General features: G+C 46.5%; 2 protein-coding genes across 5 annotated transcripts; both read left to right on the plus strand.

The window, feature by feature from the left end:
- The first annotated feature begins 9,357 nt into the window (after positions 1–9,357).
- LOC135911306 (uncharacterized) lies at positions 9,358–41,847 on the plus strand. Of its 4 annotated transcripts, none has more exons than XM_065443515.1 (4): positions 9,358–9,826; positions 35,612–35,747; positions 36,739–36,794; positions 40,683–41,847. In XM_065443515.1, exons 1-4 carry the CDS (start codon positions 9,799–9,801, stop codon positions 41,564–41,566), a joined length of 1,104 nt encoding a protein of 367 aa, XP_065299587.1. In that variant the 5' UTR covers positions 9,358–9,798; the 3' UTR covers positions 41,567–41,847. The 4 variants fall into 4 exon arrangements, with proteins under 4 accessions (XP_065299587.1, XP_065299589.1, XP_065299590.1 ...); XM_065443517.1 differs by having other exon boundaries at positions 9,359–9,817; XM_065443518.1 differs by lacking the exon at positions 9,358–9,826 and adding an exon at positions 18,566–18,931.
- A 24,560-nt stretch (positions 41,848–66,407) lies between these two features.
- On the plus strand, positions 66,408–68,107 carry LOC135911284 (uncharacterized). The gene is made up of 2 exons (XM_065443482.1): positions 66,408–67,022; positions 67,862–68,107. The coding sequence occupies exons 1-2, from the start codon at positions 66,408–66,410 to the stop codon at positions 68,057–68,059; spliced, it is 813 nt and encodes a 270-aa protein (XP_065299554.1). The 3' UTR covers positions 68,060–68,107.
- The last annotated feature ends 3,982 nt before the right edge of the window (positions 68,108–72,089 follow it).

Raw genomic sequence — 72,089 nt, forward strand, 5'->3', positions numbered from 1 at the left:
GACTGACCAGATACAATGACATCACAAAAATGCACCAACAAGCCAGAAGAGCATTCCCACCATCCATCACACAGACACCTAAACAGGGCACAAGCAGTGGCTCTACGCCAACTACAAACAAATACCTTCCCGAACCCGTTTTACCTCAAACGGATATTCCCTCAAGTACACAAAGAAGACACATGTAAGATATGCAAGCGGGGCACAGCTACGCTCAAACACATGCTATGGGAATGTAACACCCAACGCAGAAACGAGTTAAACTGCGAGACCCTATCACTGAGGCGGGCCGCCGATCTGTGCAGCTCCGACCTCGGCGACCAACATTGGGCCGTCCAGCAGGCCAGCGAAAAAAAAAACGTCCATGCTTTTCTCGTAGCGCGCGAAATATGAAAAGTTCCACGTGATTACGCGCTCTTAAGGGGCCGACGACCGTCCAGAATAAGATTCGGTGTAAATGAAAAGCCCATGTGAAACACTCTGTTCGGGCATTAAGTAGGAATCATAATTTTAAACTGGCACCAAAAGTCGCGGTATACTGTATGTAATAGTAACGACTTTACGTCGAAACCGCGGTGCTAAAGCTGGATGTTCACCCCTTGACTGCAGGTTACTGTGCGTCAGCTGCAACTTATTAAGAGCACCAAACGTATTGTTTAATAGTAATGTCTTTATATCATATAGGTCTTTGCGCTTTATTCCATGTGCATTAGGATCTAATAAGAGTGCAAGCTTACAAACGCCACTGTCTTTGTAGCAGTGAGTGAAATGCATTGCATGGCGGCACACATGCATGTTTCTGTACGCGTGCAAGCTTGCGGTTGAGTATGCTGAGTTATGTGGTCTTCCCGTGAGACACAAAACTCAATCGACTAATTGGGCCGTTAATGGGTTCCAGCCTTACACGAAGAGCACAACTGGCATAGCATACACGATTTGCTACCCCTCAATGCCAACCGGAAAAGGCAATATCAAAGAGGCCGTCTATCGCACAGTGCCGTCTTATCATCTCGTCTGCTCTGCGCACTTTGGCGCCTTCAACTACCTGCCCTCGTTGAATCGCCATAAAGAAAAAAAAATATCAATGACAGATGTAATGACGCTGTGGACTACATTTATGGGAGAATAAGTAACCAAATGAACAAATAGACTGCTACTGGATTCTCGCACGTATTGCTTCCTTGCGTCAAGTGACGATGCTCAATGGCCGTCCCTTTTCATTGTAAGCTCACAGCCCGTTAGTTAGCCTCCCACGTTTTGTTGAGCATAAATGTTGATTGACCCAACTCTGGGCAGTTTTGAAAGAATTCCCAGCGCAACAGAAGCCGTTTGAAAGCCAAACACACAGTAGCTCAAAATTGAAAGAAATGTATCGAAATCGAAGTTTGTGAATGGTCAGCACGAATTAAGTTCATCAAACGAAACAACAAAAGCACTATCCACAGGAAGTTAGCTTGCAAACCTGCCCTATAGTACTCAGAGGCAGCTGGCAGTCTGACGCGCTGACCACTGAGTTGTCACCTAATCGCACGATATTCGATCTTAATCATTTTAGTTTGTTCATGCTTAATCGGAAGACGCAGGAACGTTTTAAAATTGCTTGACGAAATTCCAAGTATTCCAATAATGAGAGCGGAGCGAAGAATGGAACATGGTCGTATAATACGCTCTTGAGCTCCTCGTGTGGCGTCATGAGATTTGGACGTCTACATGGGAATAGTTCATAGCTTATCAGTAAACAATAATTACATCGCATTCAAAACGAATCACAGTCGACCTGATGAGTCTTCAGCCCCGCCGGATCGAGAGAAGGGCCTATATTCTAAAATATGTCTTTCGAAGCTGTGTCATTCATTCATCCCACCAGTGAGTAACTGTCATCACAATGTTGAAATATACGGTGACGAAACATAAACGATCAGCACAACTTTTACCGTCGTTGTTTGCTTTCTTTATCTCCAAGCTGAACGTCACGTGAGACGCAAGGCTATGAAGAGTTCTCAGGCAGCAAAAGGACATTGCGTGAGGCCCCCGTGTACACTGACTCCAGAGAGCGAGCGTGCAAAGGCAAGGCGCGATATTTCATGCTTGCCTAAGTGAGCCAAGGCCGATGTTTCGGCTTCGAGACCTCGACAAAGTGCAGTGTTCGTACTTATTTTTATTTTTCTCGTACACGCGCGTTCACGCTTGTGCCGTTTATAGTGAGAGTTATTTGTCTGCCGTTCTTGCATGACTTCTGTTTTTGTGTCGCATTGCATCGTGACCAGTCGGAGACGCTGGAGTGCTCGAGTAAGTCACGACTAAAGTAAGTTCAGACTGACTAGGACATCTAGAGGGACCATTTGGTTCATGGTAAGCTTTGGGTACTGGCTATGACGTCGTGCTGCTGAGCAGGAAGTCAGACGTTCGATTCCCAGCCGCGGTTAAGTACAAAACGCCCAGGCGACCATTTTTATACCAGGCGACCATTACCAGACGACCATTCTTAAACTGCATAGGATGTTTAAAAATCGCCTGTGGCAAGCAGCATAAACCTTCTCGTTGAGCTGGATTATTAGAAGAAGCGGACATTATTAGAACCCCAAATCGAAATATATATATTGATGTAATTAACCGAAGACAAGTAATTAACTCCTCAATTATTTACTTTACGGCACACATTGCAATTGACGAATTGTAGCCGGTGAGTTTGCAAGACGCATGTCCACTTGAAATGAATTTCCAGGGTGACATCAGCTTCAAGATATTTCCCAAAATGTGGCGCGAAATACGTGGGCGCTCCAGTTATTTATGTGCTTCAATGCCGGAAAGAGCACTTGCTTAAAAAAAAGCATAAGTGGGACAGCTGCGCATTTTCGCGGCGAGTTTAATGGCGCGTACGTCAAAGTAAGCGTTATTCTGAAAATTCATTCCAAGTGGAAACGCGTCGCAATATCACCTGCTACAATGCGTAAATTGCAATATGTGTGCCGTAATGTAAACAATTAAGAAGTTAACTAGTAATATTTTCGGTAATTAGATGAGCATGCGTTTCGATTTATCGGGCACGTAATGTCCGCAGCTGATAATAATCTAATTCAAGGACTAGCATTGTGTTTTCTGCAACAGGCGGTGTATAAAAATTCTATAAAGGTTAAAAATGATCACCCCGCAGATTTATGTTGATGTCAAGGAAACACAGGAGGTCTAAATTATTCCGGAGCACTCCACTATTCGGGGACCATAATAAATCACTGTGCACTACTTCTGGGACACTAAACACAATTCGTTTTTTATTTATTTACTTTTCTTGGGGGGGGGGGGGGGGGGCACTAACTACGTGAAATCGGGAAAGACAAAAAGACAATACACTAGGACACACATGACATAAATAAGAGAGCACTGGGCTCCAACCCGTAAGCTTGGGAAGTACCAAAAGGTCAAGGTAAGAATGAAGGAAAACAACCAACAAACTTTTATTTTTAATTTTGTGAAATAATATATTCGTCTTCCCGTGACCCGTATATAAGAATCAACTATCATTTCCGTAGCCTCACCTACGAGCAAAAGCTGATGAGGCTGAAGCTATCTTATAACATTGGAGAAACATATGGGTGTCACATCACGTGAGTTTCGTATCTGCCTTTAATAAGATTTACGATTGCTTTTCTGACTTTAACACTGTAAAAATGTTTACACCCTTACGGGTATTTTCTTGTCGCACTGGTAACACCTTTAGGGTTAGGGCTTTACAAAAATTTATAGAGACCGACAACAGAGCTCTAACTAGACGTGCGATGGTAAAAGACGTAGTTAAAAACTGTGTAATTATTCTGACAGCTTCGGGCGCACAGAAATTTCCGACAGGAGAGTTTCATATCTCTCCCTGGAAAATTCTCTTGTCGGATATTTCTGTGCGCCCAGGGCGGTCAGAATGATAACGTAGTCATCGCACGTCTAGTAATAGCTCCGTTGTCGGCCTCTATAAATTTTTGTAAGGCCCTAACGGTAAGGGCGTTACCAGTGCGACAAGACCCTTAATGGTTCAAACGTTTCTACAATGCTAATGTACAATACGATACAATCTTTATTGTGCATAAAGAAAAAGAAAATACAGATAGCAGGCCTGCCAAATCCAGCAATATACATTCAGATAAATCACAGCTGGGCATACCTGCCTTTTAATTTGCGATTTAGCTTAATCAAAAATCTTAATAGCTCTGGCCTACAAATTAGCAGTTTCAAGCAGTGGAGTCTCATATTGATGGATAGTAAGAAGTGCGCATGATGTGCCTCGATGCTACTGCACTGCATATATTAGGATCCGAAGTACTAGCGCGAATTCTCTTCACTGTTCTCTCTCTCTCATGCTCTCTATCTCTCTATCTCTCTCAATAAGAGGTGTAGATCCATCTATGTCTATCAATCTCGTTGGTTTTCACGCAGCAAGTCGCTCGGTCGTACACCACCGAACAAACCCTGACGCAACGTCCGCGCCGACACATGCGGCAGACCAGCTAAATCAGATTTCCTCTTCTTGGGTGACGTGCCCGCATCCCGTTCTGTCTCGCCGAGAAGGGGCACACGTCGGCGACGCCGCGACGAGAGAGCGCGCGTTCACCAACCTGCGAACTGCCGCACCTCCTTGATTCACGAGCCGCGAGGCGCGTCCGCTTCACCAGAGCCCGACGACGCGGCCACTCCCGCTCGAGATCTGTCATCCTGAGCCCGCAGGGAGCACACGTTGCAGAGCTTTGCGCGAGCATCATGAGATCCGGTGAGTAACCCGGGAAGCGTACTGCACAACATCGAGACGTTCCGCGTTCTGCACGGCGAGGAGTCGCTGCAGAGAGTTGCAAGGACACTAACGCAAAACACTTCATCAGTTTTGACAGATATAGTATTAGTACTATATCCTCCAGAGAGCCAAATACAGATGGGGAATATAGATTTTCAAGCGGTTCTTATTACTGGTTGGTGCGTTATGAAGGGAGAAAATTTTTTTTCAGATACTACGGACATAGAGGCCGGAAGCATCATCTCAATGTGCATTGACAATTAGTGACCGGTTGCTCGTGTTAGTTACAACAGAAAATGTTTCTGTTTGCCGAAACAGAGAGATGAACTTGCAGCGACTGTGCAGGGCGGCATGTTGATGTTACATTGCAGATTTTCGTGTGATCGCTTGGTATTCCAAGCGCACCTCACGGATGCTTTCCGTGGTCTGTAGCGAAACAATGGTTTAAATAAATTCAGGGCCAATTTTGTCGACAACTAGCAATAAGAATATGATTAAACCACTTCCAGACAGTTGCTCAGGCGTCTGATTTCATGTCCTGGATACATGTTTTGCGTTATCGCTTCCGTGTTAATCTTGAATAGAAGTGAAGGCAATGCGAAAAATAATGTACTAGAGGTCTCAGGAAAACATCTGTTAGTATTTGTACAGTACTAAAATATAGTACAAATATAGTACAGCAAGTGGCAACTCTATTTTCATTACCTTCGAACTAAATGTTTAATTAGCAAAAAAAAATTCGAGGTCCAACTTCCATTTATTTTTACTGTAATTCAGTGATTTGGGCTTGTTGGTAAGACATCGTGAGGCTCATAGCGCGTGAAAAGACAAGGACGAAAGGAAGACGTGACACACGCAGGCGCTGTGTGTGTCACGTCTTCCTTTCGTCCTTGTCTTTTCATGCGCTATAAGCCTCACGATTTATTTTTACTTCTTAACTTCGGTTTGATACCCCAGCTCTGGTGGGTCTATGTGACGTCATATGTTTCAAATCACGTCTCGTATTTCTGCTATTATGTTGCAGTATACGTTCTTGAAACTCACTAAATTTAGTCTTTGGCTGTTTTACAATTAAATGTAGTTCATCTTTACTGATCAACATGTGTGCGTCTTCTCTGGCTTATCAAATCTCCTGTCGCTAGAAGGGGCTTCTTGTGGTATTGTAGAAGCCCGATTTGCTAGTACAGCTAAATTTATTCCTTTATTTACAACCCATTTAGGTCATCGGGTGTTCTAGGTTATCTCGTTCGGCGAGCAGCTCAGCATACAAATTCTCTGGCATAGAACTAGCATTGCTAGTAATGACCATCATTGACAACTCGAGGTGGTAATCCTAAATATGAACAGCAAAGGGAAACACTATATTTACTTAGACTAACACAGTATTTTGCAGAGCTATTTGTTCGTTAGTTTAATTCACGGTAATGACTTGCTTATAGAGGAGGAAATGGAATTCAATGTTGCGTTTTTCCAATTTCGCATCGAAACGTGAGCGCCGTGGTTACCTTAGTCTGATGTCACCGATTTCTAAACTTTTTTTTATTAGGTTTGTTGTGGTTCAGTAAACGTTCTCGAAATTTGGTGAGTTCAGTCTTCAGCTACCTTAGAGTACTATGTCGTCCATCTTTACCGATAAAAAATTAACTAGGTCTGATTAGGCGCCGTCGAAATCGGTGACGTGACGGCGAGCGGCTGCGGCAGCATCGATGGCGGCCTCGCCACCCGTCTTTCGTTCAAGCGACTTTTCTGGCTTACCAAGCGGCTATTCACGGTGAAAGTGGCATTATCTTTTCTGTTTCTTTTTTTTCTATAAGGGTATTCTACTAATACAGCTCAAAGTGTTTTTAAATGCGCAACCATTTCTATGCCTACCCAACGAGGAAACCCGTTCATCTGTCCGTCTGTCCGTCACGTAAGAGGTACCGCAGCACCAAGTGTCCTTGATACTCGATTGATTGATTGACTGATTGATTGATTGATTGATTGATTGATTGATTGATTGATTGATTGATTGATTGATTGATTGATTGATTGATTGATTGATTTCACCTTCGTGCTGCCTCTCGCTACAACGCAAACTAGGCGGCGAGAACATAGCGCACACGAAACTATCGGCACTCGGCACACTCTGCCCCCATCGCAGATCGCTTTCAAGATAGGGCCCGCGCCGCGCGGCCGCGCCATACGATGCCACCGCCGGAGTACGGTTGACCACGGTTTATAATAGTTCGACGCCCACGGATAAGGTGCTAAAGAGCAATAACGGCTCATATTGATAGGAACGTCATCAGCGCACCTGGCGCGGCCACTTGCAGTAGTTGGCTTGCATCATCAATTCTCCTCGCGCCGCCGTCCGCAGCAGTTTGTGTCGCCGCAGCGCTGTCGTTTATATTGGTGCGATCAAGTTTCGTAACAATGATAACGACACCGAGCTGCGGTGAGATGAGCAAGTGGTACAGTGCTTACGCACAGTTAGACAACTCCCAGAGGAGTCTCTCCGGGAAGGTTCGTTTTAGTGTGCCTTTAAGATTGCTACTTTAGCATATTGCACGATAACGTTCTTCTAGCCACGACTAAACAGTAGCGGGAAAACCTATAGTTGTTCATAGAGGTGGTAATACACTTTTGTTTAGCACCGAACAAGAAACTACACACATACAAGAAAACCACGTGAACATGAGCTCACCTCCGCATGCTCTCAGTGCATGCTTTTCTTTTTATCCCATGTCCTGCACTAAAGTAATCATTAAAAGAAATAAAGTCTAACCACGCCGAGATTCTAGCGAATATATATATACACACATACACGCATGTCTATGTCTGTGTGCGTTACTTAGTTAAATATATACTGTCATTTAAAATTGAAAATACAAGCAACAGTGCAATGTATAAAATGACTTATCGCACATTTCGCTCGTTTCTCTGTGATATGCATCAGGAATTAGATTATAGCTTAACACAATATAGCAGAGAGTACCAGATGGCCTTTTCCAGAGCGGCCGTTAATATCTGCATGGTGTTAATTAGTTAAGGAATTAATAAGCCAAGATTTACTAGGTAGCTTAGTTTACAACTTACAAAAACATCTTGCATTCGAAATTGAAGCTGGCCAGCACAAAAAGTTATTTATTCCTTAAAATCATGTCCTAGCACCAATTTCAAGAAATATGCGAGAATACCTGCCGTGAAATGCATTTGTTTGCTAGGTAACATATCTATTACTCTAATTTCCTCGTCCCCGTATCAACGTGCACATACATTGCTCATGTATGTCCGTATTTTATGTATATTGCTCATGTATTACGCACACACGCATGTATCGCTCATATATGTGCCCTTCATGCAAAGCTCCCTATCGGTATCGGCAGCATGTTGCAAATAAATAAAATAAATAAATATAAAAGACGCGCAATAAAACATGTACTTTACTGGAGTTTACGTAACGAAGCCTTCATTACGCATGCCTGGTTCCGGATAGGTAAGAGAGCAAACAGCAGACTCGACCCCCCGACCCCCCAGCCAACCCTTTCCGTGATATTCCTGATACTTGAAAACATCTGTAGAAATAAAGAAAGTCTGGCTCAGTCAAATATATACACGTATAAAAACGAGAAGAAAGGGGTTAACGGCCCGATTTTTCATTAAGCATATCATAGGAAGCCAACAAACATTGACACCAAGGACAACATAGGGGAAATTACCTTTACTTACTGAATGAATTAAAGAAATGATGAACTAATGGAAGGGAAAGTGGATGAAAAAACAACTTGCTGGAGGTTGGGAACAATACCACGTCTTCGGATTACGCGTGCGATGCTCTACCAATTGAGCTACCGCGGCGCCGTTAGAATGGAATATAATTCCATTCTAGAAATAAAAATAGAATTTCATTCTAATTTAGAAATAATTCCAAGAAGTGAATAGAATTCACTTTTTTAGAATTATTTATTTTTTCCAGTACCGCGCTTTAGCTTTCCAACACCTCTTCGTCCTCGTATGTCACAGGCCCGCTCGCCAAACCCCTTACGTCGACACATTTGCGAACAAGATGACATGCGACGACGTTGGGTGCTGACCGGGCTCGGATAGTGCCAAGCGCTCGTCCGCGTACGCCGTTGGTAAGGCGCAGTTCACCATCAAAAGGCAATTCTGCTGAAAATCCTGGTAACACACCGAGTCATGTCCGACTTTCAAAACGTCCACCCTATAGTCACCTATAGCCCAGAGGTACACAGCCGCAAGCCCGCAAACGCTGAACCGACTGGCTTGTTGCTATGGCAGTGGCGCGAGCGCATTCCTTCTCTGCCGTGTCCGTCGTGCGCCATTCGGCGCTGTTTCATCTCGATGCGAGTTACTAAGGGTTACGAATCATAAATGGCAGCGCTTCTTGCTTCTTCTTCTACACCTCCCCCCCCCCCCCCCCCCACAGCCCTCTTTCGTCTTTTAAGACAGGTGACACAGCGTCTCCTCGTTCTCCGTTATACATCTCGTCATCGCCAGACGACGCACGCCCGCCACGGCGCACCTGCATCCTCTCGCCCGTCTTAATTTTTTTCTTTCGCCCTCCCTCGCGGTCAGCCGCACTGACGAAACAGAGGCGTCGGCGGCGCAGCCCGTTCTTCACGAGGGGTCCGAAAGGAGCGGCCCTGGCAGGCGAGCGTAACACACCGCGCGTACAGAAAGAACGGTCGTCACGATTCTTGGTGCGGCGGCGGCGGCTGCGTTTCCGGCTATCAGGAGTGACCTCCTCCCGCAGCGGCGCCATTCTTCCCTCGCAGCGCACGTCGCCGACGTCGACCCGCGCCTCGCCAGCAGGCTGGCTCGTTCGCTCGCCTGCGACGGCGAAAGCGCTCGTGCAGTCGTGAGCCAGGAGGTATCGCGCACAATGACGCCGCCGCCGCCGCCGCTGCAGCTTGGCCGCTGGTAACGCGAACGGTGCTCTGGCTCCGTCAGTCGCGTCCAGCGGGACCACGCTTGGACGGCTCGCGCATGCGCCGAAGAATATTCAGCGCGGCTTGGATATGATCCTTACGGCGACGGGTGAGTGCGGTCAGTGGTGCTTCGTTGTCCTTTTCGGGTCGGTTTCCGTTATAGCGATCGGTACATTGGTCCTGGTAGTGTCAGTGCGAGTGTGCTGTCACGCGAAGCGATTAGAGGGCCTCTATAGAAGTCACGTGGTGAGACTCAGGAAAAAAAAAACGAAGATTGAGAAGGTTGAATTTCGGGCGCTAACCGTCCAATGGAGATCAGTCATGTCGGTGTTTCTTACGATGGTTCTGTCTATGTCGTGCTTCGTTGAGCTTTGGACTTCTCATAGGACGAGAAAGTACACCTCTTATGGAATCACTACACCGTACTGCAATCGTTGCATACCTCTTTGATGGCATGCGCTTAATGCAGATACCCATTTATTCATTTTGGAACATTGTAACCCTTAAAGGTGCACTAGAACATGCCGAGATGGGAGACAATGATGTCAAGAACCTCGCGAAGGAAATGTTACTCTGTTCTGCATATTTCTAACCAGCGTCCCTTTATTTAGTGGCATTTCATGTTTTCCTTCATGTTTTATAGAACGTACCCTATGTCCTCCGTAACTTCAATTTGTGAAAAAGAAAGTCTTCTACTGATTAAATTAGTGCGCTCATGAGAAGTATAGTAGCCTGCCGGTATCAGACGGCACAAAAACACACCAAATAATTCCGCACTTCCCTGCACTACTGTACTCACTTTATCACGGAAAAGTACAAAATCAACGTCAACATCGCCAAATATTTCATTACGCTATTATGAAGATGGACAATAAATATAAAATTTTGTCGCATGTCCTATGGCTGGAGGTAGAGAACCTTCGCACGTAAACTGTTGTAGCGCTTGTACATGGAAAAAATGCAACACGGGATACTGCTGGGTTCACATTAACTGCGAAGATTCAAACAAATGCTTTTTTGCAGAAACGATTCAGCACAATTCAACGCCACAATTGCTAGAAATGTCTGCCATGCATCTTAGCTAGTGGGTTATGAATCTTGATCGCTGTCAACGATACGCATAAGGCCGCAGTCATAATTTGGCTGGCCATGTGGCCCGAAGACGTGCGAACATCGCTGACTCGTACATATTTCATAGGACTCTTATATGGAGGAGAAATAAAGATGGAAGCGACAAAACTGGAATGAATTTCGCTCCGATACGCATGGGTATACCTGTAACGAAAATTGAGCCGGTGTGCTTGTAATACATTTACAAAAAGTGCCATGACGCTTACAGACTTAGAACGAGAAAGAGAACGCTGGCTCTAAATTTCTCCTTTTTTCTAACGTATACACTTAAAAGCCGCGTTTAGGAAGCAGTATTCAGAATCATTTAAATACCTTCTACAAGATTGCACGGGTACGGCATTGAGATCACTATAGATCGGACGTCAAACGTGTCAAACGAGCTATTCTGCATTTATACGTGGCATACAGGTGAGCAGAACGATGTAATCCGGTACTTGCAATACGCGTGGTGCAATCAGCATAGTTACAAGGATCATACAGATACTAATTACAGGAGCCACAAAGTGCAAGAATAGCCACCCGCTGCATAGAAAGTAATTGTCATTCTGTTCACCTGAACTGATTTGTATGCAAGGGATGACTTCAAAGGGAGTCGCCAACGTGAGATATTCTTTTTTTTTTTGCGCTACAACTAGCGGCAATTCAGGCACATAGCTAGGGAAAAGTGGAAAGCACGAAGCTCTCGACTAAGTAAAGCTTGCGAAAACTGGAAAGCGGGAAGGCACCCTTCATTTGCAAACGGTAAGATCGATTAAGTTAGTTGATTACAATGTCTTACACGTGCAATAAAACGAGACATCTGAGGGTCTCTCTCTCCCTCTCTCTCTCCTTCTCTATCTCTCTGCAGGCGTCTGTAAGAAAACTGATTCTTTCGAACCTGGCACGTGGCTGTCGACGACCCGTCTTAACGCGTCGCGCTATCGACGGACGATCCGCCAAGCTTGCTTGCTTGCATTTCTATATTTTTTGTTCTTTACTGACAAGGGCAGCTGTCCTTATTTGTAGAAGAATATTTGACGCTTCCTTTCAGAACCGAAGGCCTCCTGCCTGACAATGAGAACAAAGGCTTTCAGTTCGTGGTCAAGACTTTGTGGTCGAAAAAAACCTTCAGCGGCTGTGAAGAGCATATCCGCGAAGGAAGCTTGCTTGGCGTCGACAGTGGTGACGTTATGGGTACCGTACACTTTAGCCAGTACTCAGAGTGTGAACAGGATACTTATTTATACGTTACTGTCCTGGGCAAGGAATCGCAATGCTTTCCGCATATATCGAATATGGCGGGCCTTCCGTACAAGAATAGAGAATAGGTCAGAAATTTTCAAATATTGGTTTTTACTGACAGCAAAATATCAGCTTTTAATTTAGTTAGTTCTTTTTCCCCTGTTCTGCTTGGAACGAGACAGCTTGTGTTAAAATTAAATTGTGGGGTTTTACGTGCCAAAACCACTTTCTGATTATGAGGCACGCCGTAGTGGAGGGCTCCGGAAATTTCGACCACCTGGGGTTCTTTAACGTGCACCTAAATCTAAGTACACGGGTGTTTTCGCATTTCGCCCCCACCGAAATGCGGCCGCCGTGGCCGGGATTCGATCCCGTGACCTCGTGCTCAGCAGCCTAACACCATAGCCACTGAGCAACCACGGCGGGTGACAGCTTGTGTTTGTTATCATTGAGCACGTTCCATAACGTCTCATACTAGCATGAACTATGTTTTTTTTTTTTATTGCCAAGATGTCTTCCCGCCCTTGGCTTCCCGAAAATAGACACACAGTGTGATTTCACAAGCCGGTGCTGGCCGCTCTTGCCACGGCTACTTAGTCTTAAATCCCATAAAACCTCACAGCGCCTCCTCCATTGCTCCATATGTGTGAGGAACATCGGATTTTCAGCATGCGTCTTTTAACGATACAGTTTCGCCGATTTAACTGCGGTCGCGAGCTTCAGAAACATATACCACGATATATATATTTTTAATAATAGCAACTTGAAGGGCAGTTCATTAATAGCACTTTAAAGGGCATCTTATTTTTAACCGTGGTCTGTGTTGTTATGCATTATGCTGAAAACTTAAAAAAAAAAACACTTTGGGCGTATACACTCCATCATATAGGAACATCATAGGTACAGCAAGCGACGCCAGACTTCGTCCTCTGTTGGCGGAATTGTTGCTTTGTGTGTATCCTTGCTTTCTACAAGTTGACAGAAGGAGACTGTTGATGAAGATACAACTCTATGTGTTGAAAGAATGCGGATAGAGAAGGCATACACTGCGACTAAGACGATTAGTATCTTCTCCATTTGCATTCTTCTAAGCGACACCAATCCCGTTGTACACGTTTCTAAGGTGATATCTTTGATTCATACGTAGCGCAGGCATACATAACACGCGATAAAGTTGCCACTCGCTTCGCACGCCGTTACCGAGAAGGCTGCGCCGTAGTAGGTTACACAGCTCGAAGCCTTGAACCCTTTCGCTTGTGAGGCCACCGATGTGAATCTTTGGTCTTCTGGGGTCTCGCAAGCAGCAGGTAAATGTCGTAGGCCTTTTTTCTCTCTCTCTTTTTCCACTTAGTGGGCACGCTTATGTCCCCAGTTGTATGCAAAGAGCATTACAGCATTTCGCAAGGCCTGGTAAAAGGGGTATTTCGCGTTACACCTCTTATTCACCAGCAGCGTCGGTTGCGTCACCCAAAACTGCCGTGTTTGTTTTTCTCTTCTTTTGTTTTTCATGTCACCTCGTGTTATCATCCCTCGCTCACTGGCCAATCTATTGCTTGCGTAGGAGGCGGCGACGCAACAGTGACCAACATTTCCCGTGTTATCCCTCCCCCACGCCGTGCTCTTCGATGTCCTCCGAAGATGCTTGCGCGCCACGTAAACTGTGTCGAACGCTCCCGCCCCGCGCTTGACACCGAAACAAGCTCGCTCTGGCGAGCTTGCGTACACGCTTCACGAGAACGCGGTCGTTACGATGCTGGCGTGCGCCTTTGAGCCGCGCTTGCGTGTCGCCGTTCGCAGACAACCCGTGCACGAGCGACGAGTGAGCGATTATGCTCTCGGCTGCCGCCGCCGTCACGCGACGGCATCGGCGGCGGAGTCGTTTCTGCTTTGTCCTTCCGTCGGTTCGATAGCCCTTGCCCCGTGGCTTCGTCGTCGGCCGTGGTTGTGCAACAGGTTTCACTCGACGCACGCACCCGCCGTTCTTCGGCGTCCTTGGTGCGCGCCGCCCGAGCGAAAGGAAAAGCAGCTGCTAGAGGCCGGGCGTCTGTAGCGTTTCCTATAGGAGGTTCTGCTGAGACTTGAAGCGTCGTTCGGCTCGTGTGTCGTCTCACGGGACTTCCGGCGTCGGCTAGCGCCGCGGCGCCTTTGTTCTCGAAGTTCGCGAACGGGCGACGCATCGCAGCGGGCGTCCGCGGGAACCGATCTGTCGTTCGACGCGGAGTGGTGACGCGAAGCGTTACGTCTGGCTGCGTGAATCGTTTTACGCCTAATGATTTCGATTTGCCACGGCCCGTTTAATGAGACGTCCGGTGCCATTGGATTTGCGTCCCTTTGTTTTTGTTTTTCTTCCGCGGAGGCATCGGCTGTGCTAATATACAGCCCTTAGCCACCCGCGGTTAAGTGCCAGACGCGGCCGTGCCGCCCTGTCTGCCATGCTAATGAGTCGGCATCCATTTTTCCCTCGAAGTTTCCTCGCACACTCTGACTGCGTGACCCACTTCTAACCTGCTGTTTGCCCTTACGCAAATGACCGTACGCCAGCGTTCTCGACATAATCGTTCGCGCTTTCCGGAGAAACTATTCAGCCGCGTAACCTGATAATAGAAATTCAAACTTGCCCGTTCGACCTCCGCCTTTATGCAACTTTCAACGACGTAGTGATCCCGGGTTGTTCAGGTACCCCGGGAGTGGTTTCCACGTGGGCTGTCAGTACAGACTTTGTCATAGGAAACAATACATGAAGAATGTGACTGTCACAGAGACCTCGTTGCATCGTCTCACGCCCGTAGAACACGTGGCAGCGAAATGTGTTAGGGGGTGAGGACGAGAGCTTGCCTTCTCCATATCTTTCGAGCCGTCCAGAGACAGCTTGTACCGTGCGCTCACTAGCTTCGTTAAGTTGACAGTAATATTACATAACGTGTGTGTGTGCAAGGGGGCGGGGGGATCTCTGTTCTGCAGTGTTTTGATTCTTAGCTTCTGAAACTTCCTTGGGAATGTTTTCGCAGGGTATTCGTTTCGTAACAGTTCACCTAAAAGCTCTTTCTTCTTTCGTTATCCGGTTGCAGCAGGGAAGTTACATAAAGAATATCCAGAATTCCCCGCTTTCACAATACACTTGCAATTCAGGCAGCTTGTTTCATTCCGTGATGCTCTTTTCAAAAGAGGAGTCCGTGAACAGACACGTCCTGTGCTCGTATCCCTCGGGTGATCAAATTGTTTGGAAATGTAAAATGGTTCTTTTATGTATGTTTCTTTAGTAATTCCAACTTTTTCAATGTCTGAAAAAAACAACTTGAACCTTAAGTTTTCTTCTTTCTTTTCTTCGCAAAGGCAGTGGATCTCAACTCAAATCTTGCTTCATCATGGTTACGCTCTCCGTTCTTCTATACCAGCCCAGGGCAAATCTGGCCACCCTGTTTTATTTCGCGATGAATCCTATACATAATATATAATACTAATATAATACTTTATTTCTATCCAGATAGCGATGGGGGAAAGTGAGAAAGCCCTAGATGGCTTGACTTTTCCCAGCACCTTCTTTTTTTTCTTCTTTTTTTGCTTTGTTTTTCAGTCAGTGGTAGGTTTAAACTGATACTAAAAGAAAGCAAGAATAATTAACCGTATCCATAGGCAGATAAAGCATAAGCGAAATGCTCGTAATAACACAAAGCACCTGAAAGTACACACATTTTTTAGTCCAGTCAGATAAATAATATTCACTGTAAGAATAAAGACATCACATACAAAAGCATGTTAGAAAATACAGTATAGAAGGAACCTAATTCAGTTGAGAAAGACATTTTTGCACTTGTATTTTTTGGGGGACCTTGATGTTCTGTTTATATAATGCTTATGACACTTATAAATATGTTTGGGCGAACTTGTGCCCTCAAAAGCAGGCTACGCTCAAAGAACGATAGCGGCGAATACACTCGGCGATCGTCGTCGAAAATCTGATGAGCGGGTCAAGCGCGTCGGCTTCTATACATCAGTCGTCGAACGTTCTAGAGTAATCGCTGGGCCCTGCGTGCCTTCCACAAAGTTCTACATTATTCGTGCCGCGCACACATGCAATCAGATTACACAAGGTTCGGTCACAGACAGTGGATGGAACCATCGGTAACATTCCAGAAACTTCCGACACATGCAGGCGCGTCCTGCGCTGTGCGATAACATTTGTTAGGCGGTGAAACGTGTCGCCCGATAAAGACAAGCACACGTGTCAATATACTTGCCAAATGTCTAAGCTACGTGTCATACATTTCGTCTTTTTTTTTATTCTTATCAATATTTCAATATCCTAAAGTCGAAAAACATTATTTTTTATTTCCATTTGATACTGCGAGATTATACGGTAATTATAAATATCATGTACCGGCATTGCATCTCCTTCCCTTAAATGTGGTTCTGATCGATGACCATATGCGACGATATAAACATTTCTTGACATATCTTTCGGCAGAAGGTGGAGTTTCTGTATGCTTCGCTATGTCATGTTTCCCCATACTAAATGGCAATAATTTAGATGCGAGTAAAATAAGGCATTGTACAAGATTAACAATAGTCGGCAGAACGCGTTTATTAGCATACGTTATTGCTATGACACTAGAGAGCTTTGCTGCAATGTAACCAATATGGTCGTCCCATGCCATAGTGTCGCTGAAATATACCTTTAATATTTTAAATGTACTTATTATATCTATTTTTGAGCAATTAAACATAATATCTATATTTAGGTTTTAGGACGAAACAGAATCACCTTAGCTTTAGTTCCATTAACCTTTAATGTGTTATAATGTATCCATTTCTTTAGGCGCTAGAGCCTTGAATTAGCCTTTGTAACTAATTCTGATGTTGCTGGTGAGAATAATAAAGTCGTGTTGCCCGCATATATGACGGTTTTTATTTCAGTGTCTATTTGTGCAATGTTGTTCACATATAGATTAAAAAGAAAAAGACCCAGGATACCACCTTCGGGGAATCCAGATAAGATTATTTTCTAATGTCAGATAAGTGTCCATCTAGGTCTACATATTGTTGTCTGTGGGTTAAATAGCTCACAAACCGTAAGCTTCTAATTTATGCATAAGTAAAGTGCGGTTTAAGTAATCGAAAGCATTAATGAAACCTATATATGTATACCTAGGACAAGTTTCTTCTATTAAAATGCATTTAAATTGAATTCTACTTGTAACAAGGCAAGTTCTGTCGACAGACGTTTTCGAAATCCAAAGTGTGCTGTTTTTACTGGCGAATGTTTTCCACAAAAGCTGTCATTCATGTAAAAAGTTACCTTTTGAAGTCCTTTTGATAAAATAGGTAGTGTGTATAGATAGAGGCCGATATATTCGAAAATCGTTTTTGTCGCCTTTCTTATGCACAATGTCACTCTCGCGAGTTGCATTGTTTTCCGGAAATATTCCGTTTCTGAGGCAAAGGTCAAGATATAAGTGTGACAGGGAGCTACGAGATCGATGACGTACTTCACAACTTCAGTCTTGACCCCATCTGCATCGCAGCTTCCACTGTTGTTCCATTGAATGAGCATTGTTACAACTTCAGCTTCTTTCACAAGATTTTTTTCTTTAATTATGGGGTTTTACGAGCCAAAACCACGATCTGATTATGAGGCACGCAATAGTGGGGGACTCCGAAAATTCGCACCATCTGAGGTTCGTTAACGTGCACGTAAATCTAAGCACACAGGTGTTTTCGCATTTCACCCCCATCAAAATGCGGCCGCCGTGGCGAGGATTCGATCCCGCGACCTCGTGCTCAGCAGCCACTGAGCAACCACGGCGGGAGTTCACTGGATTTGACAGGACAAGCATATTCTTAGAAGCATGCAAAACTATGTCATAGCAGATTGTGTGGCTCGAAGATTGTTTCGGGCCTCAAACCCTTTTGCTATCAATCTTTTCATTGGAAATTATACGTCACGATCACCAGGCTGATGCAGTTAGGCGGGCGTTGTTAAACGGTGATCGGGAAAAAACAATTAGTGCGAAAGTGCTTTTTGAAGATTTAGGCCTTCTTTAGGACTGGACTAGTTTCCAAGACGCTTGTGTGGTCTGCCACACCCTTTACTACAGCAAGAGAGGGCGAGCAAGGCAAATTCACGCGTTCTCTAACCAGGACCGGTCCTTGTGATGCGATCCCAATAACAAGAAGAAAAAAACCGCAGCCGGTCTCTTTCCGTGGATTACAACCTGCAATACCATTGTCCTTCCCTTCTTCACGGCCGTCCGAGGCGGTTCTTTTCCTCGCCGTCGCGGTTGTGCTGTCGATGGAAGTCTACGCCGATGGGCACTCGAGTTCACTCGCAGTCCCCGCTGTGGACAACGAGCCCTCGTCTCTTCAAACTTGCGCAATCCCTCCTAAACCGGACATGTCACATTCCTACCCAAATCGTTCTGCTCGACGGGAAAGACCACGCACCGAAAAAAAAAATGTGTGTGTGTGTGTGTGCGTGTGCCAGCCGCTAGGCGAGTGACATTCGGTCCATTGACGTCGGCTGGAAACGCCGCGGCCCGTTGCCCTCGGAGCGTGATGTGTGCACGTCCGTTTGTCCGTCCCTTGACGGCGACCGCTTCCATAATGCTCGCGGAATGGGGTCGCAGCTCTTTTCGATGGTCGCTGCCGCCGCAACCAGCCGACGTCTTTATCGCGGCGCCCGGGGAGGCCTATGGGCGGGCTGTTCCTCCCGCTTACTCGTGGCGCAGTGAACGACTTTCGTTTCCGCAATGCGGCGACGCGGAAGACAAGTCTTTCGGTGGACGCGGTCCACTCCTCGTGCTGCCATATGGTGCGCTGCTTTTGCAACGGTTGGGTCCACTTTTTTTTTCTTCAGAAAGAAGGAAGAACGAGGGTAAGTGGTTTGTGTGAGGGATTTCGACGAGCGCTTAGTCCAACACGTGGTGATAGCTTTTTTTTTTTCTTTTCTTTTGAGGTGGACGATCTGAAGTGAACGGAGGTTTGCTGTTGAATAACAGCCGTTTTCTTTTATCTTTTAGTGAAGCGCCATATTCTTCTACGTTTTCTACCTTTTTTCCTCCTCTTCTTCTTTCTCTTTTCCCTTTTTATTGCGACAACGCGTCGTGCGCCTGCTCTTTGGTTAATAGAATAGGGTAAGTGGCGCCCAGTGTTTACATCGTGATTTCTCGTTTCCCGCTAGACGCTGTTAATTACACGATGTCCTAGTAACCTGGTTCTGTGAGCTTTCAGTCAGAATTTGTTATATTCATCCCACTGAAAAGTCCAGCGGCAACTGAATACCGTCTTGCACGAGTAGCTTTTCCACGTTTAACTGCTGCACTCCGAGTTTGGTCGTTCTCAAACGTAGGCGCCTTCGGTGAGTCATTCTAAACTTTTCTCGCATTTCTGTTCAGGCGTGAAGAAGCCTCGCTGCGGGTGTTCCTTCCTCGCCAATAAGAGCCAAGATGACCTTGCTTTGTTCTGTCTTGTAAACGCGTAAAAAATGAAAAACTCACAACAACTGAGCGGCGACCGCGAATGCTTTGAAGGTACAAGGCCGTCGTTCGTTTAACGAGACGGAATAGTTCGAAGCCGTGCGAAGCTTGTTTCGCGGCCCAAGCAAAAGTTTTCCGCTTATCCAACTTTCGCATTTAATTTCACGCTCCACCTCTTGCCACGAGCTTACTCGCAGCCTGTAAAGCACAGCACAAAGACGAAGGCCAAAGCTATTGCGCAAGGACACGCAAACAGACATGAACAGAGGATAGCTCCGTTCGTTCAGGTTTAGCGTCTGGGGTCCTCAAGCCTGTTCAGTAGTTAGTCTTAAGACGTGCGCAATTTACTGTCCGCGAAAATATTTTACATTAAAGAAATAAAAGCTCGAATCACCGGCTGGTGGTCTTTCTTCCTTTTTTTATGTTTATAGGGACGCACAGAGATTTTCAGTCTTATAGCTATCCACAAAAAAAATAATTTTGAATTTTTACGTGCCCTAAGCATGATCTGATAAGTCACGCCGTACTGGGCGACTCCGGATTAATTTTGACCAGCTGGATTTCTTTAACGCGCACCGAATTCACGGTACACGGGCGCCCCTGAATTTTCCCCCCATAGAAATGCGGCTGCCGCAGCCGAGATTAGATCCTGAGACCTCGTGCTTATATATCAGCGCAACGTCATAGCCACGAAGCCACCACGGCGAGTATAGCTATCCTAACTCGCCGTAGCTCAAACATTGGGTGTTACGGGTGCAAACTTGTCAGGCTGTCCCATGTCATCCTTTCAGGTCCTCTTTTCTTTTGGGCGGCATACTTGCTTTTCATTGAGTTTCATTCATTTCGGGATCATTTTAATTCGCTGCAGTGTTGCAAAGTGCAACAAAGCTAGCAAGCCTGTATATCTGAGTACGGTGAAGCGCGAAAGACGGGACAATGCGAGGAGAGCGCTTGTCCTGTCTGGCTCGCATTGTCACTAGTAAACTTTTCCAACGACAGCACCAAATCTGCGTTTACGCCATATGACTGCAGCTGCATCTCTGGAGGTTGTGTCGGGAATGTTTGCGGCGTCAGTGCTGCTGATGGGTTCCCAATACAAAACCAACCTCGTGTTTCTCCACTTGGCTGTACGCGCCTAACTGCGGCCGTTGTGATCGGCACCGAAAAAATGGGGTGGCGCTCACTAAGATGCTGGAACATTGAGGTAATCGCCTAGACGTGGTGTAAAACTATGAAAAGTTTATTTGAGTCTCCCCGCCCCCTTCTACCTATTGTTGCGACGCCTGTTTCTCGAAGCCCGACCGGCGTTACTATTGGGTAGCGTGGCGTTGTCAGCGGGCTGCAGGCGTCCGGTAGACCATGGCGACCAGGTAACGACGAGACGATTTCTAGTGCGAAACTTTCACTGTTTATTCAAAGGTTGGTGAAGCATAAGAAGAGGATGAATGAAGTGAAAAAGTACATTACGTGGCCCCTGAAATAGGCCCACTAACATCGTAGGCGGGATCTTGCACACGTCAACGTCACGTGACAGCCACTGAGTCTGGTTGTGGATGGGCGGCTGATCCAGTTTCCCAGGTGACGTTCGCACGAGCTTCCCTCCACTGGCTGCAACACGCGGGTCGGGGACCGTAGGCGGCGTTGGTTCGCGGAAAGTGTTCTCCCCTAGAGTTGGACAGTTGGTGGAAAGTGTTCTCCCCTTGGTCGCACACACAAAGGGGCCTGTCATCACTGCGGGGCACCTGCCAGACCGGCAACCACACGAGTCAACCATAGCAAATTAGGAATCCATTCTCCGTTTCGGTTGAGCAGGGTCTTTCGAGCATCCTTTTTGCCCGGAGTGGTACACGCCAACCGTAACACTATGTCCTGCTGGCTTTGTCAGTGTGCTATCAGGTCGCGGGCTTTAAAACCTCCAGTGGTGGCAGGGCACACCACGACCGTGTGAGCGTTGAGAAACATAAGTGGTGCAGCATTCACAATTGCGTGATCTTTCCTTTGTTTTCATAAGGAAGCCACGCCAGCAACGGTTCGCGTCATGCCGCGGAGACGAAGTATATAGAACAAGGCACACGCCGCTCACCTAGAACGTTTTGAGCGTCCTAGATTGCGTCTGTTCTTAAACTCCGCGAGCACTAACGCTGTCTGGTTAAGCATAGGTGCGAAGGCTTGTTTTAACGAGCTGGCAAACTTGAACCGCTTCACCTCGTCCCCGTTAACACCCAGAAAAAAGTGGCGCCGCTGTTTTCAAGGAGCGCCACGTTTCCATTGCATTGCATCCGCTGGATTTTTCCATCGTTAATCACTGCTTTTCTCTTCCGACCACATAAGTACGTAATCGCACCTGAAACAGTGCCAACTGTCAACCTTAAGCTGCTTCGCTGGCGTTCCCGACCCTGAGCCTTGCACTCTGCACTGTAGCTGCCAACTCCTATTCGCCGTCCGGTCCGCCTTCTAATATTTGCTCCATTTAATGGAGCAAATAATATCGCTGTGCAAGACCAAAGACATTGCCTTGGAGTACGTCCACCACAGAAAGTGAGCTGTCACTTGGCTAGTCTTTCTCCTGCTCCTCGCTGCTGACTTTCGCGAGCTGTCATGTGGTCACTTGTTTTATAACAGGACAAGGCTTGCCGCTGGGCTAGTTGGTCAACGGTAAATTCTAAAATGAAAAGAGCGCAAAAAAAGAACACGGACAAGACTGAACTGCACAAGCGCGCAACATGATAACGTTTATGATATTCAGTCTTGCCCGTGTCCTTTTTTACCGTCTTTTAATTTTGCTTGTTTTATAGCTCGAGTCAGTCTTTTTAGACTCCCATGCTTCCCCAACTATAGGCCTCTGCAGATCCTAGTCTACCGCGTATACGTTTTCCTCACTCCACATACCAAGAATTTCGTATATAGGAGCTACTGCAATCTCCAAATGAGGAGGGTACCCATGCTTTCATTTAAATAAACATCTAAGCCACAGGGCCAATCGCTCAAGAAAAATAAATCGGAGCACCAGGTATCACTTTAATCCACCTTAATCCAATTTAGGCAGAGGGCCAGGGACATGACTCTTACAGCTTACCCATTGGCTTGCCCAAGCTCAAATTTTGTACAGATGTGGCCTTTTGCAGTTTATTAAGTTTGGTACGACGTTTGGGCATCTTAATTGCTTGTTGCGCCCAGAATATTATGGGTATTTCTGCGAAGACTACCAAAAATTTTTATGTATCACCTGTGGCCTATAATACAGTTATATAACTAAATGGCTTTCAGTTTCAGTTTATAATTCTTTGAATACAATGCATTGGTGAGATACAATATACAGACGAGGGTCCCAAAGTCAAAGACTGCAACGGGCCCTCGTGCAGCATCTATTGCAATTTACAAATTGTAGCCGCGGATTTCGCAAGCTAGACTCACTTGGTGCCAATTCTCAGAATGACGCTATACTTCCGCGATATTAATTCCCGAACTTTGAGAAGAAATACATTGGTGGTTTAGTTACTTTTGTGCTTCAATCCATTTGGGGATAAAAGTAAGTGGAACCAAAGTGCATTTTAAGGCGCAAGTCTTATTTGCCTCATAAAGCGAGAAATCCGGCGTCCGGCGCTACATGGGAATGCAAGAAAACACACGTGACCAAGTGATGACGTCACGTGTGTGACGTCATCACTTAATGTGGTTTAAAGTGAATTAAGGTTAATGTAATGTGGTTTAAAGTGAATTACGGTGGATTAAAGTGGATTAAGATTGGTGCAAATTAGAGCAAGGTTGATTAAGGCGGAGCTTTAATTTAAGGCGATAACTTAGAGAAGTCCTTATGCTCTTGCCTTCAAATCACGTAAGGATACTTAAAGACTTGATCTTGGCTTGTAACGCGAAGTTAAGACGGACACAGAAAGGAGCAGACAGGACGAACGCTACTTTCTGTGTCCGTGTTCACTTTGCGCTACAAGCCAAGATCATGTTACCGCACCAACTCGCCCAACTGTCTATCCTTTTACTTAAAGACGGTCAACTTCTTTTACGGCAAGTTTGATGGCGCATATCTCGAAGATAGTGTCATGCACACAATTCTTTCCAAGTCGATACGCCTTACAGTCTCACCGGCTACAATTTCTAAAGTGCAATATGTGCCGTAAGGTAAATAGTTAAATAACTTAATTGGTAATATTTTAATTAGTCAGCTATCCATTTCAATTTCTGGGGGAAATAATGTCAGCCTCTTTGAGCAATCCAGCTCAAGCACTAGAATGGGGCTATCTGCCACAGGCGACCTTTAAAATTCACAGTAAACATGTTTTGCGTCAAGCACGTGGCGAGGCCACCGGAAGAAGGGACAGTATAGGCTAAATAAAACGAAACGGGAACTCCCGGGTTGGCACTGTTGCACACAACTTTTCATATTTAGTTGGTACGTGTACCCGATTTATTTTCCGAGATGTGCGATGTGCGATGGGAGCTGGCTCGCGCAAGTCCCATCGTCGGCTCGATTGAAATATATAGGCTTACAGACATCCCGCATAGAAAAAATCACTTTTCTCACACTTAATTTGTGCTTGTGAAGACGTCAGTGTTCTGAATCCCGGCTAGCTCTTTCGGTTTGCGCCGATCACCTGAATCTTCTTATTTGCGACGTCGCTCGTACTTTCCTAAGAACATTGCTCGTGGATGGAGGGAGAGGAGTTCCTACAAGCTTTACGATCTGCGGTCTTCTTCCGGTAGCTCTCTCGGTAAGCTAGCACCTGCCCGAAATGCCCACTTTCTATGTTTATTCTTTTTTAGCCATATAGCACAACATATCTGGTAGCCTGACCTTTTATGTACATAGGTCTCCACTTTGCACTTCGGCCGCATTTCACACGAGTCTCACCAAAATTTTTGGTTATTATTAATAAACATATGTGAGGAAATGGCGCCTCACAGCAACCCCTGCTACTGCTCTGCTTCGACGTGCAATAAAAACGGGAACAATCTTTGAATAACAAAGCCATCGCGATACAAAAAGCACTAAAAAACGAGTTTCTGCGAGTAGCTCCAAGTCGTGACACAAAAGCCAAAAGTTCAGAATCTAAGCTCACAAGCTAGAATACAAGCACACCGCAGCTCGTGTGAAAAAAGAAAGGAAAAGTACATGGACATGGATATGGACGCATACAAAATATACATCCCTGAGACCACGGACTCTATATCTCCACATTGGGTCGCAAACGTCAATGCACACGCCTGGAAAGCGTAAATAATAATCATAAACCTAAACGGAAGAGCCTACATTTCGTTTATATATATATATATATATATATATATATATATATATATATATATATATATATATATATATATATATATATATATATATATATATATATATATATATATATATATATATTGGTGATATAATGAGAAGCCAACAAACACTGACACCAAGTAAATATATATATATATATATATATATATATATATATATATATATATATATATATATATATATATATAAATATGGGGAAACTTTCTATACGGACGAACAGAACTCAATTTTTTTATGTGGCTGGTTACGCGCATAAAAAGGGTGAGATTAGAGCATATCTTTAATGTGCCGCTATTTAAGGCCAGTTTGTCTATGCGCTGTAAGGGTGCAGAAGCGAACTCCTTCCGGCATTGTTTTAGTGCTATTTGTAAGAGAAGTTCCCAAGTTCATTTTTTCCTCATTCTCAAAAGTGCAAATCGGACAGTAATTGTCACGCGAACAATGCAAATCGTTGTTCTCCGCACGGCCTCATCAAACTTTCCTCTATAGCGCCGGAGGTGCAGCGTTGCAGAGAAGTCGCACGCTATAGCTACAGAAAAGGGCTAGCAACTCTCCGCGACAATTTGTCAAGTACGATACCCACGTGGTTTCGCAAGGCAGCCCAATGTGTCTGTGTGGCTTTCGTGTCTATTCCTATAGGCGTCGCGCACCGCGTTGAACTCGGGGTTTTCCAAGAACAGCCCACCATGTAAATGACTCCGAATTCAACGGATTCAAAGCCACTGGCGTGGGAAACGTGTACGTCGGTATCACCGGTTCGTGAATCTCTTCCAAGGTTTTCTGAGGTTCAGCCGCGCCACTGAACGCCCACCAGAAAGGTGTGTGGGAGACCGGCGGTGATTAGGCAGCGGCTAGGCGGCCATAGCAGGCTTGCCAGGCGACGTCTTACCTTACCCTTGACTCTGAAATGAATGCGCAGCGAGGCCTCACTAAAGCCTGTTATGAGGGTGCGTCGTTGGAATACCTGACGAGCATCTTCAACAATAGCGCTTGCTTCGGCCCCCAAAAGTATGTGAGGCCGCTCGCCGCACCGCGTGTGGTGACCTAGCTGGCTACTATTAATTTAAGTGCCCGACTCCGCGCTCCTTAAAAGACGAGCGTGTGCGTGTGGAATTTGTGCTTTTAGAGGGCCTCATTTGAATTCTGGGCTACTAAGAAACGCGTGCTGTTGCTACTACGCACAATGGCGCTCCTATGCCGGTGAGCTCTGCTGGTCTGGGCTGCGGCAATGATTCGTATATATCCTTAAGCGCAGTATCTTGGCCAACAAGAGCCGTGCAAGTTTGCCCTTTAGTAGCATTAAAAAAATTATCGAAGACAGCGGTATCGTTGGACGTTATCATCGCATATATTTCTTTTATAAGAGTGTTCTTTACTTTTACGGCCGCTGTGTATATATGATATCAGTGAAGTTAGCGTCGTTGCTGGAGTATTTATTTCTAATGTAATTGTTTTATGTGACGTTTTTGTTCACATTATTGCTTTTAGAGTTTCATTGTGATTCTGTGGTGCTATCTTATCTTGTATGCGATGACGTGATTCTATATTGTATGTAGACCACCCGTTCAAGAACCAAGGTGCTGTAGGCGCCGTATTTGTGCGTCAACATCTATTTATATCACGTGAGCAAGAAACGAAACACACACACAATCTCAAACCTTTCGAAATTGTTTTCTCAGCTTAGGAAAGCAACAAGAATTTCTGAAGTCTGGCCTTTCAGTGCAACGAAGTATCCCTCCTTCTGAAAATAAGGAAATGATGTGGTACAGAAACGCTGCTTTTAGTCACAGCTAAGTCGGAGTTTTGGAAATGTCGACGATATATGTCGCCGACCCTTCCACAACAGCAAATACGATGATCAAATGAGACATTCGCGTATATCGGTTAGAAAAAAAGCACTTGCAGCAATTGATGATACTTGATAACGGAGCTACGGTACAAAGACAACTAAAATGCGGCACTTTCGGCAAACGTTGACAGTGTTTAAGAGAAGTGTCAAGGGAGGTGCAGAGAAAGTTCCGTAACGTGTTTTACTTTCTGTGCCTGTAGAAGTGGAATTGCCAGTTCTAAGGGCTTTGTTTTCAGTAGCCTTTTTATTTATATATACCCCAGCATAACTAACCTCAAACGCTGATCGGAGCACACGAGTATTATTCTTTTGCTAAAGCTGTTTTGTTTCCAAGAGAGAGAGAGAGAGAGAGCGACAAAAGGGAAGGAAAGACAGGGAGATTAGCCAGCGTAAGTACCAGCTGGCTACCCAGTGTTGGGGAAAGGCGTGAAAGGAATAAAAGGTGACAGAAGAAACTAATAAGAAAATGAAGGAAGAAAAATTCACACAATAAGGCGATGCTACGCGCTACAGCTTTCAATGTCGGTCGCACAATTCAAAAGCCCTTAAGAGCTTCAGCAGAGCCCTTAAGGCATTGAGTGCTGAAACTTGTCTGAACCAGTGTCCTAGAACATTTTCCTCTGAGAAAAGGCGTGATTGTCCAGTTTTTGGAGCGGCAGGAAGGGAGGGGAGATGATGCGATGGAAATGGGACGAAGTGCCTTAATAGCGTTGACTTGAATGTACACGGGTGGTCATGCGCATATTTGCCAACGTGTTCGGGCAACGCACATACAGCAAAAGCACAAGGGAAGGCCGCGGTACCAGATCATGCATGAGGCAAAAACGACACTGAACAACGTCCAATATTAAAGCGAACAATCTTATTCAACCACGCTTCCATAATCCGATGCGAACTATTTCTTGGCTACGATTCTCTCACACAACCCACAGTAGTAATCACGTGACACCATTCTCTCATTCACGGAGGCACAGTAATGGTGTGTGCCGTGCTGTGATGAAGCACATTAAAAAGAAAGCACCATTAAATTCCGCAAATTTCTTGCAGTGAAAAACTTTACCCGTCCCATCATTGTTTTGTTCTTCACTGTCTTTTGTAGTGCGTACATTTCCCCCTGGCTTGAATGAAGCATAAGTAAGCGCACATTTGGCCCACTTGTGTGTACTTCCGTTTCTCCGTCTCTGTGTGTACTTCACAAACATATGCGGATCAGTATCTCTAGTTTATTTGCAAATAGGACAGCATATGGCAGCTTTATTTTTTTCTTTATTGAAATGAAAATAAAAGAGATGTAGTCACTGTGTACTGGTTACGGCTGCTCCTCTTCGCATGGCGAAAAAAAATATGAAAAGTATGTGTAGCAAGAAAATTAAAAGAAACCACGTCCACAGAGCCAGAAATGCACAGCACACAATCCTCTACACCCACGAACACATAGATACAGGTTGTTTCAGCTAAAATTAGCCAGAGTTTAAAAATATGCCGATGCGCTCTAAAACGACGCGACCAAATGCATGTTGCTCACTTTTGTATGTAGTGTGTCACACTATTTCTTGTATTTTGCTTACTTAGATAATTAGACAAGATTAATAAACCAACTTCTGAAGCAATGAAGCTATAGGGAAAAAATCCATTTAGAAGGTTGCAGAGCGGTTTGCAAAGCGTCCGAATAGACAATTTCTGTCTTTCTATCTATTAAGTATTAGTGTTTTTTCAGGTTACTGCGTATGCCCGCGAAATTTAAAAAAAAAAATTGAAACACCACGTGACCTGCCCGCTTGCACGTCGTGATTGCTCTGCTCACAAGCGTTCCGCGCACAAACGAACATACCATTTAACAGGGTGTGCTGCCGCTGCATCTCCTTATCGCTATCATGAACCTCCGCGAGGGAAGCACATTGTTGGCCTAAATCGCAAAGTGAACGCCTTCGTCACTGCCCTGTCGCCTTTTAAGCGGCAGCACGCCCTGCTAGATGCTATGTTCGTTTGTACGCGGACAGTTTGGCAGCGCTGCAATCATGTCACGTGGGATTATTTAACGGGGGGGGGGGGGAGGGGGTTAACCGAGAGACCCGATTTTTATTAACCCTATCACACCTATCCATATTCCCATCTGCGGCAAGTTTTTTCATCCACTTTCATTTCCATTAATTTATAATTTCTTTAATTCACTTATTACACGTGATTTCCACTATGTTGTCCTTGGTGTCAATGTTTGTTGGCTTCTTATGATGACCCGCCGTGGTTTCTCAGTGGCTATGGTGTTGGGCTGCTGAGCACGAGGTCGCGGGATCGAATCCCGGCCACGGCGGCCACATTTCGGTGGGGGGCGAAAACACGCGTGTGCTTAGATTTAGGTGCACGTTAAAGAGCCCCAGGTGGTCGAAATTTCCGGAGTCCTCCACTACGGCGTGCCTCATAGTCAGAAAGTGGTTTTGGCACGTAAAACCCCATAATTTAATTTAGTTTGGCAGCGCTGCAATTACGGCGAGCAAGCGTGTATGTCACGTGCTATTATTTAACGAGAGCAAAGGAGGTTAACCGAGAGACCCGATTTTTATTAGCCATATCACACCTATCCATATCCCCACCTGCGGCAAGTTCTTTCATCCACTTTCATTTCCATTAATTTATAATTTCTTTAATTCACTTAGTACACGTAATTTCCACTATGTTGTCCTTGGTGACAGTGTTTGTTGGCTTCTTATGATGCGGTTTTTTTTTTTTCGCGGGCATCCGCAGTAAGCGGAAAAACACGAATACTTGATAGAAAGTTATAAACTGTCTAATCGGAAGTTTTGCAAACCGCTCTACAACTTTCTAATTTGAGTTCTTTTTTTCCTAACTTCGTTAATTCAGAAGTTGGTTAACTAATCTTGACTAACTATAGAGTTAAGCAAAATAAAAAAAAATATGCGTGACACACTACATACAAAAGTGAGCAACATGCATTTTGACGCGTCGTCTTAGAGTGCATCGGCGTATTTTGAAACTCTGGCGAAAGTTCGCCGAAACCACGTGTATAAAATGCAAAGGCGAGTCGCACCGCGATGAATTTGTAAGTCACAAACACACACAAGCGGCCGTGAGTGAGGGAGAATGTGATGAGCACGTAAACAGATGAGAACACGCAGAATGCAAAAGAGTACAACACGTAATTGCTTGGCTCGCATATAAGTATAAGGCTCGCATACTTTATAGACCCTTAGTTCAATATTCCAGCGCGGAAGGCGGCGGCTGATGGTGACGCAATCGGCTTTGATGCACCCGCTGCGCCGTTCGTGAAATCGAAACCGCGGCAGCGCTCACGATTCACATCGGCAGCCTGTGCTCTCTTGCAGTGCGGCAGGCCGGCGGGCGTGCGAGCATTCGTTCGGAAAATGGCGAAGCTTCAGTAAGCGGAAGCTCGAACCTTATCCTTCACTGCCATGGGAACGGGCTGACAATGCGAGGCGGCGAGCTCCGAGGGAAGGCACGCAGGCAAAGAAAGCTGCTCCCCTCGCCTCGTGTACACAGGCCGCACCTGGAACGTCCCGAAGCCGACTAAACACTCTGGTGCGTCAGTTCCTCCAAAAAAGGAAAATGAGGTGGGGGGGAATGGAAGCGAGGCACGGCCTAGGAGAAGATGCACGCGGAAAGGTGAGCCTGGGTCCGCATATAACGGCGTTGCACAAGACAGCGGAAACTTCTCGCGCTCTTTCTTTCTCTCTCTCTCGGCGCGCCGGCGGCGGCAGCGTCAAAGCAGAGGCGTCTTCCTCGGAGCGATTTATACACATCGGCGAAGCGGTGTAGTAGGCAAGCGCGCTGCGTATTGCCGGGTGCGCGTACACTCCTACACTGCGAACTAGCGTCTACTGGGGGGGGGGGGGGGGGGGGAAGGCGCGAGAGAACGAAACCGAACAAGGCACAAAAAAAGAAAGAGCGAGTCGCCGCATTATCTCGCATTGCGGACGAAAAGGCAAGCAAGCACTGGAGTGGTGGCGGCCCCCGCTGATAGCGTGAATACGGCCGGTCGGGCGCGCGAGCACCGTTGAGTACGCGCAGACAAGGTGTTGGCCCGTCGTGGGGCTGCGTGTACTACACGCTTCGAGACGTCCTCGCATGGTTGCCAGCCGTCGCGCTCGGCGTCGCTGCAACGGTCATTTGAATATCGGAGCGTGTTGAGTGCGATGTTCGCCAGCCGTTGCGCCTGCGCCGCTGTCGCTGTGTCGTCGGCGCGCCTAGATTGATTACAGCGCCCCTATACCGCGCTGTAGCTCCGTGCTTGTGTGTGCTCCGCCCAGACGGAAGTAATGCAGAGAAAATGGATTTCGGAAGGTGAGTTGCCGATAGATCTTGCCGGTTCGCCATTCCTAAAGACAAAATTGAATTCGATCATGTTTATATCGCATCATCGAGCAAGTAGTTAGACAAGCAGCCATTTCCCTTTGCGGCGAGGTTCTAGGCTGGCTCTGTGGGTGCGCATCGAAATACGTTAACCACGGTAAAGAAATAGATAAAAGTGGGCTGCCTAACTCATGCGCTGTGCTACGTCGACATTTGTTTTGCAGAGAAGAACACGTTCTTATCGCTGCAGCTGCTCACCCTTACTATTACTTCCCCATTAAGTGTCTCAACCCAAGTTATGTCAGTAAACGTAATGTAATGAGACATTAATGCGAAAAAAATACCGAGGCATAAGTGTTTTAGACCCATGCGTGCTAAGCGGCGACAACAGGCGTAATATCTGAGACCCCAGAACGTTTCAGATCTTCACACTGCGTAACACTAGAAACGCCTTCGCAGACTGCGTGACGGTGCTTAAAGAAACAGTTCTGTATCATATGTATGTGTGTGTGTGCGTGTGTATTGGTCTTTTTTATTCTTTTTCTCTCTCTCACCTATCGCACCCCCTTGCCCCTCCCCCGGTAGGGTAACCAACCGGAGATAATCGCTGGTTAACCTCCCTGTTTTTCCTTTGCCTCTCTCTTCTCTCTCGCTCTCCCTCTACCTTCCACGAAGATAGATCCTCCTATCGAAACGTTGGCCAGACTTTCTGAGGCACCTTATCCGTGTTTGTAATCTTTGTACCACACTCTTAAAAAATGTACACCCTTTGGGGCGTATCTTGGCCCACAACGATACACTCTAAAGAAGTTTACACCCTTCCGGGTGTCTATTTGCCACGCAAGGATAATCGTCATCTGTCTCGCCCGCATTTCCTTTCTTGAAATCGCTGCGCTCGTTACTTTCCTGTCGAGAATGCTCTGTCATGCTGATAACGTGCACGCCGTTGGTGACTTGGAAGTACTGGACTCGCAGCGTTAAAACAAGGAAATGCGGGCAAAACAGATGACGAATATCGTTGTGGGGCAAGATAAGCCCCAAATGGTGTAAATATTTCTAAGAGTGTAGCCGTCATACGTCTTGCCCGCATTTCCTTTCTTTAACGCTGCGAGCGCGGTACTTCCAGATCATGAACGGCATGCGCGTTATCAGCGTGACGTAGCATTCTCGACAAGAAAGTGATCAGCGCAGCGTTTTCAAGAAAGAAAACGCAAGGCAGATGACGATTATTGTTGTGGGACAAATGTACACCCTGAAGATGGGTGTAACGTTAAGGGATAAGAAAAGAGCAGATTGGGTGAGGGAACAAACGCGAGTTAATGACATCTTAGTTCAAATCAAGAAAAAGAAATGAGCATGGGCAGGACTTGTAATGAGAAGGGAAGATAACCGATGGTCATTAAGGGTTACGGACTGGATTCCAAGGGAAGGGAAGCGTAGCAGGGCACGGCAGAAAGTTAGGTGGGCGGATGAGATTAAGAAGTTTGCAGGGACGGCATGGCCACAATTAGTACATGACCGGGGTTGTTGGAGAAATATATGGCAGAGGCCTTTGCCCTGCAGTGGGCGTAACCAGGATGATGATGATGATGATGATGATGATGACGGTAATAATGGTGGTGGTGGTGGTGGTGGTGGCAACTGTGCTTATAGTGCACAGTGTGCTCCTACATCTGTCAGCCCCCTTCTTTATTTTGGGTCACTAAGGGATGGTGTGACCGAGAAGCTTGAATCGAGTGGAAACGATAGCGATGTCAGCAATGTGCTGAACTCCTCACACACCGCTTGGAAGACTTTCACTCGAATGTTGCCCCCATTACTCAAAACAGCAACAGAAGGATCGAGGCCAAGCTCTCGTAGGTTCCGACAAGCGAGACATTTTAAGTTTTGGCTGCGCTTAGAAGACAAAATCCAGCTTAACTTTATGTACACTTTGCTGCGCTCACTTTATGCGTAGAAGTCGGACTTAATGCATACAATGGGGCATGTGACCAGCAGTTCTGCACGTCTTCTATATATATCTGAATTGTATGCACTGTTTGTGAGAAGCTTTTTTTTTTCTCTTTGTTTGCCCTCTCCCATACGCATTTTTGCTTAGGTTTTTGGCACTGAGATCGCCTTCAATATGCTATCATCACCTTGTAATGAGGCCCACCTCATTTCCCCTTGTCATGTAAATACACACTTATTTATTTCTTGATGGTACAATTTTTCTTTCTATTTTGTCACCCTTATATGTCTGTTTTGAATCAAATTTAGTGGCCGCCTGCGCACGGGCACAATAATTGTGCAGAGATTCAATTTGACAGGTGATATATTCGGCAGTATATTGGTTATTCGAATAAACAATCCAATACGAGGCTCTTCAATCTTCCTTACAGCTACCTCAAACCGAATTTTAAGCATGAAACTTGGATCTTGGATCCTGTAACAAGGGAATTTTGAACTAATGGCCCAGCTTAACTAGAAGACAACCACGTGCTTTTGCAGTAAACGTTAGACCATCGCAAAAAGAAAAGGCTACTGCTCTCAGCGGCCAACTGACTCTCAGTCATGTGGAGATTCTGAGCATTTCGGGGAGATTTTACCGGCAGCCCCGACGTCTGCGAGATGTGTAAGATTCTGCGTGCTCTAGAACATTTCCGAGCATGTGGGACATGTACATACAGTATCCCTAAGTGCCCAATATCGGCGCACCGTTATCGCGGCATATTCAAGCAGGCGTTTCCGCAGAGGAGAGCTTATCTATGACTCACGCCACGGAATCTGCTGACTCGGTTGTTCTTGCATCACCTGCGGCTCTTAAGCGTGGGCTGCGCTCTTGCGGTCGTATTCGCGAATGAAGAAAAGCTACGTCAGGAAATAATTATCAGGTCTATAAAACACACAAAGCAGAAAAAGAAAAAGAGAAGGAACGAAATTTGCACATCCAACGCGCTTGTTGGTATCTACATGTGAAGCGAAGCTTTGGCGAAGTGATAATTAAATGCGACACGACTAAATGCAACGCGTACAATTGCGTTTATGTTCATCCTACGCAACGTGTAATCACGTGTAGTTTTCATGGTCCTGCACCACACAGCACACAACTTTAATCTCATGCGTCATTTAAGTTTGTGCACAACACCCTTCACAAACTATGGCGAAATGCAAATGCCAAGTCAGGTGGACGCATGGTGTGACGCGTCCATCCAGCGATATCACGAGGATGAAATATATGATGCTTGTCTAGGAAAGAATCGTTATGCCAGTAGTATGCACAGAGAAGTGCCTCACGCATTTAAATACATTCAGCCATTATATAAACCTATGTCAAGATGACACTTGCCCCGTCTGGGAGAGGGCGAATAATGACTTCATACCCAGTGGCTGAAGAATGCGGAGACTGAATATAAAAACTATAGGGAAATCAAAGAAGCCGCTGAATAGCATGTGCTATTCCATTAGGAGGTCTGCGTACTTTATAAATACATATCAGCCGACATAATAAGGGGGGGGGGGGGGGGGCAGAGGTCTTATGTGGTGATTTATAGTATTGTTTTACTGGCCCTACTTTGTCATTACTTACATATATAGCCGGCGAAATACCACCCAGATTGCAGCTGCCACGCCAAACCGCCGTGGCATGGTTGCTAACACCAGACGCTCTCATAAGAAACCGGCAGTGGCAACCGCATTAACTCTTTCTGTGGAGTAATGTAGTATCGCCAAGTTAGCTATTACTTGTTATAGCATGTTTCTTGAGTGCGGCTATTTACTCCAAGTATTGTATTTTTGTTCAATGAAGCAGCAAGAAGAGTACGGGGACGCACACCACTCTACTATAAAACAACAGACAGTCGAACCCTTTCACCTCCGGCCTAACCCAGTCATCCGAAATGAGGGAGACCTCATTGAAATTATGGGTTTTAGCTCCTCAGGATAAAATAAAGTTCTTTGTCTGTCTCTCCTCCCCAAGATGTTTAAACGTATCTTTCTCTATGGAGCTACGTTTGCGGTAACCGAAAAGTTCCAAGCCGCAAGTTTAGGTAGAGCTCCGTTGCAGCACAAACACCTGAGGATATCCAGGAATGTCGCGATGGCGTCTTTGGTAGCCGGAGTGTCAGTAGTACAGAGCACCCCAACCACCCTATCATCACCCTCCACAGTCCGTCCGAGGGTTTGCCGCCAAGATTTGATGACGTCGCAAAGAAACTAACAAACTGAACCTTGTAGGGATTCAATCGCCATAACACCAAATCCTGGACGGGCCTGCCCGCCTCGCGCATCGGTATGCAGAAAACAAGACAAATTGCACAACGTTTTCGCAATACGTGTTACCGCTGAATTATTTCGATTTTTTTTCTTTATGATGCAACGGGCTAAACTCTGCAGCACATGTGAAGTCGACCGGTTTCATGTAACGCCCGGCGAATGCAATCGACTTTCCTCGCGTCACGAAAGTTGCCGCTCTTCAGCCACAAAGGCTTCATTGTCTCATTGTAAGAACTGCCTGCTAGCGCAGGACTCGTTCTTCGGGTTTCTCCACTCGTGACCCGCGTGGCCGACCGCGCCCACTCTAAAGCGCTGGGGTGTAATCGAGAGTGCTCTGATCGACTGCAGGTATTACAAAAGACGCCGATCTCGATGACTGTGCTGGAGCGGCCTCGCCTGCCTTCGAGAGGCCCGCGTTTCAAAGGCAGACGTCCGAGGTCATCTCTGCCATCGATGAACCAACGGAGAACATCAATCTTAGCTGGTAAGAACTCTAGCCGCATTATTTGAACCTACTTCGTTCTGACCTGTGATTGCTTCTCCGAAATTTTTTTAAGACACGCCAGGTAAGCTGGAAACTAGGCCACTCGCGATAGCCCGATAGCACTAATTTTCTTGGATTTGCTATTTTGCATTGCTTATGAATAACAAATGACTCGGAACGCTATCGCTGAAAACTAGGAGGAGGAGGTACGTAAGAGTATCGCCTTCAGCCGCACCTAGCCTTGAGGAGCTTGTCGACAATTTATCCGCTTGAGCGCCGCCTTTCACATGAGTATGGTAAGAGCAATAGCCACTGAGACGCTTTCGAGGACATCGTGATATCGACACGCGTCGTGAGACACGCCGCCATGCTGACAGGAACAGAGAGGAACAACAAGCTGGCAGTTTACGGACCTTCAGCTGAACGATGCATCGTCGGCTCACCGAACTCGCCTTCCCTGTACAGTGCACTAAGATATATCTGTTGAGCGTTTATACGTTCAACTGTACTTCAGCAGGATCGAAGAGAAATCCCTCCAAGGGTCCACTGTCTTCGAGAGAGCTCTGTCAACTGCACTTGTGTTTGCAGCGCCTACTATTTATAATACAAGTCCATCAGTTTGCATTCGGGCGGGAAACACCGCGTCGGAAGCACGGCGAATAAAGTGATGGCGTAGTTAAACGACTTCTCGCCATTTCAAATCCTACAGTTGTCAATATATAAAAAAAAAACTCAGGAACAATGTTCTTGAAAATCTGGGATCGCTAGTATTCCCAAAGCAGTTGGCCGTTTCTTCCAAATCCATAGGAGTACGCGAATGTAATAATATTTGCATCTCTATCCTGATATCAACTTTTTGAATATTTTCTACCGTACTCCGGTAATAGCAAACGCGAGCACGCCAGATTTCGGCGTCTGATAAATGAATGAATGCTAAAGCAAGCAAAACACTAATAATGCTTTTTTCCGATGCATGGATTTACTTTTGCAGGAATGCACCTGAGTTCTACAAGAGGTTGAAGCGCTTTCGGCGGACTCAACTTGAATGTGAGTGACAGGTAATCTAAAGTGAGTCTGAACGCTTGCGGTCAAATGGGAGGAAGCATTCACTGCATGTGACCTAAGAGGATGTTGCCCCAGAGAACTTTGGTCGCTTCATTTTTATTAGTCATGTAATTGACTACTGAAATATATGCAGTACTATTTTTTACAACGATAATACTATTATGTAGTTGGGACCGAAACACCAAAATGATGCAAAGTGTATGCAAAGCATATGTTTCACTTGATGATTTTAACGCGAGAAGTTGAGTTGCACGGAGCTGTCAACACTTTTCGCTGTTAAATATTTTCTCATCATCATAATATTACGTAAAAACATCACTGCAGAATACCTTCGATGGGTGCTAAATAATATTACTATTAGCACTACCACCAAGTCATTCAAGCACCACCACAGACTTCCTTTTCAACGTTATGATACTGTCGTACGTATAGCACAGTGCAACAATGTTGCATTCTGAGTGCTTAGGCAACTATGAAAAGTTGTTTTCTTCTGTTATCAGCTGCTTCCAGTGTAGAAGTTTAGCTATTGTTTGCTTCTGCCACTCCAATTCTGCGTATTTCGCTGCGAACAAAAAGAAAGAAATATAACGAGAGAGAGCGTAAACTTTAATTTCAAATCAGCAAGATTTGAGTCCGGCGTCTTTTAGTGGGTCTGGGCACCCGCCGCGGACGCGGTTCCGAGACCTTGTCTCGAAGCGGCTTCCTCGGCTCGCTGGACGGCCCAGAGTTGTGCTGTCAGGTCAGAGCTGAGCAGTGCGGTCATCCAGCGTGACTGGAGGCTGGCGGTGGAAGAGACGGAGGGGTCGGCACTGCCCGACTTGTTTGTTAGGTCCCGACACTCCCATAGCATGTGATTTAGTGTGGCAACCTCGCCACACGATGTGCATCTGTTTGTAGTGTACATGTCTGGATACATGGCGTGCATGAGTCTGGGGTTTCTGTAAGAGTCTGTTTGTAATTGTCTGAAGTGTACTGCTTGCGTCCTGTCTAACATAGCGTGAGGGAATGGGTATATGCGTCTTTGTAATTGATAGTGTGCCGTGATGTCGTGAAAAGTGGTCATACGATCCTCCCATGCCCAGACGTTTGCAGTACCCCGCGGGGGCTCTTCCTCCGATGCTGCTCGGTGAGTCAGGCCTCGAGCAACGCCGTGAGCCGCTTCGTTGGGGGTGCTCATTCCAGTGTGTGCCGGGATCCACAGCAAATGCCTTTGGGTATCAACGTCGGCCTCTCCCTGGTGTATGGGATGTCGCTGGAGTATCTGATACGCCTCTTGCGAGATGCGCCCATTTGCGAAATTGCGAATTGCCGTTTGCGAGTCACAGATCACGTATGTAGCCTTGGTTTGTGTGAGGGCCAGTGCTATGGCCGCTTCCTCTGCCGCTTCGGCATGTGCCGTGTTCACGGTGACGCTCGTGAGGTGGTTGCCTCGGTGGCTAGTAACTGCTGCCACGAAACTCTTCCTGTCTCGATAGCGGGCTGCGTCGGTGAAGACCGCATCCTTGTCGTTAGAGTAACTATTGTTCATTTGTTGTGCCCTGGCTTTACGCCTCCCCATGTGGTGTTGTGGGTGCATGTTGCGAGGCAATGGGGGTACGTATAGTTGCTCGCGTATGGGTCTTGGAATGTCTACTTTGACGCCATGTTGCGAGTGGTATGTGATGCCGAGATTTTCAAGCACGTGTCTGCCCGGGCGGGTCTTGGATAGGCGTTCAAGTTGGGACACTTGTTGCGCCTCCACGAGTTCTTCGAGCGTATTGTGTAGGCCTAGTTATAAGAGCTTGGTGGTGCTGACCCCAGGCGCAAGTCCCAACGCACATTTGTACGCCTTGCGTATGAGCGCGTTGAGCTTGTTTTTTTCCGCAACCGTCCAGTTGTGAAACGCTGCCGTGTACCTTATCTGGGAAATGACGAAGGCTTGGATGAGTCGGATGACGCTGCCTTCGCGCATGCCCGCGTGTTTGTTGGTGATGCGTCGAAAGAGCTGCATCGTGCTGGTGGCCTTTGCCGTTATCTTGCGAAGTGCTTCGCCATTGCCACCCTTATGCTCTATCATCATTCCTAGTACCCGGATTTTCTCTACTATCGGGATGGGTAGGCCATTTGATGCCGTTAATTGGATCTTTTGCTTTTCCTGGGGGGTGTAGCATTTAGGTGGGCGCCCCTTTCTGACTGGTCTCTACAGCAGCAGTTCGGATTTTTCGGCCGAGCAGGCGAGTCCCGTGCCCACGAGGTAGTTTTCTACGCATTGGATGGCCTGTTGTAAACGTTGCTCGATCGCTCCGTCGCTGCCCGTTGTCGTCCAGATCGTAATATCATCCGCGTATAGCGTGTGATGCAGTCCTTCGATTTGAAACAGTCGGTCGGGCAACCCGAGCAGGACGAGGTTGAAGAGCATTGGCGAGATCACCGAGCCTTGCGGGGTGCCCGAGCTGCCGATGTTGATTTGCTCTGACTGTAGTTGCCCCACTCGCATGCGAGCGGTTCTTCCCGTGAGGAAGTCTCGGACGTAGTTGTACGTGCGCAGGCCGAGATTTAGATTGTCTATTTGTCGCAATATGGCATCGTGGCGAACGTTATCGAAGGCCCTCTTCAGGTCCAGCCCGAGGATGGCTCTCGTCGAACGCCCCGGATTGTCTATGATTTGGTGTTTTAGTTGCAGAAGGGCGTCTTGCGTGGAGAGATGTCTTCTGAACCCAATCATGGTGTGTGGAAATAAGTCGTTGTCCTCGAGGTAATCCGTGAGTCTATTGAGAAACGCGTGCTCCATTAACTTGCCCACGCAGGACGTGAGGGAGATGGGGCGCAGGTTTTCCAGCTGTAATTTCTTTCCGGGTTTCGGTATCAGTGTGATATTTGCTTCTTTCCATTGTCGGGGTAGCTTGCCGTGCGCCCAGCACTCGTTAATGTATTTTGTTAGTTTCTCGATCGATCCGTAATCGAGATTGCGTAGTGCCCTATTGGGTATTCGATCGGGGCCAGGGGCCGACTTGGTGTTCAGCTTTACGAGGGCCGCCTGGATTTCGGCTACGGAGAATTCCTCGTCTAGGGTGGCGTTGCTTTCTCCTGAGTAGTCTGGATATATTTGCGGTGGCGTTTGGGATATGTAAAGGCGTTCCGTATCCCGTAGGAATTGTTCTTCCGTTCCCCCGTAAGCATGTATGATTTTGTATATGCCTTGCATGTGTGTGGTCTTGGTGTTGGCGGGATCGATCAGGTACCGCAGTATCTGCCACGTGCGACGCGTGGTGAGTTGACCATCCATCTCCGCGCATTTCTCTTCCCATTGTTGATGTTGCAGGTTAAGCGCGTGCTTTTCTATTTCTTTGTTGAGCTGTGCTATCCGTTTACGCAGTCTCCTAGGAATTAAATAAAAGGTGCATGCGGCATCTAGTATGGCATAGGCCTAAAAAGACGGCGGCAGTCATTCAATTCCACAATGGCAGCACTGCATAGCATAAGTTCAACGTAAATGGCTCATACGATTTCTAATTTACTTCAGGTATTTTTTGAGAGTGCACATCAACATAGCGGATTTTGTACAGACCAAGTGCCGTTTTAATATCACCTCTCTAGCTAAGATAAACAGTTACGAAATAGTCCAGTGATGTTTCCTTCTTTCTGTGCAACTTATTCGGTAGCTTTTATTCTTCTGTATTTTCAACTTTCTATTCCGGCCTTTTCCTTCCTCTCTTTTTAGTCACCGAACCTTTTTCTTTTTTGTTCTCGTCTTCTGCTCTCCACCGGTTGACTGATTTGCAATCCAAGACAATGTCTCTTTGCACCTGGCATTCGTTTAAAGCCCCATTGTAAGTGGCTGTTTAAGAAGTCGACCCTTACTTTAAACCCCTTACTACTTTTCTCCCACAGATGACACTTGGAACCCGAACCGCTGGGCCAGCTGTCCCGAGGTGGTCAACCCGTCGCCCCAGACACTGATCACGCCGAATCCCGGCGTGCGCTTCTATGTCGGCACGAGCCCTTCGGGCCAGAGCATCAGCGATGAGGATGAGGAGCAACGACACAAGACGTACCTCTACTACCTGCTCAGCACTACACGGAGCGCGAGCTCAGAAATCCGCTTCCTGGACCTCTTCCAGGAGGCACAGGACAATATCCGCGCCCTTCCTCGGCAAGAGAGCAACTCGACGTTAGACGTGATACTCTCCTCTCGGCAACAGCTGTCCTGCTCCCCTTCACATTCCTCTGCCGCCGGCCAGCGAGCCTCTTGGTCCTCTGGCGGCGGTGACGAGTGCTTCAACCGGAAGCGGTTGGTGCTTTACGCCCAAGAAGAGACCGGGGCCGGTGAGGTGTTGCCTCTTGGTCACCAACACCACGCCTACTCTCAGCCCGTCAGTCACGAAGGATCGCGCGTGAGCGTGGCCACTATCAGCGCGTCTGTAAGCGAGAAGGTGACGCTGCCGAGGAGGCTGTGCAAAGATGCTCGCGACATCCGCAACGGCGGCGTGTGGTGCCGCGCGTACGACAATCCGTGCTTCGTCGCAACGGGAAGCCCAAAGTCTTCGTTCCAGAACAAGGCTTCTGCAACTGTTCGCACCTGTGTTAGCAATGGCGAAACCCGCGTGGTGGCGCAACAGCCGTCACCCGTGCCGCCTTCCGATGCGCTGTTTCAACCGGACCAGAAGTGCAGTGTGTTCGACGCGCGAAGATTGAACGCCATTCTCCGTTACGTGTTCTGCTGCGACTGCTGCGTGTGGGATGCGGGCCGCGCGCGTCGCCCGACGGAATCCTAGGGGTGGCCGCGTCAGCGTGAGCTACGTACTCTAGGTAGGGCTTGTGATATGATAATGCCGCGAGTTTTAAATGTACGAACTGCCTCGCCATTAGGCTGAATGTGGAGTGAACGATAGTTTGCACCACATCGTTCGCCTTTTATTAGACGTATAAATCGGACAGATCTTGTCAACACGTCAGCCAAGGACTTTTCCAAAGAAGGTTTGTATAGTGAGAAAGTTTTTAGCGGTTATTTCGAATGTTTAGTATTGACATAAAACAAGACACCAAGTGCCTTTTATTTCGCATACGTGTCCATGAACAAGAAGCCTTTTGTAGCCTTGTCGTCGTTGCACTCGCAGGAAACGAAACTCAATATATTCACCATTCAATATTGTGAGAAGAATATTCTGGAAATATTCCTTCAAGCCGGTTTACCAAGCCAAAGTGAAATGGGAATACGGAGATCTGTGCAGTGCTCGCTAGCTAGACATCCCATACTGAGAACAGCATTTATACCGCAAGCTTCGTTGATGCCACTTTCGTCCCTACATCGACATTGAACAGTTCTGAGCAGACGAGATTGCTAACAACTTCTATCGCGGGCGCTGCAAGCGGGCTTGGGCCGACACTTCTCGAGCCGACACCTTCGGGCACTTCTTCCACAGCAACTGCGGCGGCACGCCAGTCAGTCTTTCGCTTGCTTGGTATCACCTCGTTGTTTGCCTATGCCATGCATTTTCAAACGATCCTACAACTCGAAGCTTATCTTCTACTCCATCGAGTTGAGCACAGCGCCACCCATCGACCAAAGGTGCTGCTCTTCTCAAGAATTGCAGTGAAGTGTCAGCGGAGAGACCGCTTCTGTCGTGGGGCAGCGTTCCCATCCACTTTCTGTGGGGCTATAATAAATATGAGGTGGTGCGAGGAATATGGAAAGGACGTGATGGGTCGAGCGCTAACGTTCGTAAATGCCATTCTGCGCTTAAAATCAAACATCATGTCGGGGTTGGAAGTTAAGCAAAGGTCGGCGGGCCGGTTGGCCTGGGCCAGACGGTAAAATCACAAACGAGTTAGTGCAGCGGACATAGGTTGGGTCTCTTTTGAAGTCAGAGAAGCGCAGAGCGAAATTAGTTTTTAATAAAGGCTAAGGAACATGGATGAAAAAAATATGGCCATCTAAAGTGCACAAATATCTGTACCTGAGAAGTATGGGCACGGAAGAGAGGAAGAAGTCAAGAAAGTTGGCAACCAGATACATGGTAATTCATAGTGTGAATAGGCAGCCAGAACTCGTACAAATAAAGTGAGAGAAACAGAGGCAGTAAATTGGAGGCAAATTATGGAAATAAAGAAAGTCATTGAGATTTACAAAAAACGGCAAGAGAGAAATCGGGAGGGAAAATCTCTCTGTTATCGCAAAGGGGAGTGTCTTGCTATTAGAGAGCGAGCTGGCTGCTTGAGGACAAAAACATACCGAAGAAAGTGTTCGCAACAGGATGATGCATTTTTGTGCTGCAGCAAAAAAAAAAAAAAAGTCGGAGACAACTCGGCACATCCTAATAGAATGAGAACTATAGGAAACGTCCGCCTTCCAGAAGCGCTGGGATTTAAAGCGGGTGGAAGCACTAACCGGTCAGCAGTCGAGATAAGCGAGAGACTATAGGAGTATTGGTGGGGAAACACGCAGGAAGAAACTGATTGGACCGGACTCGTTACAGGCGTTGATAACGGTACAAGGTACATACAGAGATGTAAAGGGAGCGAGAAACATTTAAGTCGAAAGAAAAGGTTAGGGAAACGGACAGAATGCTAGCCTATCAAAAAATATGTATAAATTGATTAGCTCAAGCAGGTGACTGTTTGTCGCCATCCCGTTTTGTAGGGGAATCCCAATAAGTCATCATCATTCAGTCGAGGTATAGTGTTGACTGAGGGAGCGTTCTAGAACATCGGTCTTACCCCCGTATTCTAGGACTTCGCTAACACTCCACCTCGACTCAAGGAAGCGGATGGAAGCGCCGTTTCTCAACAGAAGTGGTCAGTGCACTTCATTGACACTCCACGGCTATTCTTGTTAAGTGTAGCGTCATATTCAATCGAAAGACGGCACTGTGATCAAGTCGGTAGGGTGGAGGAAAAACTTCGAGTCGAGTATCGTCTGAGAATAAAGGTGTTAGACTGACTGCTACATTAGCCCCATGAGCTATTGCTGCCTTCAGCGGTCGCGTTTTGTGAGCCGTCATGGCGCAGGCTGGAACGTTAGCTTTCATACGGTAACGTGCAGGTCTGATACACACTTGGGCACTTTCTTTTCCTCAAACAGCTGTTTTTCCTTTTTATCGTTGTCATGACGACGTGACGATGATTCCTTCTTGCTGTGGACGAGACACAGCTGGAGATATTTGGCACGGAATGCGGCAATAACAGCTGTTCGCTGTACAAAAACCCACAATAATTTTTGTGTGTCTTCTCGAATGCTTTTTTAGGTGCTCTGAGCCTCTAGTCATTGCTCTCTGAAACAATAAAATGTGGCAGAGAAGCATAACAGTACAACCACGCTTAATGCACAATGAAATAAAACTATCAATCCACGCAACACACAATGTTTTAAAGACCTTCTGCGCGCACAGAAAACCTGGCGCTATCATTGTATGGCCTTCTAATGGGCCTTATGAACTCACAACTTGAATTAAAGCGCAAGAGATCGAGCACGTAGGACTACAGAAGAGTAGGAAGACCTACGCGCTCTGTTGCACTTTACCTCAAGTTATGCAGTATGAACTAATCCACCAGTCTGTTCTTATGAATTCAACCCCTGTGAAAGGACAGAAAAAAAGTTGTATAGTAAACTAAGCTGTTTCGATTGTACGCGCTTTAGAAATAGGATGCAGCATTTAGAGCAGAGTTTTCCTATATCGCAAACGTTAAGAATGGTTGGCAAGGACGCCTCGAAGTTCATGAACCAGAGCCTTGTCACAAATATTCTTTCCAACACCTCGAAATTCTCCCGCTGGGCAAGTTACCTTTTGGGTACCCGTGCGCCACGACGATCACGCTTTCAGTATCGAACATCGAACCCAGTTAGACGATAGCAGTAATGTTAGGTTAGAAAAATTCAGCTAGTATTCCAATTCTTTGTTGCCTTGTTAGTGTCAAAGGGACAATAAAGCAAAACAATAAATCAATTTAAACTGATAAGTTATTCTTTTATAAACTATGTTGCCATTAATTTCGTGATAATAGGTTGTTTATTAGAAGAGAAAAGGGAGCTCAAAGTATCATTTTCTTTCAATTTCATGCCAAAACCATAGCGCTGGTACGTCAGTGTGACGTCACAAGTTTTAAAGTGTTTTCTCGTATTCGAGCCGCGTTGGCTCAGTAAAGGTTTGTGAAACTTACAGTGTTGCGCTGAAAATTCAGTGTTTGGCTCCTTTAGCGCACAATGTAGTCGATATTTACTGCTGAAGAATTAACTGGGCCCTAGTAAACGCTGTCAAAATCCACGACGTCATGGTGAGATGGTACGGGAACGTTAAGGTGGCGTCGCAACCACTCCTTTCAGTATTTCTTTTTCTGGCTTGCCAAGCGTCTTCTCGTAGCAAGAGTGGTGTGCTTGGTTATGAAATGATTTCTTCCAATACCAAAGAAATCGTTTTTTTCTCTTTGGTGTCCCTTTAAAAAGGAACAACCAAACAGCCCTTACGAAGGTCGTCAAAGTAACTACTGAACATGCGTATAAAGTCGCCAGTTTTGTGACGCGGCCTATGCGGATAGGCGTACAGACATGTCGAGAGCTGAAAGAATGCCTAACAAATACCGCCGTATAACAAAACAAAAGCAAAAAAAATTATAATAAGCGAATTGCACGGTACCTGTGACATTGCTGGTGTCGCTGTCCTTGCGTCCTAGTGCGAAAACAATCGGAACGAAGCGCAGCCTTCCCACCTGCCTTTTCCTCCGAACCAGCCGCTAACGGTTAAGGTACAAGTCATCTGTTTTGGTGACTGCCTGCAGCGTCCGTTCAGAACACCGGCCCTGGAAACTTCACGAAATACCAAATAATGGGTAAGTCAGTGTGAACTATGCCAGAAGTGCGTATGCTTGTGCAAACTCTAGCTACATTAGCCGGGCACGGACACTCACGCGGTGCTCTCGTTCGTACCTTCTTATAAAATACAGCGAGACTGTACGACCTTGCAAAATCACAGAGCCGAGTTTCCAAAGCTGTTCTTTTCGAGCAGTTACATTAATGATTTTAGTTGCTTCGCATTAAACGACACGTTTTAAAATGTTGGCTGCATATGAGTCGTCCATTTGCAACGTTGCCAGCATGGGACGCTTTCGAGCACTTCATTGCGAGATATTTAGCAAAGGCCTCAGTTGATCCACACACCTTTTCCTGCGCATGATCATCTACCCTAATGTTCCCCACATTTTCACCTTATTGCTCTTCGGTGGTTGTTACAGTTTTACCCGAACAGCTGGACAAATATTACGCCTAATTGAGCCACACGCTTTGAAACTTTTCCAAGATATCCTGCATAACCTGTCCTTAATTATCCGCGAAATATAAACAAGGTGGCTCGGTTAGTTCACCGTGGGCACCGTGGTCTCCTCGAATAAACAAATAATGTAAGGAAAAATAAATAATAAATATTCCACGAACGTTAAGCTTTCGCCACACATCACCCCCAGCATTTCTGCCATTTTAAAGGAATGTGACTTCGGTGTCAAATACCCATGTGGGTATGTGGCCGTTACTTATGGAACGCCGTAGAATGGTAGTTCTCCCAGGACAGTGAGTTGAATTCTGCATTCGCGTACACAATGTAAACCAAAAGCTGAAGTTAACGCACACACATTGAACTTTGTTCACACTGTTCATACGGAAGAAAACGAGAATTCGGCAATTATTTTCAAAACTTATAGTTAAGCCAGAAACGTTAGTCTCGACACCAATTACCACAACATGCACCACATTTTCACGAAATGTAAACTCGGTGGGATTTACTGTCTCGATAATGGGAAACATGGCTAAAAGACGCTTCCCAACATATGCTTGTGATTTTTTTTTAATTTTTGCAATGGCTGTACTTAGTGTACTTAACTGACGCTCGTGAAACATTGCTCAAGCATCACGCATACGATGTTCCCTATTATTTAAAAAATTCAGTTTAATGGCACGTTGAGTTCTCTCTCGGGAAAACTTCGCGCGCAGTTCGTAAAACACACTTTTTATGTTATCAAACGCTTGCGTAGGTTTTATTGACAACAGCTGTAGTTAACATGCACACTTCAAACTTTCGGTACACGTCGCCCATAACATGGCCTCCATTTCCCGCTAATATAGAATTACTGCCACTTTTGCTTCTCCCAGGACAGTGGATAAACTTTGTAAGCGTTTCATATAACACCTTTAAACACGCAGGAGACGAGGGTATAGTAATTTTCATTTTATCCCCTAATTATATCACACATTTTAAATGTTACCTACAATCGGAAACTAATATCTGGTTAACCTCCCTGCCTTCCCTCTTCATCTCTCTCTCTCAAATGTTTCCTGTACATCACCCCTACTATGCGTCACGTTACCTCTAAATATTGCCACATGGTGTGGCAAAACAAGGGACTGAGGAAGAGGGGAACGAGGTTCATCCTGACACCACGCGTCGACGCTTACGCTCAATAAAGTGCTAACGTCTGGAGACTCAGCGTGTACTTCAACAGGGTATACTCGATAATTTTGGTGGAGGTGCTGGGTAAGCTCGACTTATGCAGGACTTGGGCAGTACGAACACCATCCTGCAATTGGAGCTGGCTTCAATTCACCGCACAACCCGGCGAATCCGAGGCCTCGCCCCAGAACTTGGAAACCTCCAGGAAAAGGGGTTGACTGGTTCCGCAGGGAACACTACGGAAAGGGTGCCGCCGAGTTACATAACGCTGCTGAACCCCCTAGTGCCGACGGCTTTTCATAGCAACACCTATGAAGCCGTGGAAGATTAGCTTGCTGAGTTCGAGCGCATGGCTGCGTTTAACGAGTAGGACAACACCGAACTCGGGAACGTCTACTTCAACCTCGATGATGGTGCTCGCCCGTGGTTTATGGACCATGAAAGTGCCCTGTCATCATGGCCTGAGTTCCAGCGGAAGCTACTGGAGACTTACTCCAGCCCCGATCAGCGGCCAAAAAGCGGAGCGAGCCCTTCCGCCGTGCGTTCACAAGCCCAACGAGAGCGTCAACATGTACATATATAGGAAATGACGCGCCGCCTCCAGCGTGCCTTTCTGAGCATGTGGGAAAAGAAGGTGCGTCATCTGTTGAGAGGCGTAAAGGAACAGCTCTTTGGTAGTCTTGTTCGGAATCTGCCTAAAACTGTTGCGAAGTTGTTTGCCGACGCCACCGCTATAGAGAAGACACTTCAGGAGCGTGTCCAAGGTTGGGTTAGGACTCGGGTGCGACGTCACCTTACTTTGAGAACTGATTCGTTGAGTGGTTCGTGATGAGTTGCAGAAGCAACAGGGTACGTCGCCTCCTCCAGTCAGTTCCCGCACCAGCATCGTGCGCAACGAAGTACAGCACGAGCTCTCTTTCCACCAGTGAAGCACCGCCTCCTCCAAGCAAGTCCCGACGCGACTTACGCACATTACTGCGCCGTGCCCAAGCTTTCGCACCTAGTAATGTGGCTTCATAAGTCGCGTTGCAGTCGGCGCAGACGGCTCCGACAACTCCGCTACCGTGCTTTGACGACCACCCAACAGGAAATCAGAGGCTTGGCGAGCACCCGATCGACGACCGATGTGTATACCACTGCGCCGATGCTCGTCACGTGTATCAGAACTCGGACAGCAGTGTTTTTCTATCGATTTACCTTTACCCAGGTGTGGCCAGAGCAGATTGGCCACACCACAGCGGCAGTCAGGCTCACCCTCACCGCGACGATATTTCCATGCTAGTGATACTGCAGTGGGGACGACGCAGAGACGAGCACCAATTCCACATCGGGAGAACTGACGTTAGCGACCTGCCGAAGCGAGGCCGCTGTTACTCGACGCGCTGAAGACCTCGTGTCGATCCGACCACAGCACAACGAAAATACGACGACGCCAGAAGCCGTTCCCGCAAACGAGATTTCGCTGGACGTGCCTGTGTGGATAGACGGTACAAAAATGAGTGCACTTGTATATACCGGGGCAGATTACTCGATTCTCAGTGGTAAACTGGCGAGCGTTCTGAAGTAAGTCACGTTGCCCTAGATGGTACGTGGCCACATTGTCACACCGCTCGGCTTATGTACCACCAGATTAGAAATGCACGGTGCTGCTTTTCTCGCCACTTGTCTGGTTCTGCGCGAGTGTTCCCGCGATTTATTTCTTGGGATGAGAGAGAGAGAGTCAACTATTATTGATACCAGCAATGACAATGGCGGTCACAATTTCCCTCCACCTAGCAGACGGCCAAGATCCCCTGGGTCTCAGCGGCTGCTTCGGCTAGCTGGACGGCCCAGATCGCTGGTCTGAGCTGAACAGCAGGGTCCCCACTGCTGCCGGTTTCAAATTTTGCGGCCCTAGAAAGTAGCCGCCTTCGAGCATGCCTATAGAATATGTGGCAGATATGCCCTACGCTTAAATAATTTGCATTGATCATTATATTGCCCTGGATAGAATTTGATGCAGGCCACTGGGTTAGGATACATGTTTGTTTGCAGAGGAGGCACCAGGCTACCGCCTGCTTCTTCGTTAGCTCTGGATGAACCTATATATCCTATAGTAATACAGCCTACAGCCTATAGTAATCGGCGATTTCTTTGTAGCTGACCATGCGGTCTCCTCTCGTTCCCAGCTGGGCTGGCTCACTTGCTCGGCAAGTAAATCCTCGAGCTACGTTGTGAGCCACCTCGTTGCCGGGGAGAGAGGAATGCGCGGGTACCCAAATAATTTGGATCGTCCCGCGATTATGGTCGATATTATATTTTAAATTTCGAGCACCTCTGGCGAGATGCGTCCTTTTGCGAAATTATGAACCGCAATCTTTGAGTCGCTTATGATAATTGTAGCTTTGGTGGAGACCACCGCGATTCCTCCACAACTTCGGGGTTGTACGTTTTCACAGTTCCGCTCGCTAGGGTTTCTCCGTCCGCATCTACTGCTACGACGTCCATCCCTTTCCGTCCTTTATATTCCGAGGCGTCTACGTAGGCCACGCCCTGTATCTGCATCATAGTATTCGCGCTCAATGTGACGCGCCCTTGCCTCTCGTCGCTCCTTGTAGTACTCCGGGTGCATGTTCTTTGGCACTGGAGGAATTTTAAAGTTCCTCCTTGTCTCTAATGGAATGCCGTGTTTCGTGCTGTGTTGTGCTTTGTAGTGAATGTTTGGTTTCCGTAGAATGTGTCTCCCCGTGGGGCTCTGTGTGAGTCTTTCCTATTGGGCGGTGGTGTGCGCCTCGATTAGTTCATCAGGCGTGTTATGTAGCCCCTATTCTAAGAGTTTGTCGTTGGGTGTTGTGGCTGGGATGCCAATTGCCTCTTTGGATGCTCGCCTAATGATGCATTTCAACTTGTTTTTTTTTTCTGCCACTCCAGTTGTTAAGTACGGTGCCATATAGACGACGCAGCTGATGACGAAGGCGTGCACTAAAGGAATTAGACCGACTTCCCTAATGCCGTAGTGTCTATTGGCAATCCGTTTGATTAGTCTTAGTGTTTGCTGTGCGCTGTTCTCTAGCGCATTGATGGTATCGCGGTTTCTGCATTCCTCATGCAACCGGAGTCCTAAGACTTTTATCTGATCTATGATAATTATCGGGCCCCCGTTCGCCTTGATGTTCACCTCGGTGTTCCTCCGTATTGTTTCCTGGTCGTAGTGTACACCAACAGGAGCTCGAACTTCTGTGAGGAGATAATGAGCATTCTGATACTGAGAGATACTCCGCCGCGTAGCGTTCGACGGCCTCCGTGACCTGCTGGAGGGTTTCCTCGATTTGGCCCTTGCTGCCGCCTGTCACCCACAACGTTATGTCGTCAGCGTACAGACTGGGTTTGAAGCCGCGCATCTTGCTCAGGATTTTCGGCAGACCGGTCATGGCCACAATGAAGAGGAAGGGTGATAATAACTAGCCCTGCGGCGCTGCCTACTACCAAGTTCTAAGTCGTGCGGCTTAATTTCCCCTATCGTGATTTGAACTGTGCGGTTAGAGAGAAAGGACCGGACGTAGGTGTAGGCCTTGCGACCTACCGCCAGGTCCCGGAGGTTCCTTAGGATCGCCTTGTGCGTAACATTATCGAAGGCCTTGGTGAGGTCCAACCCTAAGATGACTTTTAGTGCCGCTCCTCTGCACCGCACGTCGAGGATTTGATGTTTGATTTGGAGTAGGACGTCCTGCGTGGACAGTTTCGGCCTGAACCCAATCATCGTGAGTGGATACAGGCCTCTGCCCTCCATGTAGTTGCTTAATCTAGTGGGATGAACTTTCTAGGGAATTTGGCACCGTTATTGACCTCCATCACTTTCTAGACAAAGCGAGAGACAACACAAACAGACGCCATCGGATGCAGATTCGCACTTCGCGTTTCGGACGACAGCATCACGATACCGCCACGTACGACTGTGATGGTTCCGGTCAAGTCCAATAAGCTACGAGATGGTGAAGTCATTGTAGAAGGACATTTCTCTGTTGCTGACCCAAGGTATGTGTGTAGCGCGAAGCCTTGTGAAACTTCGTGATAGCCTGGACAGCGGTCTTCCTTAACAACTTTACCTTTGAGCACTGACACATTTTTCTTGGCACTGCCGTCGCCTACGCCGAGCCACCAACAGGCATCGTCGAGTATTTCGTTTCTGAACTGGGTTCAGACGACGGTTCGCTCAAAGGCATCGATGTAAATTCCGAACTAATGGAAGACCAAAAGAGCGCACTGCAGGAACTCTTGAACGAGTTCCACGAGTGTTTCGCTGGGCCTCCTAAGGTGTGCCAAATGCCAATCACGAAGCACCGAATAACGACGTACGATGAGGCGCGTCCCATCAAGCAACAGCCCTATCGTTTCTTGCCGAAAGAACGTGAAGCAATTCAAGCCCAAGTCAAGGAGATGCTAGATGATGGCGTCATTCAGCCTTCGCACAGTCTGTGGTCCTCGCCGGTCGTTTTTGTCAAGAAAAAAGACGGAACGCTTCGTTTCTGTGTTGACTATAGGCGCCTCAATGATGTTACCAAGCACAACGTGTACCCGCTACCACGTATCGATGACTCTTTAGACCGGTTGCGGCAAGCTAAGTATTTTTCGTCTCTCGATCTTAAGAGCGGTTACTGGTAAATTGAGCTAGATGAACGAGACCGCGAAAGAAACTGCTTTCTTTACTCCAGATGGCCGTTACGCACTCAGAGTACTTCCTTTCGGCCTCTGTTCTGCACCCGCAACTTTCCAGCGAATGATGTGGACCGTTATCGCTGGTCTGTAAAGTGGCAAAGCTGTCTCATCTACCTCGACGACGTGGTTGTTTTTTCGGAAACATTTGACGAACACATGAAACAAATGTTGCAAGTTCTCGAAGCCATCCGCTCGGTTAACCTCCCCCTTAAGCCAGAAGTGTCCCTTCGACTACAAAGAGCTGATGTTTCTGGGACACGTGGCCCGCGCGGAAGGCATTTGCCCCGATCCCGAGAAAACCACCGTTATAGCCACGTTTCACACACCGACCGACAAGAAAGGTGTCCGACACTTCCTTGGCCTTTGCGCATACTACCGGCGTATTATCGAAAATTTTTCGAAAATGGCGAAACCAGAGACTCGCCTCACGACGGACCACGTATCGTTCGTCTGGACCTCGGAGCAAGAGACTGATCTCACCGAGCTTCGACAGCACCTGGTGTCAGCATCAGTTCTGGCCCACTTTGACGAGGATGGGGACACAGAAGTCCAGACCTACGCCAATAACGTTGGTGTTGGTGCGGTGCTTGTACAATGGGAGGAAGGCATGGAAAGAGTTATCGCCTACGCAAGTCGCACACTATCGTGTGCAAAAACCAACTACGCTACCACGGAGAAAGAATGTCCTGCCGTCGTGTGGGCGCTGGCTAAATTTCGACCTTGCCTTACGGCCACCAATTCAATGTTGTGACAGATCATCGCTTGCTATACTGGCTTGCAGACTTGCTGGTCCCTTCTGAACGACTGGCACGGTAGAGTCTACGTTTTCAGGGTTAAGACGTGACCATCGTGTTCAAGTCGGGCCGCATAAACGAAGTCGCTGACGCACTTCCGCGCGCCCCTATCGACACTACCGACCAAGGCATTGAGGACTCCGTGGATTATTGAGTTCCCTTACTACCAGCAGATGATGTTTTCGAGCGCTTCTAATCTCATGAACAGCTTTGCTTCAGAAGGGTAGACGTTATATGGAAACGGTCACAGGCACGATAGAAAAAGAGCAAGGCTGCGTACTGCACTGACCTATAGTTGTTTCCGTCCCACGCGAGCAGCTGTGCTTCCGCTGTTTTGCAGCTGCACTCGGTGAAAATCGGCATTTTAACAACACAGGGAGGTCGTGCCACTTTTGAGAGAGCGCCATGGCAGTCGACGTTCGCGCTGCTATGCTCTTGGAGAGCATGTTTATTTTCTGTTTTCCTTGTTTTGTTCCCTAACATTGAATAATTTATTGCAGACTTCAAATTAGCCTATACAAGCTTAGATAGCACGGAAGAAATCTGCCGGCCTCGCACTACACCCTTTGAGCATACATTTCAAGCATCATCAAGCCAAAATCCCAATTGCTTCACGCACAGATTAACAAAGGTAAATCTGGGGCTGACGTGTGCGAGGGCCGCCATTGTGAGGCTTCAATAAAACGCCCGATGCTCGCTCTTAAACCGCTTGATAATTACACATGATTTCTATGGCGGCTACACTACTGCATGCTATACTCTGTTGCGGCACCACCACGCACAGAAGTCAAACCTGCGTGTCACGCCAGCCAACCGGAAAAGAGACTTGGCTACGTGTTTTTTCAACTTCCTGTCGTTAATGCTTCTATGCGAACAGGCAGGTACCCGAGATTTTTCTTTCCGGGGGAGGGGAGGGGGGGGGGGCAACCCAAGTTAACATTTCTATGCAAATGAGGGGAGGGAGGGTACCTTTACTAGTATAAGTTCCACTAATGCCCACCATTCGTCATAAAGATGCGCAACCCGCAAAAGAGAAATGAAATAAGGGTGCTCACAGGTACGGCTGAGGGATGCACCTCTCCTTATTGGCAAAAAAGGAACCACATCAAATGGACTCGCGCAGGAAAGAAGCACAGGAAGAACACTGCCAGGAACAAGTAAACAAGCGAAAGTGTAAAATAAAGATATCTAGTGGCGTTTTTTTTTAATTAGCTCTGGAAGTATTATAGAGAAATATATGTTCGCGGAACAATCACTGTTCTTTTGGATCCCTCGTTTACTGCTCTACCAAGTTAAGTGCCAAAACCGACTCGCATTGTTATTTGCGAAGTTGCGTAACGATGCGTGGCCGCCAGTCCCGCACAACCGCGTAGAGCGCAGGACGTTGCGGTTCTAGACGTACTGCGCCCACCGCGGAAGGTTAGAAAAACACCCACATATAAGCACAGCCGATAAGTGGCTGTGTCAGGCGGCTCGACTGATAACTTCAGATGCGTCATTCAAAATACTCGGAATGGTTCTCCACTTCCGGAGGCGTTTTCTCTACCACCCTCTTAAATAAAGAAAGAGGTTCATCTATAAATATTTTCACATGCAACGGTTAAATTCGTTACTTTTCGATTTTCCTTCCTGTTTGGCTGTCGCCTTGGCTCTCTCCCTTAGTAGGTCGCTTAATTTCTCAACTCCATGCGACTCTTGTATCCAGTTACCAATTTTGCACGAGAACACGAGAAGTGCTGTACAATTAGGGAAATACCAGACGATGTAATGGGTGACAGTCATATTGCTTATGGACTTAGGGGTTATTGGAGGGTTTGATGTTGGACGCTGTTTTTGATGATGGAGGCTGATGATGAACGCTACCCAGGGGGGGGGGGGGGAGGGGGGCGCTACCGCCCCCCCCCCCCTGGGTACGTGCCTGTATGTGAGTAGAGTGGTTTGAATAGAGAAATCGCGGTACGAATAGCGATTGAAATTACACGAGCACTGCCCTCTTTCCTTACCCGCCTCGACAGCTCCGTAGCTATGGCGTGACGCTGCTGAGCTCGAGGTCGCGTGTTCGACCTCCGCCATGGCGGCCACGTGAGGGCGGGGAAGTAATAAGAAAACGCTCGCGCATTGGGTGCATGTTAAAAGAACTCCAGGAATCCAAAATTAATCCAGAGTCCCCACTACGGCGTGACTGCTAATCAGATCGCGGTTTTGGTGCGTAAAGCCCCAGAACTTAACTTATTTCTTTTTTTTTTTCAACACGCAGCTGGTTCTGTTTTATGCATGGTTGATGGGACGGATAACCTCGCCTGCACAGAGCATTGTTGGTGAGGCACGGTACCCTTAACTTCGCGTAGGTGTCCACGACTCAAATGTGCAACGTTATGACGGAAGCCTGCACCCGCGCCTGCGATGCGCGGAGGCAGGCTGCACGGCCACAGCTCATGATCATAGCCTAGTCCGTAGACCATGCCGCAGTGGCCCGTTTAAGACGATACTGTGAGCATTGAAGGCCCCTTGTTGCGTGCAATTCAGAGGTCTGTACGCGCCCATTCGTGGTCACGCTTTAGGTCAATGACGCGACGCAAGAAGTAATAACGGCCTGTGTTTCTAACTGCTCCGTGTGGCACCCGTCGGTCTCCTTAGGCAACTTCGTCGGACCGCCATTTCTTGGCGCAGGAGGTGGAGGTCGCCAGTGTAACCGTTGCCGCCTCTCGCACAATAGCCAGACGAAAATTGCACGTTGTGGTAAGGCATGGGAGACCAAGTTAAAAACGAGGGTTGCTTGCGGCCCCGTCTGGCCGACGGGAATCGTATGAACAGCGCGTAGAGGCTTTGCTAAGTTACCTGCGGAAATCATTCGGGTAGATTCGCTAAAATTTATCTGAATTGTGGTTGTTTTAACGCGATAGCGTTAAGGAGCTCGTGTCGCAGAAAAGCCGGTGTCGTCGGCGTCGGGTGTCGGCGTCGGCGGCGTTGACCGTGAGCGATAAATCACGGCAGGCGCTTCATAAATAAAAAGCAACTTCCAAGATTGGCCCGGTGGGAATCGAACCAGGGTCTCCGGAGTGTGAGACGGAGACGCTACCACTCAGCCACGAGTTCGATGCTTCCAAGCGGTGCAAACGCGCCTCTAGTGAATGCGGTGTTGCCTTCGAAACGAACCGTGGAAAGTTATACTGCGGTGTATATCGGTAATTATGAACATGTAACGTACAGAAGTCACAATTAAACGAGTTGCGAAGTGCGTTTCCGCTGCATTTCTTCTGCGCTTTCCGCACACGCAGAGCCATCTTGCGGCAAACACAGAAGACCCCCTCCTCTCAATGTACGGCGCTGCCCCGACAGGAGGCGCGCCGCGCGCGCATTGGGACGGCTGCCAGGCGCGTCGCGGGACTCCCTCTCCCCTGACGACGCTTCGCCGTGCTCCCGGTTTAGATTACTATCTATCTCTCTGCCCGTGCCGATCATGACGTTTGGCTGGCGTAGATCGTTTCCCCTCCGAGACACCGAGTTCTTTGGTTCGTTTCGTTCGCTCAGGCGCACGTTTCGTTGCCGCGCCAAACGCTGCGTTGCTCGACGCTCACCGCGTGATAGGTGGGCGCTAAGTCCGATGCAGGGCGCATCGTAAGTGATTGCTGTGCCGTAGCGCATTGTCTTATACCCCTTGGCGGGTCGACGGGAACGCTGTCGCGTCCCACTCTTGAAGGCGAAGCTTAAGCGTCCTCCAATTTTTTTTCTGAACCTCGAACTTACGTGGGGGCCTACAGCGCTGATCCTTGAGACACAGCGACTTACGCTTACGCATGATCCGCATTAATGGGAGCTTTGCTTCGTGTATTGAAGAGGCTGAACGCATCGCTAACGTGGTTGGTGCACGGAAAAAACAAACTCATTGCAAGACAGCGCGGATCGCAGACGAAGTTTTATGACCGCCCCAACACGAAACGGTGTAATTACCGCTGGGGAGGCAGCGGTACCCTGTCAATAAAGGGAACCTGAAACGATTTTGACGATGTTGCACAAACGTACTGAGTCGTCAGGGTAGATCCTCCTGATCATTAAGTCACGCATTTAAGTGCTCTGCGTAAAGCGTGTAATTTACTGTAGGGTTTCAAAACGCGCATCGCTACCGACCGCATCGGCGCCGCTCCCCTGAGTTTTCGGCCGCCCCAACCCAATTGACGCGTTTGGCCCAATTGACGTCAGGTGGGCCAGCTATCCGATTGGTTACCCAGGTCGCGTCATCGATAATTTTTCCAACTTTATGGTGAAAAAAAATTCTTTCATAATGGTTTAAATGTTGCTTAATTTCTTTCCATAAAAAAGTGACGTACAGAGTACACAATGACAATTTATCACTACACTCAAGCAATGGTGAAAAAAGGTTTTTCGTAGTAGTTGGAATGTTGGTTAATTTGTTTCTATAAAGAAATGAGTTAAAGACAGTACACAGTGATAAGTTATCACTACACTCAAACACTTCCGGCCCCCAGCAGGTATTGTCTGATTGTGTTACAAAGGGTTCCGTGTTGACGCGAGCTGTGCAGTCAGTGCTGGTGTCGAGGTGTCTTTTCGCGAGCGCCATGTATCGTCCTTGTTACGTTGTAGTGTCCATGCCATTTTCACGACCAGGCACTAATGCCTTAGCGTACAGACTCCTGCGCGATATTGTGCGGCATTCCGCAGTATATTGGGCCTCGCTAGGTCATCGTCATCGCCGGCTTCAAGAACTCTACCCAGAGATGAAAATACGGATACCACCGACCATGAGAAGGTGCAAGGCAAGCTTGCTGCACGGATTACAGTGACTCATCGGCCGGAGAGGCAGTCCGAATTGTGAGGAATGCGGTATTCCTGAGGCGAGCGAATTCACACCTCTTGTGCATCTGCCCGCGAGTTCATGTAGAGAGAAAATCGCTGACGGACACCTTGTCAAAATTTGTCGTTGGACCGCTTACTGAAAAGGTTCTATTGGGACCTTCGCCTGATCCTTGTCATCAGCCTGATAGCCTGGAGGCTCTAAACACATTTTTGTATGAGAGCGGACTGGACAAGAGACTTTAAAGACTCTTGGAGCGTGCAAGATTTTCGCCACTATCTTCATCCTCGTAATGAACGTCTTCTCTATTTTCTTTCTACGCCCGTTCCTCTTCCCCCAATGCCGAGTAGCAGGTCATAACATTGATTCAGGCCGTCCTCTAGGCTTTTATCTCATAATAAATACCTCTCTCTCTCTCTCTCTCTATTGTTATGTTGTGGGCTGCAAATTTAGTGATCGATGACATGTCAAGCTGCGACATCGTGTCCCTCTGCAAGGCAACATATCGAACAGAGTGACTGCAGCGAATCGGGCTGTCGGTATCCGATCGACGCCAGGGTCTACACGTTTCCCAGCATTCCGGTACCGTTGTCCGGTATTCGGGTAAACGCAAGTGCAAGCGGACTGGGTGTTTTATAGGATCAGGGGAGGCGCAAACGTGAACTTTCTGCACCGTGCAGTCAACTGGTGGCACAGAGATCAACCAGACAAACAAGTACCTCTTATAACAGTAACCAGGTCTATTCGACATTGCGGCTGGTGTACATTTCCGACAGGAGCATAATCATGAACGCTCTCTTTTTTGTTAATGTTTAAAATGTTTTACACTTGGTTTAGCTCTGTGTTTGGCTGGTTTAGCTCTGCTCCGCCAATTAGCTGCACCGTGCCAGCCGCTCATGTTTACGTTAAAGCGCCTTCATTACTGCGGTAGTAGTATGGTACGAGGGGCTCTAGTTTACGCCTGCGCCCATCCATCAAAACGCCCAGTTTGCCGGCGGTTATCGGAATCCCGAACACGCTCGGCACTGCGACAGAACGCTCGCAACGCACGCTTCTTGGGTAGTTCTCGCTGGGGATCGACGGCCAGGCGCCTAGCGGAGAGACAACCAGAAGTGCACGACACGACGTGGCATCATGACGCAGAGCAAGTGAAGGCGGAGCTTAACCCCGATCGCTCCGCGAACGAGTTGAGAAGAAGAAAAGCATGGCTAGGTAGGAGGGTAACCTGTAATCGTCCGTAGTTCTCTTATATTCAGATGCTTCACTTAAATTGTGGTGCTGATGTTTTACTGTAGCTGTACCCTACGCGTCTACAAAATTTGTCCAAACCGTTTCAGGGACTCTTTAAAGTGCCGCATGACATGTGACGCTATCTTTCTATAGTATATATGATAATCTCCAGACAACATCGAGCTCATGTGAAACGTAAGTGAGCCCCAGATCGATTTGATATCGATTCTGTTGCTTTATCCTAGGCGTTGAATACTTTAGTGAGGCCGAAATGCAGGGTAATAGTAAGTGCTACGAATTAGAAGCTGCGGGCTTCTCCTTTGACGTGCTGCTACAGTTGTCATTAAGTCATGAATGTTATGCATTAAGACATATAACTTTAGACCTGAATTTATGCGTCTCTGGTTGCTTAGCTAAAGCGTATAAAATAAATGTACTCTCCTTGACTACAGTACATGCGGAAATTCCCGCTGGAAGGCATAAGAACTGTGTGGCAACATTCGACTGCAACCGGACTGTCAAAGCGGTCGCAGCTACTGTATGCGGCTCCTTCAAAACGTTCCGTTTATCAGTGATCGCAAAAATATGTATGCTCAGACAGATATGCCTGTGTGAACAGAAACTAGCAAGTATTACGATACGCATTGTCAGTGCTACCTTCTTGCTATCATCCGAGTGAAATACCATCATACGCTGTACGAATTAAGCACGCGTTTAAGGGACGCAGAAGTGCTCACCTGTTAATATGTAAGGTTCATAAAATCACGTGATTATATGACTTATTCTTTATTCTTGGGCCAAATTATTCACAAATGCCGACCTCCTTCGGTTCAGACAGAATCTGTTAAGGTAAACGGAATTCTCGATAATAAAATATCTCGGAATGTTTCTGTTTTGAACCGAAAACACCACATCCTCGTTGCGTTCTTTTGCACACGAGGGAGCACACACGTGGCGGTGTTTGGCCACGAATGTATGTTGTCAACCAGATAGGATCCTCACGAAACTGAAAACAGTGACAAAAAAGATGAACGAACTTTCCGACAACGTCGCGACCTCGTGTCTGATAAATCACCTTCAACTGTGCACATTGCTTGTACCTTTCCCCAGAGCCAGCAGTTGAACATCTGTTTTCGCCGAAATATGCGTAGTCGGAAGGACTTCCGCCTCTGTCATGAAAACGGCGGCAGCAAAAGAAGGAAGGGCTGCAAAAAACTTCGTGAACTCTGTAGGGATCGACGTCAATATAGCACCTGTTGAGCGGTCGTCTCACGTGAGCTTGCGACTGTGTTTACGTTTCCGTGTATAAAACGTAGACTGCACCACCGTATGCGTTGCTGTACATACGCCTTTCCAGCAAGAACTCGCTGAACCAGCCTGGGCGGCCTCGTGATCCCCTTCGGGCTGTTTCGAGGGCGTATGAGCAAATCATGCACGTCAGCGCATGCGCTTTCAAAATCACAATCAAAATGTATTATTAGAATTTGGGTTACATTGCAAGTATTTAGTATACAGAAAGAGGTCTCATAGTCAAAAACTGTATAAGGACCTCCTGTACAAGAAAAGTTATGATAGCTAACACCTCAAAGCAACAGCAGCATACAATAAGGTAGTACACAAGCAACAAGAAAAGAACGGTTACAGAACAAAATACAAAATTGATTACAAATAATAACAACATTTAGCATATCTCATTGTAGCAGGAAAAATTGTACGGGAAGAAAATACTAACAGTTTAGTTACAACAAAAGAAAAAGAAAGAGAAAAAAGAGAAAAAGCTATAAAAGTGAACAAAAACCGAATACAGTAAACCTTCTCGTTAATCTGTCAATAATAAATGCATTTTTAGTTCTTTTTTTAAATTGTGATAAAGATCTTGCATTTTTCATTATGAAAAGGAAGAGTGCTCCATACTGATATGAAAGTGAATTCTATGGTCTGTTTACCATAGTGCGGAAAATTGTTATTCAACGCAATTCTGGTGGTACTATGAATTATCAGCTTAGATGGTGAAAATGTGATCGCTGGTAGCTCATTATTCACAAATCTGTAGAAAGATATACTTAGGCTGTATTTAGTGAGTTCAGCAATGGTAAGCATGTTATTCTCGTGTAGTAGGAAACTGGCATTAGAAAAGCGTAGACTGCAAGCAATTATTCTTATGGCTCGGTTCTGAACTATCTGGAGAGACGCAATATGAGTATTTTACCCAACATATTATGCCATAAGTAATGTGAAAGTGGACAAAAGAATGGTAAAGTGAGAGCAATGTGGTACGTGTGAAGTAAGTAAGGGCGTGTTTTAATTAAGATGGGTATACCGTAAGCTATTTTCTTCTTTATGTGAGCAATACAAATGTGATATTTCAAATTACAATCGAGTAGAATACCAAAGAAAGATGAACATAAAGTTGGAGGAATGCAGTAAGGACTAATAAGTGATAGGTGGAATTGATGGTATGTTTCGCTGATGTGAAGAGAATACAACAAATGTAGCCTTAGTTGCATTAATAAATAACATGTTAACATTACACCCCTTAGTATATTTTCTAAGTAAGCATGTAACTTATTAACGAGAGATGAGATATCTTTATGAAAAGTGAAAATAGTGATGTCATCTGCGTGCAGAATGCATTTTGTGGAAGAAAGACAATCAGGTAAATCATTATTATAAACAAAAAACCGAAGTGACCCAAGGACAGAGCCTTGGGGCACACCAATGTCAGTAATGCGCTGTCGGGAATAAGCATTAGGAATAGAAACAACTTGAGTTCTTTCATATAAGTAGCTTTTTAGTAATGAAAGAGCAGGCCCACAAATGCCACTTACTTAGAGCTTAGAGAATAGGATATTATGATTTATGCTTTCAAATGCTTGTGTTAGATCGATAAAAACCGAGGCGGCTAGAAATCCTTCGTCGATTAGTTGCTGTTTATTTATTTGGTCAGTAAGATGAATAAGTGCCAGCTCTGTGGAATATCCATGGCGAAAACCAAACTGTCATGAAGATGAGCATATTAAATATAGAAAGGTATTTCGTTAGCCGCATTTCAATTAGTTTTTCAATAACTTTACGAAAGAATGGTAGGATACAAATACGTCTGTAGTTATGTAATAATGAGCTATCACCTTTTTTTTAGAACTGGGATGATTTTTCCACGCTTAAGTTCAGAAGGAAATAAACCAGTCTTGAATAATAAATTAACAATAAATAAAAGCATGTCTGAAATAAGGTGCACCATTAATTTAATGTTAGTAGGGTGTACCTCATCAATTCCAGCATTTGTCACTTTTAGATAATTTATAACAGCAGTCATTTCTTCTGGCGTTGTAGGGAACGACAGTGGCTGAATGTCAGCCTTATAGTCATTCAGCCACTGTCGTTTTTCTTTCTTTCATAGTATTTATTACAGTAGCATTCAACACGACATTCACTAGTTCTGCATAGTCAGAGAGTGGAGGTTCATCATACGCGCCCTTTAAAGCGGGTGTTTATATGCACGAAAGAGTAGACGCAGCGCAATGTGTGGTGCTGAAACCTTGCAAATTTGTTTTGTTTTCTCAAATGTCATTTGTTGTTTGATATAGAAGTACAAAACAGGCAATAAATATAAACGACAGTGGCTGAATCGGCTAATGTGGTGGTCTCGCAACCCGTAGGCCGGTGGTTCGAATGCACAGCCCGGCAAGCAGTTGTTATTTTTCGGGCGGCTTAAGCTTCTTCTTTTTTGCACGGGAACACCAACACCGACGCCTACACCAGTGAGGCAGTACAAGGTTCGCTTAAATAGTATACAGTAGTGTGCAGCTATTATTACTATGTGTGTGGATGTGAAGCAGAAGCCTAAGCGCAAAGTAGCTTGTGAGTGGTGCACAGCGGTGTTGAGCGATAAATGTACAATCGAGTTCTTCAATGGCTCTAGCACGGCTGTTGTTCAAGCGCTCTGCGCAGATATAATGTCGTTGGCTGCATGTGTTGGCGAATACACGTTGGCTGCATGTCTATAGCACGGTCCTGTGTACTGCCACACCCTTATGATTTCGTATGTTTCCGCTTGTTTCAATTTTGCTGTTACCGCTGAGACCTTGCAGTCACAACAACATTCCCGGAGAGCAAAGCGGATGTTTATCACGTGCGTCTGCATTTTACACTCAAGTGCAGCTTCAGTTGGATGTTGTAGCTCTCTATAGTGCGCTTTTCTATACAAGCCGGAAGAGAGACGACAAACTGTAAACTTACTGTAACTGAAAAAAAGAGAGAATGATACAAGTACAGCTCCCTTTCTCATTTTTTTTAATGAGATAAAGTGACGAAACATAGTTTCCTCGGTAGCTTCATTCATGACCCTAGAGTTTCCGGTGCAATGAAATTCTAGATTTTGCAGCCAGTATTTGTTTTCGAGAGTCGAGTGTATTGATTATAGAAAAATCTATTAGTCTTAACTGCATACTGTCGGGTCCAAAATGTCAAGCAGTGGAAGTTCTCTACAGGTCTCATGTGGACTAGATGACTCTGAGATATCCTACTTTCTTATGCACGCTACTTAGCGGACCGAATGGAGGTTGATCAGAAAAAACATGAGTGTTAAAAGCACAACTCCTTATATATATATGGAAGGAAGACAAACGCTTTTGTGTACAGCGCCACAAAGCTGAGTGCGCGAAATACGGTTTCTATAACAGTCGCCTCACATTCCCCAATAATTATTGGGTAAGTTTCTTTTTTTTTGTAGTAGAGTCCTGTGTTACCGTCCAAAGTAGAAGACACGGTTGGCTACGTATTTGTCTCTTGCTGACTCGACGAACACCCTGGTGTTTGTTATCGCTGGCTATGATGTCCAGGGCAAGCTTCCTATTGCATGCTCAGGGAACTTCTTTTTTCATTTTTTTCTTCAACGTGTGACGTCTAGCAATGCGTGAAGTATTAGTTCGTCGAGCAGGTGTGCCTGCTGCGCAAGCTCATAAATATCGGAAAATGCTGCAAAGTGCGAGTCTGCTAAAAATATATATGAATAAAGTTCAATGTGCTCACGAGGGCAAAGTGCAGTCCCTTGTGGAAAATTCCTAATGGGGCCCTCTCTGGCACGTAACGACTCTGTTGGAAAGCATGCAGCTCTGTACAGACTCTCTACAGGATAGCTTTGTTCGCGCTCGAATTTGTTTCCCACTGGTTTTCTGCTACGCAGTTATCAGCTGGAGCTATTAGTTAACGTACTTCCGCCAAAAATAAAGCATTGGAATAAGAAGTATGTATGGCTAGGAACGAAACTGATATCGACGCCGTTCAACTTTCACTCTAACAATATTTTTACATGAAGCAATACATGCTCACATGGGGACAAAAATACGCAGAAAGACAAGAGTGCATTCACTTCCAGTACGAACGGGAGATTAGCTTCCCAACGTGGCCAAACTTCCCTGCGCGTGGAAGTAATAGTAGCCCATAAAGAAAAAGACAATTGACGGGTAAACACGAGCCGACCACTGCACACGTTCTGCGCCATCATCAGATCCGGGAAAGCCGTTCTATCTTTAATCAAAAATGGCTGTGGCTTAGGTAAGGTTAAGCCCAGGATGCGAAGCATACTAGCCTTTATTTTAGTTGTTGAACCACTGTTTAGCCTGGTGAACTGCTGTTGCTTGGCTATATTTGGTTCGGCTAGACGAAGAAACAACTCATGCATTACTTCTTCAAGAGTGGAACGCGACAGCGTTCCCGTCGACCCGCCAAGGGGTGTAAGACAATGGGCTACAGGGCAGCGACTACGCGCCCCGCATTGGACGCGGTGAGCGTCGAGCAAAGCAGCGTTCGGCGCGGCAACGAAATGTGCGCCTGAGCAAGAGACGCACGCCTTAGAAACAGCGCGTTTCTAAGGCAACACCGCATTCACTAGAGGCGCTTTTGTACCGCTTTGAAGCGTTGTACTCGTGGCTCAGTGGTAGCGTCTCCGTCCCACACTCCGGAGACCCTGGTTCGATTCCCACCCAGCCCGTCTTGCAAGAGTTGAGCCAAAGCCACTTCTCCTCTGTCGTGACGTCACGGTGTCACGTGATTTCATGGTCACCGCCGCGCCTGAGGAGCTGGGTTGAGCCCTCGTAATATGCTTCGCATAAAAAAAATCAGTGCCCTTGGACTCTGTGAAGAAGGACGACAAGCGAAGCTGTGTACGTCGGCCCCTTAATGGCGAACTGCACCTACGCCATGGGTAGGCCCGATATTTCACTATCGTCGAGATCGGCCCACGTATGGGGAGTGCTTAAAGCCTTTAATCGTGCAACGTGTTGCACGATTAAAGGAAGTCTTGAGAGTGGACGCGAATATCGACGTCCGGAATTCTCGCTACTTTTTGCTGAGTTTTCTGTATAAGGCGTATAATGCGTACAATGCATATGTATAATTAAGTGTAAGTTTGTCTGTTCGGGCCCATACCCAGTAGCCCCCTCGGTACGTACACCAGCACGTACCTGGTGGCCCGAGCTAGTCGACAACTTGAGTGGCTTATAGATAGATAGATAGATAGATAGATAGATAGATAGATAGATAGATAGATAGATAGATAGATAGATAGATAGATAGATAGATAGATAGATAGATAGATAGATAGATAGATAGATAGATAGATAGATAGATAGATAGATAGATAGATAGAAAGAAAGAGAAAGTGGGATGGGGGCTAATTCCAAAACAGTTTGGGTTGCTACACTGCACCGGTGGAAGGCGGAGAAAAGAAAATTAAAGAGATAGGAAGAGAGTGAGGCAGAAATAACAACTAGAAATTGTCGCATAAGACTCCGAGGCATAGCACTTCATCTTACTCTTACTCGCAGGGCCATAGAAAGGAAACGAAGTAAAGATCTAGCTTATTTTAGTGCATATATTCGCGATGACAACGGTTGTAGCGGCCAGGCCTACCACTGTCAGGACAAACACTTGCTAGATTTTAATGTAGTTCGGAAAGTTGAGTCACATAAGCTTTCTAGGCTTCCGGACCTACTTGTGCTGTTATGTATTAATTTATACAGAATAAAGACTTCTGCAAGACAAATGCTCCTGCTTGTTCATGCATCTATGTTTATTAAAGGAAACTGATTATTGCAGTATGTTTGTTCTATCAGTTTGTGTGAGGCATAGTTTATGACATCGTGCAAAAATAATAATCAAATTTAAAAATATAAGGCCATTCGAAAATCTCGTACACTGTCCCATGCATACCTTGGCGTGTTTCCGACTTCGTGCCTCTCGGCCAACTATTTATAGAACACTGAAAATGCGTCCCTTCAACACCAAGCTTCGTTCATTACTCTCGCAAATAAGAACAATGCAACAGAACAAAAACCGAGCTATGGGCACGTTTTTTTTTTCGTTTTTTTCGCTTGACTGCAGTCAAGCTGAACTGTACCATATCTGTACATATCGACAAACATCAGACGGCTGCATACCCAATTCCCCGCCATAATCCGGGCTCCGTAGAGGCTATCCACCCAGCTTCAGCAAGCGTGAGCTTATGGCACTACCGACGTGAGGGCGCAACTGTTCTAACAAGGCCGGAAGTCGTGAAGCTGCCCATATATGGGCTGCATCGCCGCACCTGCAGCAGCACTCGCATAGTGTAAGCTGAAGAGGCTACGCTGCGCATGCGAAAGCGAAAACCATGAGTGTAAAGCGTGCTGTACTTTGGAAGAACGATCATGCTCCTCCCAGCGAAATATCTACGACGGGTTCGTTCCGGTCAAACTTGTCGTACAGTGACGATGAACACGCGCCAAGGTGTTCCATAAAGGCTGACTTCAGCAAGCGCCGGCGATTTTTCAAGCTCCCTTCGCACCATAGACGGCGATGCTACTCTCTCGACTCCCCCGAATCATCGACGACCCAGTCGCGGGTCCCTCGGTACGAGTCTCGCCTCTCCGCGGCCAACATCGCAAACTCCGACTGCTCGTCGTCGACGTGCAGCGACTCGACCATATCTTTGCACATTGCCAGCGACGCGAGCGAGTTTCCAGACGAACAAGAGGCGGCCCGTTGGCAGCAAGCGTTCGAGCTCTTCGACCACAACTGCGACGGCCTCATCACCGCCCAAGAACTGGGCGCCGTCATGCTCACCCTCGGCTACGAAGCGTCCAATACAGAAGTCGAACGCATGGTCACCGAGGCAAACACATCCGGAAAGGACAACGTAGACTTCACGGAGTTCCTAGCGTTGTTGGCCCAACAGCGCGACGCTCCCAGTGAAAATATTCAGGAAGAAATCGAAGTGCTTTTCAAGGTGATTTTTACAGCAGCCTCTAGGGACATTTTGGTACACTTATTGTTGTCTCGTAGTGTAATTTTTGGTAGCTTCAAACGCATGTTCTTATTTTGTTTACAACATATAAGTTTTCCATCAATATAGTCAGCCTTTGTGTTCGTTCGGAATTATGTAGTGCCCAAAATTTTAAGGATTACAATGTTAATTTCATGTCAGATCAGCTTTCAGCACTACCATCACGTGTTCTGGGTTAGCTGCGCCAGCAGTTGCAGATCGTAGACCATTTAAGAAAACCTTAACTGCTTGCGATTATGTCATCGATCTATGCCTACAGACTCAAATAGATCCGTTCTAGCAAGAAATAAATTCGTAATGTTGGAATGGTGAATTTTTTTCAATCAAGTTCTGTACGAACATTCGAAGAAAATAACTTCTTATAGCGAACATTTTCTAATTTTTTAGCGAAGTGAAAGATGAAGTTTTCCCGAAGCCCACGGGTTTAAAAAATGAGGCATGTGTACATCGTTTGACAGATTTATGCAATGTCATTCGCAATTAAACATCTGGACAATTGATAAGCTTGTAAATGGAGTTCATTGTCATGTTACTCCATGCAGTTATCTAGAATGCCATGAATTGCCACATAGACTATGCATCTCGTAGCAGAGATCATTCGATTTGTATATTAAACTTCGTTTCTTCGCATGCCCTTGATATAAAACGAAATTACTTGTGTGTTTATCTTGTTTTGTGACAAAGGAAGCATCCTTTCCTATCTGTCATGACTTTTTCTGTGTTTGTTTTACAAAAAAACAATTCAGCAACCATCCTCGCTTCCTTCTTTTTCTTTTTGCCAGATTTTTGACAAGTACGGCCAGGGCTACATTACAGCTACAGACCTTCGACATGTCATGTCTTCCATGAACGAGTCTGTCACGGACAAAGAGTTGGACACTATGATGCTCGCAGCAGACAAGGATGGTGATGGACTCGTCAGCTACGAGGAGTTCGTTGCTCTTTTCTCGCCAGATCAAGTCGTTGAAGAACCAGCATAAACGAACCTCGACGTTCGCTCAGTGCCATGTACCAGTATTGCTATGCACATATGAGCCTGCATTAATCCTGATGTATTTGATGAAATGTAAGGACTGGGGGAGTCTATAAGGCGTAAATTGCGCTACGTTGCGCGACAAGTGGTCATCTTAGCTTGCAAAATGGCGCTCACTGTACATAAAAGCTCCACGGCCGTTTATTGTGAAGGATGCACGTACTGTTTCCTGAGGCTACTAAAAATAAACTACTTGAGAAGGGTATACGCTCTATTCCGCCCTAGTGAAAACAGATATCATGAACAGCATGAAAAGTTTATACTGGAGATTATGCTTCTGACGCCTCATTTAGACCTGCGGAATCACAAAGGCGTGCTGTTCAATTTTCTGACATCACTGTTGTAGTCCGCCGGGAATGAGGCACTTGTTCAACAAGACCGTACAAATATTGTACCTAATATATTGCTATAGTAATCGTACTCAAAGGAAAAGTAAAGATGTGTTCATTACTGCATTGTTATTATTATAGTATTCAAGATATCATTGTCAAAAAGAAAACAGCATAAGAAAGTTCAGCTCAATGCGGGGTATCTTTAGATCCTTCGTGTAAATCACTTAGCTGCTAAGTTCTTGAAAATGAAACATCTGACAATCAGCGGATCACGACTCCCACGACCTCGAGTCGGAAGAACGACGGCTGGAGTGAAATACTCCGATCTATTAAGGGCAGATTATTAACATACGTTATTTATAGTTGAACACTATCTACATACCTACGTCATAGCTAAAGATGCTGTCTATTTGAGCAGCCATGAGGAATGCGCTGCTGCACGGTGAGTGCAAAATACGATGAGGTTACCAAAGCTGCGACCCTTGCTCTGTTACGCACAAAAATACGAAACCAACACGCGCCCGGAGCAAAAAAAAAATATTAAAGGCTGAGACAAACCGCAGAATTTCCTACTAATGGGCCCACGTATGGCTAAGATGTGCTCCCTCGGACCAAAAATATAGGCTGCAGTCGACACAAAGGTCAGTGTGCTCTCGGACTGATTAATGCCGAAGTGCATGGACAAAATTGAACTTGAACTCACATTTTTTTAGAGTATTTTTGCAAAACAACGGCGCTGAATACTTACAGGACAGCAGGACGCGTGTACGTGTTATCAAGGACTACAGGGGAACCCGCCGTGGTTGCTCAGAGGCTATGGTGTTAGGCTGCTGAGCACGAGGTCGCGGGATCGAATCCCGGCCACGGCGGCCGCATTTCGGTGGGGCGAAATGCGAAAACACCCATGTACTTAGATTTAGGTGCACGTTAAAGAACCCCAGGTGGTCGAAATTTCCGGAGTCCCCCACTACGGCGTGCCTCATAATCAGAAAGTGGTTTTGGCACGTAAAACCCCATAATTTAAGGACTACAGGGGAGAAGGACGGTGGTAGTGGATTAACTATTATTATTATTCCACTCACATATGCTCATAAGCTGGCCCTCGCTAAAATTGAAAGCCTGTAGCACCGCAAAAAAGTGTACTTCCTAAACGTGGGCCCATTGTGCAGCTCATATTCTGAGCAGGTTGTGCACCTGTGGTTACCTGCGACCACTCGTAAGCCTGTCACATTAGCGATGAACACTCCTATCCTTTGCTCAAAAACTCGCCCTTACCAAAACCTTCTGCAGGCACGCTAATTAAAATTAACTGATTGGGTTTAACGTCCCGAACAAACACACGGGCAATAAGAAGCGCCGTAGTGGAGGGCTTCTTATCAATCTTGACCACCCGGGGTTCTCTAACGTGTTACTCAATTATGACCGCCATCGAAACGGAGTAGTCATGGTTGGTGATACGACCTAGGACTCTGCGCACAGAAACAGAGCCCCATATCCACTAAACCACCTTGGCGTCAATATAGAGTTTTGGTGCTCGTTAAAGAACCTCATGTGGCCGAAATATTTGAGAACTGAGCGACGTCCCTTACGGCACGTTGTGCCACCTTTGGGATCTAAAACCCTACATAAAATATTATTAAGCGACGAAAGAGTGATGAAAAATACTAGCCCTTTCCTCAGGTTTCTTTCTGTTGCCACCAACTGTCTTTGCAACGTTTCGAATGGCACGCTGCCCAATCCCACCAGCTCTCGAATATCGCGTGCAAACATTCGGATGAGTCGCTCGGCCGTCTATTTGTATATATTCTTCTCGCATAATTTGTTTCACAATGGTGTGGGGCTAAAGTGAAAGCTACAGCTAGCTTGTGCCAATCAAATGTGCGCTCGTACCCACTCAGGTGTCCATACACCAAGTGTTACTGCGCATCAAACGTCGTATGCTCACTCTCGAGCAAGGTCCTAACAAAGTACTTCCACAAATTTGACAAAAGGCCTGAGCGCTTTCAGTGTGACGTCCCCTAGGAAGTCATCTCCACCCCCTCCCCAACTCTGCACCCCACCCCACCCCATTAAATAATAAGCTTCTCGACCTTTCAGCATGACGTCGGAGCTGCCAGTTCAGTGCGGTCTCGAGCGTCAGATTGCACTCATGTCCAGAAATTTTGGACATTGCCCCTTCGGTTATTCGTCAAACTCGACCACAATAATGCATTAACGTAACTCGGTGGGCATCATTTTCAAAAACAAAATTTCAAACGGCCGCCCGAACTTTAACAACTTTTCGTTAGTAACGTCAAGAAGGTACGCCTTTCTATTAACACGCTTGTTTACGACACTTTGCTGCCTTATAGCAGAATTTCGGTCAGCAATAAAACGTTGATATAAAGCCGCAGCAATGTTATGAATAAGTGCCGTAACTGCTCATGTTATTAGAAGGCCGTAACCACTCGGCGTTGCTCACTGAAAGTTGCTGAAATTCGTGCGTGTTTCGAAACACCTTTATTTTATTTTATTTTTATTTTTATTTTTATTTTTTAATGTTGCCCACTGAGTTAAGTTGGTGCAATGTGGTGAAGTTCAATGGATGGCCGTGAGGGCGATGTCCAAAATTCCTGGGCATGTTTTAGCGTTTACTACAGTGCGACATTAGCTTGATACACTGAGGCTGCAGGTGGCGTGTTTTGATGACTGTCGTGCTCGCCCATCCAGAAAGCGCACAGGCTGCCGCTCGCTTTCGACCTGCTATTTCTGCGCACTCGCAGCAGTCCAACAGGAAACGTGAGGCGAAGGGCGTAGTGATGGGTCTATTGACGTCCTTAGCAGCTGTGGGCGAGATGTGAGTTCCAGTGCAGCTCAGCGTGGAGCTGGCGGGAAGAAAACAAGAAGCGTTCATCACGTAAATAAACAGTCGTAGTTTCGCCTGAAAAGCGAAGCATCGATTGCGATAGCAAATTAATACATAGCTATACGAAGTAAGGATAGCGGTTTTATTGACCTGGCATCATCACATCGGTTTTATCGACCTGGCATCATCACATCCGCCTGACGTTGGCATCAGCTAACCGCTCTTTAGGCCTCCTCAAACGCAACCTTAAGCATGCTCCAGCTAAACTACGCTGACTAGCATACATCCCATTGATACGCCCCAAAATCGAGTATGGATCAGCCATCTGGGATCCTTTTCAAATATATATCACCCAAGAAATCGAATCACTGCAAAACCGCGCGGTCCGTTTCATTTTTTCTGATTATTCACCCTATACTAGCATTTCAGCACTAAAAGCTCGCGCTCAACTTGACGACTTATCGCATCGCCGCAGAATTGCCCTCCTCTCACTGCTGCACAAACTTTATCATCATCCGCACCTTCACCGAATCTTCGAACCAGCTACAGCCTTCTTTCCACGCACAGACCATATCTTCAAGATAAAACGCATCAGTTGTCGCTCAGCTAACTATGCTAACTCCTTTGTTCCCCGAACAATTGTTGCATGGAATAACCTACCATCACACATTGCTACTCAAACCGATTTCGCAACCTTTCAGGAACTTTTACGCAATAGTTACGTGTAAATATCCATCATGCACCGTTTCTTCATACGTTGTTCAGTGTATATATTGTTTTCATCATTTGTCTTACCATTC

This window comes from Dermacentor albipictus, chromosome 1 (assembly GCF_038994185.2).
Source record: "Dermacentor albipictus isolate Rhodes 1998 colony chromosome 1, USDA_Dalb.pri_finalv2, whole genome shotgun sequence".
NCBI classification, from domain to species: Eukaryota; Metazoa; Arthropoda; class Arachnida; order Ixodida; family Ixodidae; genus Dermacentor; species Dermacentor albipictus.

Bases quoted from the DNA above. Each gene is read 5' to 3' on its own strand.
- LOC135911306 (XM_065443518.1), top strand. From the start codon at position 18,613: ATGTGTGCACGTCCGTTTGTCCGTCCCTTGACGGCGACCGCTTCCATA. The intron at 18,932-35,611 runs GTAAGTGGTTTG...GATCGACTGCAG, and splicing joins AGAAAGAAGGAAGAACGAGG to GTATTACAAAAGACGCCGAT. The intron at 36,795-40,682 runs GTGAGTGACAGG...TTTCTCCCACAG, and splicing joins TCGGCGGACTCAACTTGAAT to ATGACACTTGGAACCCGAAC.
- LOC135911284 (XM_065443482.1), top strand. From the start codon at position 66,408: ATGAGTGTAAAGCGTGCTGTACTTTGGAAGAACGATCATGCTCCTCCC. The intron at 67,023-67,861 runs GTGATTTTTACA...TCTTTTTGCCAG, and splicing joins AAATCGAAGTGCTTTTCAAG to ATTTTTGACAAGTACGGCCA.